The following is a 69,051-nucleotide window of genomic DNA, read 5'->3' on the forward strand; positions in this document are numbered from 1 at the left end:
TGCATTCCTTCCGGATAATGAAGGCAAATGATTAAATTTATATAGGCAAAGGTGTATTTTTTAGTTTATTGGGAAACAACTCCTATTTTATATAAATAATAACATTTCACATGTTTGCAAGAACCAGTAAAGTTTCCATTAAGTTTCCATAAAATCCATGTTACTTACAGAAAAAAAAATAATAAAAGAAAAATTTCTCCCGGCCGGCCTCAGTATTGCGTAGGAAAAACGAGAATAGTCAAGAATTCTGGAAAATTCCTGGAAAATAAAAGAATATTATTTGCACCATTGTTTCATATACAACCACTGGAGCGCTTCGTGTTGCGCAATCAATTCAGCCATTCGATACAATTAAAGGCCCGAACAAACCGTTGCGATCAAAGCGCGTCCGCGATCCCGTGCACGGTGGCGATCAGATGTTGTGTATGAACTTGTAGCAACGTGTTCACATCGAAGCGTTCTCAGATTGGCCGCGGCGTCCTGTGCAGCGTCTGGACCTCTGGACGCGGCGATCAGTTGCTGCTTGCAGGATCTGCACGCTGCACGCAACGTAATTATCTCTGAGTTTGTGGTATTTCTCATGATGTCGGATACAAATACAGAGAGAATGATCAATGAAATTAGCAAGCATCGTTTACTTTATGACACTTCACATCCAGAATATAAAAATAATAGAAAGAAGTATCAAGTTTGGAAAGAAATAGGAGAATTATTGGGATTAAGTGGTAAGTTTTAGAAAAAATATATTTATTTTTATAGGACATACATTTTTATGAATTAATATTTTCACGAATTAACATCTTCTGTTTTCACCTAGCGATATTTGTTTATCTGCAATAGCCGCTAAAAGTAATAATTCTTCTTCAGATTCGTCTCCAAACATGATTATGATTATTTAAATGGTTCCCGCTCCGAGCTATACCTACCACGCAACCGACACGAACGTACGAGTGCCACGGACGCCAGCTGATCGCTAGTTGATCGCTAGTTTGGTGTGAACGGTTCTGCACGCACACAGGACGCTCACCGTGCACGCCATCGCGGATGCAAAATGATCGCGGCGGTTTGGTCTTGCCTTAACATCATTCCTCAAAATATTAGTAAAGAAACAATATGAAATGATTACTGCGGTTTATTGCCAGTGAATCCACCTAGATTTCACAGTTCATTCCATATTTTTAGTTTCAATAAGTACTCTAGGATGTACCTAGAGGTACTACTAAGATATTGCGCATACTTGCAAAAAATTGTCGCAAAGCGCTCGAGGGGATAATAAATGTAATAAAGTTGTGGTAAATAGAGGACCCAATAAACTTTCTAATATATTTCACATGCAATTGAAACAAATTTTTAAGATATACAAATTTTAAAATGGGCATTCCTAGAGAATGCCTAAATTACAATAACATGCGTTGTTCATTAAATTTAAAAAAAATATCTGATCGTCGAATCATTTCCGATTTAACATGTCTGTATAAAATCATTCATTCAATGTTTGATACCCCTGATTTATTAAATGTCATCTCTTTTCATACTCTAAGCAGTTCAGTTACAAGACAGTACCTACCATATTATTGTAGCAATTCTACATCAACGTCACAATATTACACTCCTTTCAACATCTAGGAAACAAATACTCCGATCTTGTTCATATATTTAGTACATCGATTTCAATATATAAGCATACCTTATTGAAGTTTTTTTCATCAAGTAGGGGAATATTTTGATAAAGCTATTTAAATTGACTAACACATTAACAGTATTTTGTCGGCTGAAAGAAAAAAAATATTTTGGATTTTTTATATTTTGTACCTACATACTGTGTGGATCAAATTCAACAATATTTTATATATATATATATATATATATATATACACATTACATTATATATATATATATATATATATATATATATATATATATATATATATATATATAGGTTTATGATACGGCACTTTGTACATCTTAGCGTCTGCAAATAACCGGAACTATTGGATCATTTCGACTTACTTGATCATTGAGCACTTACTTGATCATCGACAAATTGAGATTTAAATGCCATTTTAATCGTCTCGGCGAGACGAGATCAGTGGCATTTTCAACTCAATTTGATGTGACAAGTGCGATTTTCGTGAGCATTAGATATGCTCCTATATGCGATTTTATCTCAGATATTCAACCTGACTTTGTTAATTATTTCTATCGTATGTTAAACTAACTTCATTGATCTCAAAAAGCGACGTTGCCATCGTTATTTGTGTCAAACGCAGGTGTACAAATAATTTTCTAAAGTAATTAAATGTTTTAACAATTGTATGCAAAAATAGCCTCTAAAGTAATATTATTTAGAGCTTATTATCGTACGACATTGCGTATTGGTCTAAACAATATTCGAAAGGAACTATAAGGCTCAAGAATTGTATGCAAAATTAACCTCTAAAGTTATATTATTTAAAGCCCATTATTGAATGATGTTGTTTGCTAGCACAAGGCTGGTTTGTTTGTATTGGTCCATTTGAAGCTAGCTTCAGGTTAGTTTTCTGAAACACTTAATGACTTGTAACTGGCTAACAGATAATATTAAATATTACCGTTATTCAATGTTCGTATATCACGAATCAGTTGACAGGTTGATTTGTTTTTGCGTTTTATTAGCTTTATTACGAAGGAGATTTAATAAAATCTTTCAGCTTTGCGAAATGGATTTTAAATACGGTAAGCTATTACATATTTCTAAATAGGTAATAACCTTAATTGTAAAATATAGAATTAATATAATAAATATAATATTAACAATTTTAATCTATGCTTATCAAATGAGTACAGAATAATTACCGTATTTTATTATATAGGTCATGATTTTTTTCTTTCTTTTTTGAGAACCCAAGCAGTAAAATTATTTTGAATAATAGATATATATTATGTATTAACAAAATTCAAAAAAGCTAACCTAACAACTTGTGGTAAAAATGTCAAATCAAACTAAAGCCATATTCCTATACTAAAATATGCATTTAAAAGCATGTTTTGTTTTCAAACAGTTGTTTCTTAAAATAATTAAGTTAAAACGAAGTTTTACACGTCGGATAATCACCCATTAATTTGTTCATATTCAAATTAAACAAATTCCTTTGTGGAAATAAAATTTGCAAAAACAGAAAACTGCAGGTACATATATGTATGTTTCAATGTGTTTGTTCTTGATATTTTATAGATGTTCCAAGAACCAGTGATTTACGTACATCAATAAACAGTACTGACGACATGATCTCGTCTTCACCCTTTTCGCTAATTTCCAAAGGACAAAGTTTAATCATCAGCAATATGCAGAGCATACTGGGCGAAGAAATTAACCATGAAACTTCCTCAGATTCAGGTAATATTCACTGATAATAATCTGAAATATTACAGAGCTACCTTAGCTTATAGTAAATTGTTATAGGTAATATCAGAAATGCTGCTAATTAAATATTCCGTTGCAAATGCTTAATTAGTCTGTTGTTTTGTTATTATATTAGGTTAGGTTTCATATTTGTGCACATGACTTACTTACTACATTGAGATATTATTATTGGATAAATATATAATATATTTTTTATTTTTTATATTTTCAATAATATTGTTATTGGGTTTATAAAAACAGTTTATTTTTAAACAAGTTCTGCTGTGTAATTATTATTACGCGTGACAGCTGTTTCGCCCTCTGAAGGCATTATCAGTTTGATAATGCCTTCGACAGTTTGATAATGCCTTCAGAGGGCGAAACAGCTGTCACGCGTAATAATAATTACACAGCAGAACTTGTTTAAAAATAAACTGTTTTTATAAACCCAATAACAATATTATTGAATATATAAAAAATAAAAAATAAAATGGAGTTCTACAAATTAAACTTAATAACAATAAATATATAATATATTATGCTTTATTTTAGAAACCAAAACTGAAGTAATGTTAGAAAGGAGTCCGCCGACGTCCGAAGATGATTCACTATACAAACCGAACAACGTTACTTCTTCGATAGAATCAGGTATCTACAGAAAACATGTTTAATACTGTTGAAACAATCAATACGTAACATATAATTTGATTATTATATGGTCAGAGGTGCGGCCCAGAAAGCCGAAGGTCCGGTGCGAGTCCCAGATGTGACCGTATCTTTTCTGTTTCAGATTTTAGATTGAGTGATGCTAATATTGTCTTCATTTAATTAAATAATTTAATTTAATTATAATTATTTTAAAAGCAATAATTATTCGCCTGAAACACTCATCCACATTGAAAAATCTCCTGATAAAAGATACTTTATTTATTTATTTATTTATTTAAACGCCCATAGGGCTTTTACAGATAATAATGTACATCTTTATTTATTTATATATTTTTTTAATTATACAGATCTTATATCTTATATGATAAATATATGTTATACAAAATAATATAAGAAAATATCCGAGTTAACAAAATATAGGTACAAATAATTGAGATTTACATAACGCCAACGGGACTCGAACCCGTGTCCCCTCGATTTCCGGTCGACAGCTCTGACCACTGAGCTATGGCGGCTTATCGCTTATCCGCGAAATAATTCAATATATACTAGTGTTTCATTCAACAATGACTGCTTTCTTATAATTTGAGGTTTTACTAATTAAGTTTAAAGAAAGCTAAATAATGTATTGTTACTTTTTAGATATGAAAATTTCCAACGCCGATGATGAGCAACATCATTTAGAGAAGCAGGAGGCAATCGAAGTGTCATCGACTACAACTCGAAGCACTATTTCTACTAGTAAATGAGCACGAGTGCATGACCGTAAAAACTCATGTCCATATTGTACTAAACTGGTAACGAACATACCTTCAATTTCAACCTTTGATTTAGCGTTTGACCCTGTGCATTTTGATGTTTTTATTAAAGCCGTACAAATAAATAGTGGTTACGATGAAATTACAGGTTCTGTAAAAATTCCTAGCATGCCTCAACGACTTTGTACAATCTTTTATAGCCGTACAAAGTCGTTGAGACATGCTAGGAATTTTTACAGAACCTGTAATTTCATCGTAACCACTATTTATTTGTACGGCTTTAATAAAAACATCAAAATGCACAGGGTCAAACGCTAAATCAAAGGTTGAAATTGAAGGTTTCTGTTCTTTAATAACTATATACACCTTGGCTAAATCCCTCATCTTCGATGTTATATGTGTATTCAAATGGTGTTCCGTGTGATTACTTAATAATAAAGACCCATATGAACATATTAATGGGTCAGACATTGCTATTTTTGCAATATTATCATTTTTAAATACATGAAATATTTGAGTTTCTTAGAGATTCTGAAATTTCAGAATTGTCTGGGCATAATAATATAGAAGATGATTTTAGTACTCTAACACGATTATGTGGATTTTTCTCAGGTAACGTACTTTTTGTACATTTTAAAGATAATTACCTCTGTTTCTAAAGGATGAGTTGAATTTGCATTTTCTGGCTGTTCTGAAGGATGAGTTGAATTTGCATTTATTGTAGTGTCTGTAAAAGTTGGTTTTCTAAATATTTCAAAAGTATGTTTATTATTATTCTTTCCAATTGTTAGATCTAAAAAAAATATTTTAGCTTTGATCTCATGTTCGACTGTGAAGCAGATTTTATTATTAACAGTGTTGGTCCAATTAATAAAGATATCTAATTGACGGTTGGTGCCTTTCCAACATATTCAGATATCGTCTACATATCTGACATAGTATATTATATATTTAGCTAAGGGAGACTTAAGAATAATATTTTCAATATGATCCATAAATATCTCCGCTAGAAGTGGGCTTAAAGGGGATCCCATGGGAAGTCCGTCCAATTGCTCAAAATATGTATCATTAAAAAGAAAATAATTTGTTTGTATGCAAATTTTTATGAGCTGGAATAACTCTTTTCTTATTATTGGGTTGACATTAGATTTTTCTAGGATATTTTCAATTATTTTAAGGCATTCTTTAATGGGGATGTTGTTAAATAAGGATTTTACTAAATAAGGAAAATTAATTAGTTGAAAATGAATGCAATTTTTTTTTTAAGTGTGATTTATTTCTCTATTTTGTTAAACTCTGATAATGTCAGTTTGGTATGACGTTTTCCATATTATTTTAAACTGAAATTATGTAAAAATCATTAATTAATTATTTTTTAAGTATGTTTTATTTCAATCGATTTTGCTATTATATATTTTGTTAATATCTGATAAATGTCAGTTTGGTATGACGTTTTCCATATTATTTTAAACTGAAATTATGTAAAAATCATTACTTCATTATTTTTTAAGTATGTTTTGTTTCTCTCGATTTTGCTATTATATATTTTGTTAAACTCTGATAATGGCAGTTTTGTATAACGTATTGTATATTTTTTAAACTGCAATTATGTAAAAATCATTACTTAATTAGTTTTAAAGTTTGTTTTAGTTCTGTTGAATTTCCTAATGAAAGTTTTTAAAAATGTCTGAAAATAAATAAATTAAAATGTGAATTTTTTCAAATTTGTTTTTATTTTACCAAACAATGAATTTGTGCAAAATTTTATTAAAACACAAGACTTGTTCAATATGTGGCTATGGTAGATTATACTACAGCTACTGCCGGGTACATTCCAGAGTGGAAGACGTGACTGGTAACCCCATGGGGAATGGCGACCATTCAGGAAAGTATCTTCTAATCTATTTACAATTTGGTACTGCCACCCCGGGAACCATTTATTGGATAACTACACCTCTGCCATAGGTCACCCCAAGTGGTTTGGTGACTGTGCCCGGGTTCATGGGGTGAGGTTTGCTCGGGTCTTGGCGGTGGATGTGTCCTCCAGCTACGTGGAAGGCCGGAGAGACAGGTTGAGGGAAACCTTTCAGGCAGAACTCTTTGGGAACATCGTCTTGCACCGCAGTGGGAGGGATGGATTCATACGTCCGTCACTCCTGGACCCACAGACCCCACCCACCCACCCCTTATCCTTCCTCTCCTTCCCTTCCTTTAAAATACCCTCCACACAGCATCTTCAAAGATGACATAGGCCTGAGGGAAAATATTTTCCTCAGGGCTTCCTGTGTGGAGCTATTGTTAAACAAACAAAAAAATGGCTCAGTAACATAACTAGTTCGAAGGTCGCGGGTTCGAACCCGGCGTGCGCAAATAAATTTTATTTGATTAATTTGTGTTATTTCACAATTAATTAATTAAAATAATATATAGTATATTTGCGGCACGTTCCAGAGTGGAAGATACTACCAGTATCGCCCTGGTGTAAGACCACCATTCAGAATTGAAACGTTGCTCCAAATGGGTTTAGCCGTGTTTAGTGACTAGATCTGAATAGCCAGGTACTTCCCCACCTTCCTCTTTCCCTTCCCCACTTACCCTCAGCCTCACAACATCCCCCAATTGGGGATGCCATATTCTCACTGGCTCCAGACGGGAGCAGTTGGGACTCTTGTGAGGTATTCACTATAAAACAATTCACTATAAAACAGTTCTGAATATTTCAATTAATTGAGGTTAATGAGGGTGTACTGTACAGGGCCCGCAAATACTTGAATAGTACACAACTGCTAACCCTGTACAAATCACAAGGGCGCCCCACGGTTGGATTTGGCAGCCACCTCTGGTGTGAAGCCCGAAAATACCTGAAAAAACCCTCGACTCTGTGCAGAAACGGGCGGTCTGTTTGATAGATTCTCCCATCTTAACAAACGGATTGCAATTTTTAGAGCATATGCTTGTTCTACCGGTATTTCTATGGAAGATGCTCCGAGGAACTAGCATCATTAATCCCTTCAGCACCGGAGCATAGTCGGGAAACACGCCAAATGCATGCCCAACATATGTACACGGTTAACATTAGTCGCATGAGAACGGGTCGTTTCTACGACTCGTTTCGGTGTTCAACGGCTCGGCTCTGGATCAAATTTCCGGCCTCTGTGTTTCCTCCCTCATATGACATGGGTCTCTTCAAGACACATGTTCACTCCTTCCTCTCCTCAAAAAGACCCTCCACACAGCATCTTCAAAGATGACATAGGCCCTGAGGGAAATTATTATCCTCAGGGCCTCTTGTGTGGAGTAAATGTAAAAAAAAAATCAAAGATTTATTCCACTAAAAAATAATAATAATATCTTTATTTAGGAAAGTTTACACATTACAACTATACATACATATTATGGTGTACATTGATTTGTAACTTTTATATTTAAGGTTATAAAATTAACAAAAATGAAGAACTATTAATACAAAATATGTATTAATAGTTATTATTATACACCAGCACAAATATTGTGTACAAAAATCGTTTTTTGAAAATCATATAATAGGTATTTTATAATAAAAGGAAAGAAAACAACTCAAATAAATCAGATTTTATAAAATATACTTCCAATAATACTGTAAACACAATACTAATATTATTGAACTTTGGTATTTTAATTGTAAATCAATCTACATTTTCAAATAATAAATTAATGCTATTAAAAAGATAGAATATCTTATAAAAGCCTGTTCTACAAAACTAATTTTAAAATAATTAATTCAACTGTAAACGTAATATAAATAAGTTTTGATTGTATAACTTTACTTTTAAATAAACCCGCAATTTTAAATATTCGCGCCAAACGTTCCAATGCATTACGTATTTTCGAATATTCAACCAACAAATAAATCTGTTCAAGTCCGTCCAAACAGAAGCTCGACAGAAGGACAAAAGATTTGGCAACATTGCATATCAAGTAAGTGCTTTCATAAAAAAGATCAACATGCGTTCATGATTTAATGATGAAAATTTTGTGAGCATATGCATAAAATAGCTGTATATATAATAGCTGACCACATTTTAAATTTATTTCACAAAAAAACATGTTGCCACGTAATTTACAGCGTTATATATCACATGTGAAAGGATGATCAAGAAAGGTGGTTTACTCAAAGATGTTCCAATAAGTGTTGTCCGATATAAATATATATATAAATCCCGCTACCGATGTGGCGACCTTTCACTTCGCATCCTTTTGACTACCACCGCTTATGGTAGGTTTAGAAACAAAAACGCTGTGAATGTTCACTTATATATAGTTATAGAATAAAGTGATCGTAACAGAATTTGCCATAAATCGTGTTTTAAGGGTATTCATATTTTTGCAAGGTACATACATTTTAGAGTCTTTTGGACACCCTCTCATATTGCTGCCCTTTTGGTAACCGCATATATCTTACGAATATCACAGTACATTACGTTTTTAATAAGGCGTCCGTTCATTACGAACATTTAACGACTTCCGTATATTCCCGTATGCCATACGTTTATATTCCGATGCTTTCAGAATCCTTTTAATTTGGTCTTGATTTGGCACCGGTGTATATCCTATGTATATAACGATACGCTGTCATTGAAAAGACGAGTCCATACAAACAAAGGTTAATTTGACGACATAATACATTAATTTAATTTGCTTGTCTAGAATGATGCAAATTTAATTTTAAAAGAATAGCATTCCGAAAATTCAAAATGATGGACGATTTTATGATACATTTTATATTAGAAATAACAGAAAATAACGTAATTATCTCCCTTCACGTCTGTCAAAATTGACTATCGATTTTGGCTTGTATTTTAACGAACCGCTTTGGCTCTAGCGTTATGTTTGTCACCAATAAGTATTCTGACTTAGTAGCTGCCTTTCTACGATGGACGACAATTGCGAAAAGGTTTATTTCTTAAAAGAAAGATGATAAGATAAGCGGCAGATGTTGGTTGCTTATTCAGTGATGGAGGACTTAGCCAGCCAATGAAACCAGCCAGGCCTTGACTGGGTGGGAACAAATGGTATTAGCCAAATGAATTGAATTCACTGACAGTGAAACCGTAAGGTTGGTAGAAAAGTAATTATTTTTCTATGCTTAGAAACAACAACGAAATTTTGCCAAATTTCATAGTTAGCGGCGGTCATCTCAAGTCAGGTCTCCAGCGACAAAATGTTTTCAAAACATCCGACAAAAACAAAAAGATTGGGACAGGGCCTATATATCCATCTACATGCATAATATATAAAGATGTTTGGTTTGGCTTTTTATACAAATCTACAGTTTTATTCCGATGTTGATGAAATTTTGCATACTTGACGATAAGAATAAAATAAAAATTACTACCTACATCCGAATTCTAAAAATTGTGTGTAAAGCCCGGCTGATCTAATATAAAAATGTTTCAAAATTTTATTTTAAAATCTGGGAACCCTTTTAAAATTAATCTCGCGATAAAGGCAAGATAATCTCTCTATATATCTAAACAACACAAAATCCGCATTAGTAAACTAATCATTTTCTCAACTTGTTTGGCGAACAATAAACTTATCACCGTAAATAAACAAGTTATTGTTTAGATAGAACTGAGTTGGATAAAATTATCACGTACTGGTCATATTATTATTAATTTGATTGATCCCCCTTATATTTATTGGAATCGGTTTCGTCAAAGCTAACAACATCTGACATTAGCGCCCTACCAAATGTTTGTTGGGCGATTGCAATTTTTTCTGATTTTAGATAAAACGATTTCGTTCATTGATATTAGTAATTATCACGAATATTATGTACCTATTTTATGACTCTATTCTACCATTCTAACGAGAAAAAGAGTTGAGTTAGTAATTTCATAAACAATTGATTAAGTAAAGGGACCATCGTCCATATTACATCTAATGTCAATAATCATTTTTCTTTTCATTTAGGACATAATTTTTGTTTTAATTTCCGGCAAATAATCATATTATGATGGTCCGATGCTCTGAAAGGAACCCGCTTGCACAGCGCGGGTGTAAACTGTGCAACCTAAAGTTTAAGTTTAGACTTACGGATTTCAATACTTTTGTTTGTGTGAAAGCACTATGAAATAATACATGATTTTACTTCAATGACAAGCCATAGGTTATTAAGATAAATGTAATGATTACATAATATAAGTACTACAATAATATCCTGTTATTATCATATAACGTCATTCGATGTGAATTATGCTGACAAATAATAATATCTTTTGCATTTATTTTGAAAAAAAGTTATCCATCTGTTATATAGTTGGCCATCTTCCTAATATATTTATATCTGTCGCATGATTATTAGCTTTTCTTTAATTTTTTTGTGGTCTCGTGCTCAACAAATTGTTTTATTTATTTTATGTGTAATAACACTTTTTCATAATAATATATGAAAATCACTGAGACTACGTGTTCAAAGAATAGCTGGAATGCTTATAATAATTTCTCTATCATCATAAATAACATGAATCTTCGTAGACTCTACCGGCTACCCAGATTTCAACTTGCCAATTAAAGAATATTGTACTATTATATCTATCTTTTACGTATCATATTTTATTTTTTATGTACTTTTTTTACACAGTTATTATTATATTATGTACTTTAAACTTGTCATACTACTTTGCACAACTTACCTATAAAAACGTACCTAAATTTGTAAAAGACTTTATTGTGTGGCATTTAAAAAAAACAACATAAGATGAAATAAATGATCTGTCTTTGAAAAAATATTAATGTCACGTGATATTTTAAGATATAATAAACGAATAATCCTGCCATAAGCTAGTTGTAATTTCAACAAGTCCTGGGGAAGGTTACTTGCTAATTCATCAGTTATGCTAATCCTGAAAATCCTCGAAGGGTGTCGTTGTAAGGATATGCCATAGTATCACCATACCATAGTTTCAGCGCCCATGAGGTGATTTTTCAAAATACGATGCTCTAAATATTATCCAATTATTATTATGCACTCTTAGGACCGGTTGTTTCGGAGAATTTGAATAATTCATCAAATTTCAACGCTCATTTTCAAGTTCTGTGAAAGATTTTTTCAAGTTCTGTTTTTATTTCAGTTTTGTCAAGCAACTAGCCTACAATCATATAGTAACAGAACTTGAATAGGACTTTCACAGAACCCGAAAATGAACGTTGAAATTTGATGAATTGTTCAAATTCTCCGAAACAACCCGTCCTTAGTGTACACTGTTCACACTTAAGCACGTAGGAACTACCTACCTAGTAAAAAAAATATTTTGATTATTTGTAGAGTGTTTGTGAAAAACCACTTCAAGGGCCTAAGATATAACTTATTGCAGGAAAAAAATGTTTACTTTACTTAAACCCATTTTTTACATTGAGGCCCTGAGGAATATAATTTACTTCTGGGCCTGAACATGTCTTTTTGAGGAGAGGAAAGACTGTACATGGGTATTAAAGAGACCCATGATGCACGAGGGAGGAAAAACAGAGGCCGGCAAATCATTCCACAATTACTAAAATAATGTATTGATCAATAGATTAATCAGTAGATATATACACAATGCAATTTGCATACGTAAAATATTTCTCATCTAGAACAATAAACACATTAGGGAATACAGGTAGGTATACGAACCAAGTTTTGAGGTTATTTAGAGTAATTAAATATATATACTGTTTTTACAATATTATTCAATAGAAAAATTCATATTGTCATGCTATGCTATGCTTGAAAATCTATTCTGCAGTTTGGTATCTTGATCAATTCGTGTCATGATGACGACTACCTACTGCTCAAGTTTTCAGGCACGTAAATGTCAAATAATTCCAAGAGTAATAGGCTATCAAATAGAGATACGCACTACTTTATTAAAACTAAGTATTGCAAGATATGTATGACGATTTTTTCAATTTTTTTCAATGTACCTACCTGCCCAGCTGCCTACCTACCTAATTAAAGTCAACTCTTTCTTCGGATATTTCCTTAACCTCATCTGTATGATTGGAGGTTGGCTGAGTGTTTTACACCCGCAGAGGGAGGTTTTCCTTGAGCAGTTAGAGACAAGAGTTTAAGTTCAAAGTGTCGCTTATGGGTGGATTCATTAAGTCTGAACTGTACGCGGCATTGCACAGTGCTGAAATCCCATACATGAATAGGTACAAAATTAAAAATGGAAACCCAAATTGTCGCATAAATAAATAACACTCCAGCAGGTTTGGTGACTAGTGCATGGCGCTAATTAGCAAAGAACTATTTCTCAAAAATAATCTTAGGTAACTATGACAAGGTAATTAGACAATAGTAAAAGTTAGGTTGCTTAACCATTTATTTTACAAAATTCAGAGTTCGAGCATCAGTGTACTTATATTAATATTTGTTTTTTGTATTTAGTTTTTGAGTATGGAGGCTACTAACAAAGAATACCCATATTATTAACTAAGCCTACCAAAACATTAACCAAGATTAACTTAGATAAACCAAGATAAACTAAGATTAATCAAGTTTAACCGATAATAACCATGATTAAAGAAGATTTTTGTAAACCTCTCGGTTACAAATTATTATAAGCAATATTATTGTAAGAGAAAAAACTTACAAATTGAAAAAGCTCCCGAGAAAAAATACATGTCACCAATGGGACTCGAACCCACGGCCTTCTGATTACCGGTCGGCAGCTCTACCACTGAACTATGGCGGCTTATTTAATACCCACCAAATTAGTCAATTAATCAAGACATATATCTCGACGCCCTTAAGTGGGAGAATTAAGCACTTATAATTCCTTTACCTACAAAAATGAAGTTGGTTTTTTCAGGTAAGAAAAAAATTAATAAGCAATAATTTTGCTTGCAGAACACTAAGTACACATTGACTAATTTGGCGGGTATTAAATAAGCCGCCATAGCTCAGAAGTAGAGCTGCTGACCGGTAATCAGAAGGCCGTGGGTTCGAGTCCCATTGGCAGCATGTCACTTTATAGGTGACGTTTCGATAGATAATTTTGCCTTAACTCACTTACGGTAAAAAAAACTTCCAAGTGTAACCGCAGCCTTACAATAATTATTGCTTATAATAATTTGCAATCCTTTGTGCTATGCATAAACCTTACCTTATAAACATTAAGTTAATTCAAAAGAAAATTAATAACCTCTCTGTTTGCTGTGTTATTTTAATTTTTGTTTGTTGTATTTGTTTATCTAATATAGTTTTATTTTTATTATTACTAACTTTACTTTGTTTTAAAACTTTCTGTGATGTTAATATTGTACTACCAACATGTAAAACCCCTCAGGACGCTTGTAAACCCACTTCCAGTTATATTATTTTGTTCTTCTACTTTTTACGTCTATTAGTACATTTTTTAATTGAATACCACACAAGAGTCTCAATCGCTCCCGTCTGGAGTCAGTGAGACTATGGCCTATCCCCAATTGGGGAATGTTGTGAGACTGAAGGTAGGTGAGGGGAATGAGACGAGGAAGAGGAAGGTGGGGAAGTACCAGGATATTCAGTTCTGGTCACCAAACACAGCTAAAGCCATTCCAAGCTAGCTTAACACACTTTAATCGGGAAGGGTAGTTCTTCCCGTTCGCGTTCGGTCGATTGATGCTTAACGTCGGAAGTGTATTTCTACCTTCTGCGCCCGACGCATTTCAATGGCAGAAAAGAAGAAATTATCCGATGTTTTTATATGAATATTATAAACCAATCTCTCTGTAAAGGTTCCAACTATACGTACGTAATTATCAAATTGTAATGCAAGTCTTTTTTTAGTATTTATCTTGGAATCTTTTGTGTACATCGATATTTCAACTAAAATGACCTATATTATTAACACCTGACACTTGATAGGTATTGCGTTTGAAGTACAATGAAATAAGTAATTTAGATAAGATATTCTGTTATTATAATAGTTCAATTCCTGGAACGAGAGTTTTTATGTCCCTGGAACTCGAAACAAATCTCTCTATCTCGGTTCCGCACCCACTCAACTACCGAGTGTCTGGCGCATCTAACAAAAGCAGGTATCGGCGAACACAGTAAGGCGGACCATAATAAATATTTACAAGTGCATGGCAGGTTTTAAAAAGCAAATTGTCCTACGGTTGTGTTCCGAGGAGATTATTTTAAATTTCATTTTAAAAAATAACCAATATTATTAGCATGTTCCGATGGTTTTTTGGGTGGCAATTGCACACGTGGTATTTGAATGGGTAATAATGTGTTACTCTGACGATACTAGTGATGTGGCAATTGTTTTTGTTTTTATAATGATTTGGGCTTGGTGAAAATATAATAATTTGTAATTTTATAAAATTGAAACCTAGTTTATACTTTAAAAATTGAACCCTAATGACCCAACAATGATTTTGTTTTCGATTTATTAAGTTGCATTAGAAATAATACTCGGTTTTCGGCTAGAAATTTTATAGCTTGGGTATGCTGAGTTAGTATGTAGAAAATTTTATTAAAATATTTCCATTATTTTCGAAGATATAGCGATTTAAAACAAATTAAAGAAATTCGCACGGGACCTTTATTTTCGCCCATTTTCAGCGGTCTGCCGGTGAAAAAATAACCCGATCAAAGTGTGTTAATAAAACACCAAAACATCATACAAATAAGAATACTGAAGGGGTAAATAAAATCATATAAATAAGTTGCCTTCGTGTGGCGTAACTGAAATTTTATAAGTACTTGAACCCCGAAACAGCCGTCACAATAATAAATACAAAAATATTTGCAAAACTCAGTTAGGTATCTGTTTTTTCCGGAATGCGACAAATCCTATTCCAAATAGTTTTTGTCATAAGAATTATATTTATTCGTCATTTCTTTTTTAAAAGTAGCATAAAAACATATATTATTTCCTCACATGTTCACAAATAATGTCATAGCCTTATATTGTAAAGTACAGTAATATTTTTGGCATGGTATATTTATAAACACGGTGTCTTACAACTATATTATGAAATTCTAAAATGTTGCATTGTAAATATCATTGTTAGGACTTATTTTTAAGTGTTAGGTAAACTACTTACTGAAACCCTTATCTATTGTCTATCTCAAGTAGGAAAAGCAATAAATCTCCAACATTATATGGCAGCTTAAAATTAGAAGTGTTGAAGTCCCACCGCATCTTCGCATCTTTGCATCTTCCGAAAAAAATATTTACATTGCTAACGTCATGTTCAATATCTTTTATATTATTATTTCTGTTTTACTCTGTACCCACTTATATTGTACCTACTTTTTATTTTGAACTTATTTTTTTAAAATTGTTTTTTATTTAAATTTATTTAGGAAACTTATAGTCGTACAGTGAAATATAACAATAAACATGAATATGTTATAGACCAATTAAATTCCATGAAATGTTAAAGAAGTACATAATATTATTAAAGATACAGTTTTCGCATGGTTATAGGTACTAATTGAAAATAATAAAACAAACTACGGAAGACAAACGAATCAGTTAATTTGTTAATTATTAAATGTGCGAGGAACTTTTGATTTCATCACTGAACACATGATCCTTCCTGAAAGATTCGTAAGTATCTTCGACTCCACACGAAGTAAAGTTCCCTCCACATAATAGTATAATTTTCCCAAAAGTAAAAGTATTTTTAGTTATTAATTATTAATTTAGTGAGTTGCAATTTATTTGATTTCAAGTTGAAAATCTCGTAAGGTATTAGAAGTTTCACACATACGTCCTATTATAGAGTTTTGCGCGTATTTGGATTTACAGTGAGATATTCTAAATAAATCGTTCGATCTGGTGTTTTGTTTGGGGCAACGAAATGCAATCTTTTCTAACAGATATGATGAACGAACAAGACAGTTCACGATTTTGTATAAGAATAAAGCATCATAGATTTTTATGCGTTTATATAAAGCGATAGGGTCAAACCGATGATCACTAAAGCGATACGATAGGTGTTTTATAAATTTGTTTTGGATATTTTCGATACGATCAATATACATATGTTTGATATTGAGGATTCCAAATGACTGCGGCGAACTCAAGTTGTGACCTTACATATGACATATAACATAATTAGGGTGTGTGCTACGGGAAAGGCTTTGCTATGCTTATAATAAAGACCATTTGTTTATAAGCTTTTTCTAAAATATTTTCAATATGATCCTTAAATAAAATTTTAGAATGTAGTATTAGTCCAAGAGATCTGATTGTTTCTACCCATTGTAATGGTACAAGGTTTAATTTGTAAGTATAATTAATTGTACATTACATTTGCTTAGGTTTAGAAATAGTTGATTGTTTTCGCAATATTGTTCAATTTTGTTAATGTCTTCTTGTAACTGGTTGCAGTCATCTACGGAGTCAATGCATTTATATAATTTCATGTCATCCGCGTAAAATAAGAAACAAGAATGACTAATATTACGTTCCATGTCATTTATATGTAAATTAAACAAGTGTTATGTACTAAATTATATACACTTAATATTGTGATCCTGATAAAGTATCCTTGTAAACGTGTATTCATGTAAAAGCCTTCAAGGCGTCAATTAATAAGTAAATAAATAAAAATAAAACTATTTTGTAAAGGGTGGTTATATAAGTACAGTGGAACCTCTCATAACGAGACTAATTCGTTCCAGAATCTTACTCGTTATGTGAAACACTCGTTGCGAAATAATTTTTCCCATATAAAACAATGTAAAATACAACAATGCGTTCCATACCGAAAAAATAATCAATTTTTATATTTTTAACATTTATTCAAATAAAATTACATACTAATAAATTGTTAATGAGCCTTACCCTTAGGAGTACAACCTGGAATGCGATTTTGATTTAAAAAAAACTATAAAAAGATCGAAAAAACTAGTTTATTACTTGTGAATTTATGACAAATAATTGCAGTACAACCCTAGTATGCTATTTATATTTATGAATTAATAATAAGAATTTTGTTATCCGCCAACTTGTCAATGTAACGGTTTTATTTATTTTTGTTTGTATGATCATTTTGTATTTTACTTTAAATCTGAGATACTTGCCAGTATTACCAGAAGCATTCAGAAAGGTGATTGTATTGTAAAGACAGTTGTTAGGTACATGCGTACCTATTGCTTAGTATTATTGGAGACGCCATGTGAGACTTTGTAGAGAAATTGAAATTAGTTCTTTTTTAATTTTTTTATTTTAATAAATTGAATACAAAGAAGATGATACCATAGAATTAAAATGCTGTAATTTAATAATAAAATATAAAAATAATGGACTGGAGTTCCTTATGGTTGTTTGTTTAATGTTTACCAGTTAATTGTTTTCTTATTTGTACATTTTTCTGCAATGTTATGAAGGGAAAGGAAGGTCTGGGAAGAAAAGGGTATGAGGGGTGTGTAGTAAACTAGGGATTATAGTGGACAGTAGTGATGATTGGTATGAACCCAACCCACCCATTGCGGCGCAAGGCGATGAGCCGAGAGAATCCGGCTGGAGAGGTCACCCCAAATGTCCCCGAACGCTGTTGCTGGGTCCGTTTCGGTCACAAACCGGCACAACAGTTGCCCAACTAGTTGATGAGGCAGCACACCCTCAGTCGTCAGTCTGAGGCTCAGGCCCCGGCATTACCAAGCGGCCCTGACCACGGTAACCGGTTGTAAACAGTCATCGCACCCACCACCCAGACCCGGGCAAACATTACCCCATGAAAACAGACACACCTGCTAAATCACGAAACGTAGCCAACCACTTGGTGTGGCCTATGTCAGGGGTGTTGTGTCATTAAATGGTTTCCAGGGAAGTGCTACCCATACCCACCTTCTAAATTTCTATTTGTGCTTTTTAACTTCTATTTAGAACGAGTTGCTTTCATTGTATCGACAGTAATCAATACTGTATGTAAACAAGACATTAAAATGGTTGGTCGCCAAATAAACTCTAAAACGTACAGACGTCAATACTCGGTATTAAATTGAAAATAGATACATTTGAAGTAGTAAGACATTCGGGACCACTGGCAAAACATGTGCTGCAACGTCGCAAATAACCAGCCACCGCGAGTTGAAACGAACCGGCAACATTGTTTCTTGTCGCCACTAGCTATGAAATGCAAAAAAACGTACCCTTCACGGTCACCACAACAGGCTAGATATGAAATGCAGAATACGTCGTTTCCAGTCGCCACTAACGGCTAGGAATAAAACGCAGAATACGTCGAACACGGTCGCCATTTTAGTCTAGTTATGAAAGGTCGCCACTTTAGGCTAGATATGAAATGCGGAATACGTCGTACCCAGTCGCCACTAAAGGCTTGTTGTGAAATTAAGAATTCGTCATACCCAGTCGCCACTAAAGGCCAGGAATGAAATGCGGAATACGTGGCTGTGTATATAACCTAGCGCCAAGCTGCCTGGCGACAGACTCCGGAACTTAAATATTCGAAAACGTGCACCCCCAGCCCAATTTGGCGACCAGGACTAATTTCGCTGAGATGCTTGTAACGACATCTATTATTGAACTGTGTAAAAATTTTGAGAAAACAAAGTGGCAACCGTATATCGGTCGCCAAATGTCGGTGGTCGCCACTTTAAATGCATATTTTCCCATGCTGGTCGCCAAATAGGCGGTGTGATATATATATATATATATATATATATATATATATATATATATATATATATATATATATATATATATATATATATATATATATATATATATATATATATATATATATAATGTAATGTGGGTTGACTTTGGCCCAAAATATCATCCGATTGCAAAGAACATTCAATAAAATCCAACTTGCTTAAGAGAGCGCTTTGAATTTTTGAATAATGATAGAAATAGAGTTAATGAACTGTTTTAAATAAATTTAAGAAAATTTAGTATAATTTTAACCAAAAAAAAAAAAAAAAGTTTGGGCCAAAGTTTCCCATTCTGAGAGGATTCTTTGGCCCAATTTTTTTTGAAGGCTGTATTATTGATTTTCATAATGGGCTAAAGTAAACGCAGCAATCACTGTGATCATTCTTAATGCTTCCATAAAATGTCAACATTTAACAATAATAAATTTACTTAGGATGTTCGGAAAAAAAAATTATAAAAAAAACAATGAATTATTTTAAAGAAATTTTATTAATTATGAAACAATTGGTATACAATTGTGTTTTTTTAATTAAATGACTTATTTCAGTAATTTGTGGGTATACAGTGGTGAAAATTACAACTAAATTTCCCAATATTTTAATATTTCTGGAACTTGAAAGAATTCTCTTTTGGAACGACACTTCTCGGGGGGGTTAATTTTTTGCACAATTTCAACCCAGGAATACAAAATTGCATCTTGCTTGTCAGGCCATTTCCAGCTTTTTAATGTCTTTTGCATAGAGCTAACAATCGCACCATTCTTTCGTATGTCCAAAATCTTGCCCGGAAAATAGGCGCCTTCGTACACAAATATTACAAAGTCGCCTACTTCATAGGGTGATTTGTTTGATGCTACCATGGCAGCTGACGTCGACGCTAGAGGATGACTTCCTTCGCCATCCAGTTCTTCGTCAGAAAATTGTAACGGGCCGTCGGAATCATTTGAATCATGCAATGAATAGTTGTTGTCGTCCGATTCAGATGAAGAGGTACTTAATATCCCGGTAGCAATTCGTTTGGGGGCGAGTTGAATTTGGACGGGATTATTAACATCAGAAATCTAAACACTCTTTCCAGCTTCAACATTAATCTTCTTTTTTCGTGGCACTCTTTTATTATCAGATGTACTTACTCTTTTTGACTGCAAGTGCTCAAGTAACACTGAATCAAATGGTACATTTTGGTTAGTATTTGGCAAGCGCTCTAATAATATATCTACGTCAACAGGTACTACGCCACATTTTTTGAACCCAGCTCGTAAATTTTCAGCTTTAGATGGCTCAATAGATTCCATCAACTGTTTTAGTAAGCCTGGAAAATGTCGTTTTGGGAGGGTTGATTCGGAATCGCCATTAGGAGACTCTTTCCATTCAGAAAGGAGTTTTCGCCAGTTGCTTTTAGCGGTCGAAAAAAGGCGACATCCAGAGGTTGAGTGAGATGCGTTGAATGGGGTGGAAGGCACACAAACGATATCTCATTTTCGTGGCAGAGCTTAAGTATGTGCTCGTTAATGTGACTGCTTAAATTATCGCAAATGATTACCTTTTTACCGTGTTGCTTTTTCAGATGCGGTAAAAATAGGGAAATAAACCAATCTTCAAAAATTGCCGCATCGAACCACCCAGATTTAGACCTATTGTAGCGCAACCTGGTGGTCCATTTTCAGTCCACAAATCCCAAAGACAGTCGGATTTATATACTATGTATGGCGGCAATAGTTCTCAATCAGCATTACCACAAAACATTAAAGAAGTTGATGTTTTTGTAGTGTTGCAAATTCTTTAAGGATATTTGCTGCCTTTCTTGATAAGCACCCTCTTCTTACCTGGATCGTCGGTGAGGTTGGTCTCATCGAAGTTCCATATGTTACTTGGTGGGATATTCTTAAGCACTTTCGATAAGTTAGCCACATAACTTTTTATGGTGTTTTCATCGGTGCTTGCTCTCTTTTGCGATATATTGCTCGCAAATCGTAACGTTAACCTCGGATGGCGTTTCAAAAATGAGCGAATCCACTCACACCGGGCATATTATTCTTAAACTTTCTAACTTTCCTTCCCTGCCGTTCTAAATATAGCTTAATAATACATCTTAGTTCAAACCTATCCACAGGAAATCCATATTCACCCATGGTTATACAGCAGTCCACAAATTTCATCTCCTGGTCATGCGTGAAAATTGGGGGTTGGCCGGGCTTATTAGAGTGCAATCCTTTTAACTTATTCTTGAGAGTACTTCGAGGTATGTTATACACTGCAGCCGCGTTTCTCTGCGTCAATTCACCATTTTTGATTGCATTTAAACATGCTTGCAACTTTTCCTTGGTGTAATCTGCATATTTACGAGCTCCCAGGAGTCTGACGTAATTTCTGGGCATTTCAACTGCAAAATAAAATAAAGAAAGCTTACTGTATAAAACGTAAAAGATCTATTTTCAATTGGACTGAATATAACATAGCCGTTTCTAATAAAATGTAGCTTGTTCACAACATCAAAACATCTATTTTTGATTAGGGGATACTTTGGCCCGGGCCAATGTTGGGACAAAGAAACCCCAACTCTGTCAAAAACACACAACATCATGTATAAAAAATATTTAAAATATTGTTTGACATTTTAACACAAAAATATTGCATGCTATCATATCTTCAATATATTCTACGGATATAAAGTGTTAACATACCTGTTTAAGTGATAACACGTAGTGGATGCAAACAGATTTTATGAAGAAACTTTTTTATCGAAATTCGCATGCGACTGTCTTCACCTAGAAACTTCTATAAAATGGACTCTAGTTTAGTCAAAAAATCTCCAAATGATGTCACTAATGCCATCTATTGATTGAATGTCAAAATTACGCCTATATGAGACTTAGGACACAGATGTCACCAATCAAACTATTTTTTAATTTGGGCCAAAGAATACCCCTAGGGCCAAAGTCAACCCACGGTACGGTATATATATATATATATATATATATATTTATCCCCTCTCGTACTATGTTGATCTCGCGCGACGGTACGCCAGGTATATGTTGATCCGTTTGCATTTGTTGATCCACCCCGGATATGTTGATCCACTACCCAAGCTGGCATACATATGTAAATCCCTACAGATCAACTTGTGTCATCGAGATTTTGCTGTAAGCCACGCCCATTTTTCGGTCGCATATACATTTTACACGATTTATTTTGTTGATCTATATATTTCTGACAAACTTGACCGCTTGCATGTGTTGTAACTTGTAACCGCCAATTTCGCGCGCGTTGTGGTACTTTTTAGATTCCGTTAAAACATCCATATTCTATGAAAATGACTCTGTACTTAAAGAGGATAGACTGCCTCACGCGTATTTATATTGAAATGGAACTTTCAAAAACGTCAAATCCATGCTTAAAAAATCTTTTGAACTTGATTAAACAAAAATGTAACTTTAATGCATCATTTACTACGTTTCGTGACTTAGCAGGGGTGCCCGGGTTCATGGGGTGAGATTTGTCTAAGTCATTTTATAAGAGAAATTTTGAACATTGATTGAATAAAATTTTATTTTATGTATCTTTTACCATCTCTCCCGACGTAAGTTTCTTGTAATGATTAAGTTGAAACAAAGCGTAATATCCATAATATGTGCCTATTAAAATTGCGGTGATTAGATTGGTGAGAATTAAATTTTTCAAATTTTAAATTGAAATTGCTGAAAAATTTATTCCAATTTGTTTTTTACTAAACATGGCTAAAGTCATTTCAAGCACCGATTCCAACCAACGATGTTTTAGTATATGTTCGTCAATCAACAGGAGCCATAATGTCTGTACATCAGAGCCCTCGAGAATTATTACAATTATGTGTACCGCCGCCCCGGGAGCCATTTATTAGATAACCAATACACCTACCATTAGTCACCGCCAACGATTTAGCGAGATAGTTGTTTATTTTTTGTATTTTTTTACATCGTCTCCACACAGGAGGCCCTAAGGAAAATCGTAACCCTCAAGGCCTATGTCATCTTTGTGAATGCTGTGTTGGGGGTATTTTGAAAGAAAGGAAGGTCAGTGAGTTCTGGGAAGGAAATAGGTATGGATGGGTGGGTAGTATTCTGGGGGTCAGTGTGTTCGAGTGATAAACATAAGATTCCAACTCTCCTACTGCGTTGCAAGGCGATGCGTTGAAAGAGGATTAATCGATCCGGCCCACCACGCATTTGGTAGGCAAGCGCATCTGCCGCCAAGAACCGAACAAACCTCACTCCATAAACTCGGGCACTCCTGATAAGTCACCAAACATATCAAACAACTTGAGGTGGCTCTCGACTAGCAATCCGAAGGTCGCGGGTTCAAACAAATTTTATTAAAATTAATTTGCACTATTTTACAATTAGTGTTTGGTTATATCTGAATAGCCAGGTACTCTCCCACCTTCCTCCTCGTCATCTCCTTTGAGGTCTCCTTTGAGGATGCCATAGTCTCACTGGCTCCAGACGGAAGTTTTTGTAAGTCTCCATATTCAAATTCAGCGGTATGATTTTTTTATGTGACACCTCTCACTAGAGCGCCCCTGTCTTTACACGTTAAATACATAGAAACTATGTCGCCAACCGGTTGGGCAGCGTTATGAGGCGGGTTAAGGTAGGGGCTGTAGGAATGAATTTATTAATGCGGGTCTTAAAAGGCCCGGATTATATTGATAGCTCGTTCCACATGCGAGCCGACTTACGATAAAACGAGTCGGAGAAACGACCCGTTCATATATGTATAGATAACATCAACTTAACTGTGAACGTGTATTCCGCTCGGTCCGTCGAGTATCAAGCACGTGCACGGTGAACCGGGGATCAATGCTGCTAGCTCCTTTTAACAGGCTCTAATAAAATATCTGTAGAATAGACACAGCATACGCACATTTCGTCATACATGATTTTATCGCACATATGCCTCAGGGATCTCATTTCTACAGTATTCTGTCTACTTTCAGCCTTCTTCTGCCAATTCCATGCCTCATTTCCATATATTAGGGTAGGTACCAGCACTCCATTGTGGACTGCTAGCTTCGCTTCTTTGGACAGTTTTTAGTTAGCTCCAACCGCGTCCAATCATCCACTAACTACCCATTATAACCAAGAACCCGGCCTCCCCTACTAAGTCACGAAGCGTAATCAGGAGAGATGGTAAAAGATACAAGTTCAAAATTTCCTACATAACATTATTCCTTTTGCCGCCATTTTGGATTTTTATGGTCGAAAGGTATCCCTCAACCAGTTTCTTTCGATCCGGCCCGCCACGCAGTAGATGGGCAAACGCATCCGCCGCCAGGACTTAGACAAACCTCACCCTATGAACCCGTGTACCCCTGCTAAGTTATGATTTTTTTATGGATTTGTTTTTGCGAAATTTTCGTTTCAATCTACATACGCATACATTTCTTATAAACAATTCAAGAAACACACGTCATTTTGATTTGAAACGGTACCATCTCACAGTCATTTCATGCGATATTCGACTCTAGAGACTAATACTTTGAGTTCAATATCACAAAAGATTACGGAATCACATAAAACCTTGTGATGAACAGTCCACCGATTGCCCCCTTGATTGGTTCATTTAGTAAAACCATATATAGGGACACAGATCAACTTTGTCTAATAACTTCTTACCTGGATCAACATACTACGGGAATAGATCAATATATATGAGATCAACAAAATCTTTTGAACTTGATTAAACAAAAATGAAACTTAAATGCATCATTTACTACGTTTCGTGACTTAGCAGGGGTGCCCGGGTTCATGGGGTGAGATTTGTCTAAGTCATTTTATAAGAGAAATTTTGAACATTGATTGAATAAAATTTTATTTTAATGTATCTTTTACCATCTCTCCCGACGTAAGTTTCTTGTAATGATTAAGTTGAAACAAAGCGTAATATCCATAATATGTGCCTATTAAAATTGCGGTGATTAGATTGGTGAGAATTTAATTTTTCAAATTTTAAATTGAAATTGCTGAAAAATTTATTCCAATTTGTTTTTTACTAAACATGGCTAAAGTCATTTAAAGCACCGATTCCAACCAACGATGTTTTAGTATATGTTCGTCAATCAACAGGAGCCATAATGTCTGTACATCAGAGCCCTCGAGAATTATTACAATTATGTGTACCGCCGCCCCGGGAGCCAATATATTAGATAACCAATACACCTACCATTAGTCACCGCCAACGTTTTAGCGAGATAGTTGTTCATTTTTTGTATTTTTTTACATCGTCTCCACACAGGAGGCCCTAAGGAAAATCGTAACCCTCAAGGCCTATGTCATCTTTGTGAATGCTGTGTTGGGGGTATTTTGAAAGAAAGGAAGGTCAGTGAGTTCTGGGAAGGAAATAGGTATGGATGGGTGGGTAGTATTCTGGGGGTCAGTGTGTTCGAGTGATAAACATAAGATTCCAACTCTCCTACTGCGTTGCAAGGCGATGCGTTGAAAGAGGATTAATCGATCCGGCCCACCACGCATTTGGTAGGCAAGCGCATCTGCCGCCAAGAACCGAACAAACCTCACCCCATAAACCCGGGCACTCCTGCTAAGTCACCAAACATATCAAACTACTTGAGGTGGCTCTCGACTAGCAATCCGTAGGTCGCGGGTCCAAATAAATTTTATTAAAATTAATTTGCACTATTTTACAATTAGTGTTTGGTTATATCTGAATAGCCAGGTACTCTCCCACCTTCCTCCTCGTCATCTCCTTTGAGGTCTCCTTTGAGGATGCCATAGTCTCACTGGCTCCAGACGGAAGTTTTTGTAAGTCTCCATATTCAAATTCGGCGGTATGATTTTTTTATGTGACACCTCTCACTAGAGCGCCCCTGTCTTTACACGTTAAATACATAGAAACTATGTCGCCAACCGGTTGGGCAGCGTTATGAGGCGGGTTAAGGTAGGGGCTGTAGGAATGAATTTATTAATGCGGGTCTTAAAAAGGCCCGGATTATATTGATAGCTCGTTCCACATGCGAGCCGACTTACGATAAAACGAGTCGGAGAAACGACCCGTTCATATATGTATAGATAACATCAACTTAACTGTGAACGTGTATTCCGCTCGGTCCGTCGAGTATCAAGCACGTGCTCGGTGCACCGGGGATCAATGCTGCTAGCTCCTTTTAACAGGCTCTAATAAAATATCTGTAGAATAGACACAGCATACGCACATTTTGTCATACATGATTTTACCGTACATATGCCTCAGGGATCTCATTTCTACAGTATTCAGTCTTCTTTCAGCCTTCTTCTGCCAGTTCCATGCCTCACTTCCGTATATTAGGGTAGGTACCAGCACTCCATTGTGGACTGCTAGCTTCGCTTCTTTGGACAGTTTTTAGTTAGCTCCAACCGCGTCCAATCATCCATTAATTACCCATTATAACCAAGAACCCGGCCTCCCCTACTAAGTCACGAAGCGTAATCAGGAGAGATGGTAAAAGATACAGGTTCAAAATTTCCTACATAACATTATTCCTTTTGCCGCCATTTTGGATTTTTATGGTCGAAAGGTATCCCTCAACCAGTTTCTTTCGATCCGGCCCGCCACGCAGTAGATGGGCAAACGCATCCGCCGCCAGGACTTAGACAAACCTCCCCCTATGAACCCGTGTACCCCTGCTAAGTTATGATTTTTTTATGGATTTATACATAGGTACATTTCTTATAAAAAATTCAAGAAACACACGTCATTTTGATTTGAAACGGTACCATCTCACAGTCATTTCATGCGATATTCGACTCTAGAGACTAATACTTTGAGTTCAATATCACAAAAGATTACGGAATCACATAAAACCTTGTGATGAACAGTCCACCGATTGCCCCCTTGATTGGTTCATTTAGTAAAACCATATATAGGGACACAGATCAACTTTGTCTAATAACTTCTTACCTGGATCAACATTCAACATACTACGGGAATAGATCAATATATATGAGATCAACAAAATCTTTTGAACTTGATTAAACAAAAATGTAACTTTAATGCATCATTTACTACGTTTCGTGACTTAGCAGGGGTGCCCGGGTTCATGGGGTGAGATTTGTCTTAGTCATTTTATAAGAGAAATTTTGAACATTGATTGAATAAAATTTTATTTTAATGTATCTTTTACCATTTCTCCCGACGTAAGTTTCTTGTAATGATTAAGTTGAAACAAAGCGAAGTAATGATTAAGTTGAAACAAAGAAACGGCCTAGATGAAAGCGACACTCAGAACCGAAGAAGATATAACCTGAGAACGAGAAGAGCCGACCCCAACAGCCTACCTAGGCAATGAGTTGGGATAGTGCTAGGAAGAAGAAGAAGAAGAAAGCGTAATATCCATAATATGTGACTATTAAAATTGCGGCGATTAGATTGGTGAGAATTAAATTTTTCAAATTTTAAATTATGATTGCTAAAAAATTTATTCTAATTTGTTTATTACTAAACATGGCTAAAGTCATTTCAAGCTACGATTCCAACCAACGATATTTTAGTATATGATCGTCAATCAACAGGAGCCATAATCTCTGTACATCAGAGCCCTCGAGAACTATTACAATTATGTGTACCGCCGCCCCGGGAACCATTTATTAGATAACCAACACCGCTACCATAGGTCACCGCCAACGTTTAGCGAGATTGTTGTTTATTTCTTATATTTTTTACATCATATCCACACAGGAGGTCCTGAGGAAAATCGTAACCCTCAGGGCCTATGTCATCTTTGTGAATGCTGTGCTTGGGGAATTTTGAAGGAAAGGAAGGAGAGTGAGTTCTGGGAAGTAAATAGGTTTGATGGGTGGGTAGTAATCTGGGGTTCAGTGTGTTCGAGTGATATACATAAGAATCTAACTCTCCTACTGCGTTGCAAGGCGATGCGTTGAAAGAGGACTAATCGATCCGGCCCACCACGCAGTTATTAGGCAGGCGCATCCGCCGCCAAGCCCCTCACATACCTCACCCCATAAACTCGGGCACTCCTGATAAGTCACCAAACATATCAAACAACTTGGGGAGACCTATGGCAGAAGTGTGGGTTATCAAATAAATGGTTCCCGGGGCGGCGGTACACATACCCTCCTCCCAAATTGTGATAAACTTCTACTTTCAAATGTAAAACATAATTTAAAACGTACCTAAATGACGGCCTCCGTTATCGAGGGGTAAGGCTATCGACTAGCAATCCGAAGGTCGCGGGCTCAAATAAATTTTACTAAAATAAATTTGTATTCTTTTACAATTAGTGTTTGGCAACTAGATCTGAATAGCCAGGTACTCTCCCAACTTTCTCCCCGTCATCTCCTTCGAGGTTCACAATATCTTCAGTCTCACAACAACCCCAATTGGGGATGCCATAGTCTCACTGGCTCCAGACGGTAGCAGTTGGGACTCTGGTGCGATATTCATTTTTTTTTTATAATGAAAATAGAAATATTGGTTCAGTATTATAATCAGATAATGATTAATACATCAGTGAATAACATTCATTTAACATGACCACCCAACGAGAGGCTGATTTGTTTCACAGTTTATGGATGACATGTGCAGTGCTATACTAATAGACAGTTTTTAGTTAGCTCCAACCGCGTCCAATCATCCATTAATTACCCATTATAACCAAGAACCCGGCCTCCCCTACTAAGTCACGAAGCGTAATCAGGAGAGATGGTAAAAGATACAGGTTAAAAATTTCCTACATAACATTATTCCTTTTGCCGCCATTTTGGATTTTTATGGTCGAAAGGTATCCCTCAACCAGTTTATTTCGATCCGGCCCGCCACGCAGTAGATGGGAAAACGCATCCGCCGCCAGGACCTAGACAAACCTCACCCTATGAACCCGTGTACCCCTGCTAAGTTATGATTTTTTTATGGATTTGTTTTTGCGAAATTTTCGTTTCGATCTAAATACGCATAGGTACATTTCTTATAAACAATTCAAGCAACACACGTCATTTTGATTTGAAACGGTACCATTTCACAGTCATTTCATGCGATATTCGACTCTAGAGACTAATACTTTGAGTTCAATATCACAAAAGATTACGGAATCACATAAAACCTTGTGATGAACAGTCCACCGATTGCCCCTTGATTGGTTCATTTAGTAAAACCATATATAGGGACACAGATCAACTTTGTCTAATAACTTCTTACCTGGATCAACATACTACGGGAATAGATCAATATATATGAGATCAACATAAGTATGCCAATTTGGGTAGATCAACATACTACGGGAAAAGATCAATATATATGAGATCAACATAAGTATGCCAATTTGGGTAGATCAACATAAATTATGCATCCGATTTCCATACAAATTTTGAAAATTTTACTAACAGTATATCAAATGGTTTTTCTGGCAAACTGGCAACAGTGATAATTATTGTACCACTGTTGTCAATTCATTCAGATGTATTCCATAATAGCCAAGTTATATGGTGTTAAAGGTGGATCAACTTAGTCTAACAACTTCTTACTGGATCAACATAATACGGGAAGAGGACAATATATATATATATATATATATATATATATATATATATATATATTGTCCTCCTCCCGTATTATGTTGATCCAGTAAGAAGTTGTTAGACTAAGTTGATCCACCTTTAACACCATATAACTTGGCTATTATGGAATACATCTGAATGAATTGACAACAGTGGTACAATAATTATCAATGTTGCCAGTTTGTCAGAAAAACCAATTGATATACTGTTAGTAAAATTTTCAAAATTTGTATGGAAATCGGATGCATAATTTATGTTGATCTACCCAAATTGGCATACTTATGTTGATCTCATATATATTGATCTATTCCCGTAGTATGTTGATCTACCCAAATTGGCATACTTATGTTGATCTCATATATATTGATCTATTCCCGTAGTATGTTGATCCAGGTAAGAAGTTATTAGACAAAGTTGATCTGTGTCCCTATATATGGTTTTACTAAATGAACCAATCAAGGGGCAATCGGTGGACTGTTCATCACAAGGTTTTATGTGATTCCGTAATCTTTTGTGGTATTGAACTCAAAGTATTAGTGTCTAGAGTCGAATATCGCATGAAATGACTGTGAAATGGTACCGTTTCAAATCAAAATGACGTGTGTTGCTTGAATTGTTTATAAGAAATGTATGCGTATTTAGATCGAAACGAAAATTTCGCAAAAACAAATCCATAAAAAAATCATAACTTAGCAGGGGTACACGGGTTCATAGGGTGAGGTTTGTCTAGGTCCTGGCGGCGGATGCGTTTTCCCATCTACTGCGTGGCGGGCCGGATCGAAATAAACTGGTTGAGGGATACCTTACGACCATAAAAATCCAAAATGGCGGCAAAAGGAATAATGTTATGTAGGAAATTTTGAACCTGTATCTTTTAACATCTCTCCTGATTACGCTTCGTGACTTAGTAGGGGAGGCCGGGTTCTTGGTTATAATGGGTAATTAATGGATGATTGGACGCGGTTGGAGCTAACTAAAAACTGTCCAAAGAAGCGAAGCTAGCAGTCCACAATGGAGTGCTGGTACCTACCCTAATATATGTTGCTTGAATTGTTTATAAGAAATGTATGCGTATTAAATTGAAACGAAACTTTCGCAAAAATCAAATCCATAAAAAATACCTACTGCGTGGCGGGCCGGATCGAAAGAGACTGGTTGAGGGATACCTTTTGACCATCAAAATCCAAAATGGCGGCAAAAGGCATAATGTTATATGGGAAATTTTGAACTTGCATATATTACCATCTCTCCTGATTACGCTTCGTGACTTAGTAGGGGTGGCCGGGTTCTTGGTTATAATGGATAATTAATGGATGATTGGACGAGGTTGGAGCTAACAAAAAACTGTCCAAAGAAGCGAAGCTAGCAGTCCACAATGGAGTGCTGGTACCTACCCTAATATACGGAAGTGAGGCATGGAACTGGCAGAAGAAGGCTGAAAGTAGACAGAATACTGTATAAATGAAATCCCTGAGGCATATGTGCAGTAAAATCATGTATGACGAAATGTGCGTATGCTGTGTCTATTCTACAGGTATTTTATAAGAGCCTGTTAAAAGAAGCTAGCAGCATTGATCCCCGGTGCACCGTGCACGTGCTTGATACTCGACGGACACGAGCGGAACACAGGTTCACAGTAAAGTTGATGTTATCTATGTATGAACGAGTCGTTTCTCCGACTCGTTTTACCGTAAGTCGGCTCGCATGTGGAACGAGCTATCAGCATCTGTTTTTCCTCGTCCATATAATTCGCGCCTCTTTAAGACCAGCATTAATAAATTCATTCCTACAGCCCCTACCTTAACCCGCCTCATAACGCTGCCCAACCGGTTGGCGACATAGTTTCTATGTATTTAACGTGTAAAGACAGGGGCGCTCTAGTGAGAGGTGTCACATAAAAAAATCATACCGCCGAATTTGAATATGGAGACTTACAAAAACTTCCGTCTGGAGCCAGTGAGACTATGGCATCCTCAAAGGAGACCTCAAAGGAGATGACGAGGAGGAAGGTGGGAGAGTACCTGGCTATTCAGATATAACCAAACACTAATTGTAAAATAGTGCAAATTAATTTTAATAAAATTTATTTGAACCCGCGACCTTCGGATTGCTAGTCGAGAGCCACCTCAAGTAGTTTGATATGTTTGGTGACTTAGCAGGCGTGCCCGGGTTTATGGGGTGAGGTTTGTTCGGTTCTTGGCGGCGGATGCGCTTGCCTACCAAATGCGTGGTGGGCCGGATCGATTAATCCTCTTTCAACGCATCGCCTTGCAACGCAGTAGGAGAGTTGGAATCTTATGTTTTTCACTCGAACACACTGACCCCCAGAATACTACCCACCCATCCATACCTATTTCCTTCCCAGAACTCACTGACCTTCCTTTCTTTCAAAATACCCCCAACACAGCATTCACAAAGATGACATAGGTCTTGAGGGTTACGATTTTCCTTAGGGCCTCCTGTGTGGAGACGATGTAAAAAAATACAAAAAATAAACAACTATCTCGCTAAATCGTTGGCGGTGACTAATGGTAGGTGTATTGGTTATCTAATAAATGGCTCCCGGGGCGGCGGTACACATAATTGTAATAATTCTCGAGGGCTCTGATGTACAGACATTATGGCTCCTGTTGATTGACGAACATATACTAAAACATCGTTGGTTGGAATCGGTGCTTGAAATGACTTTAGCCATGTTTAGTAAAAAACAAATTGGAATAAATTTTTCAGCAATTTCAATTTAAAATTTGAAAAATTAAATTCTCACCAATCTAATCACCGCAATTTTAATAGGCACATATTATGGATATTACGCTTTGTTTCAACTTAATCATTACAAGAAACTTACGTCGGGAGAGATAGTAAAAGATACATTAAAATAAAATTTTATTCAATCAATGTTCAAAATTTCTCTTATAAAATGACTTAGACAAATCTCACCCCATGAACCCGGGCACCCCTGCTAAGTCACGAAACGTAGTAAATGATGCATTAAAGTTACATTTTTGTTTAATCAAGTACAAAAGATTTTTTAAGCATGGATTTGACGTTTTTGAAAGTTCCATTTCAATATAAATACGCGTGAGGCAGTCTATCCTCTTTAAGTACAGAGTCATTTTCATAGAATATGGATGTTCTAACGGAATCTAAAAAGTACCACAACGCGCGCGAAATTGGCGGTTACAAGTTACAACACATGCAAGCGGTCAAGTTTGTCAGAAATATATAGATCAACAAAATAAATCGTGTAAAATGTATATGCGACCGAAAAATGGGCGTGGCTTACAGCAAAATCTCGATGACACAAGTTGATCTGTAGGGATTTACATATGTATGCCAGCTTGGGTAGTGGATCAACATATCCGGGGTGGATCAACAAATGCAAACGGATCAACATATACCTGGCGTACCGTCGCGCGAGATCAACATAGTACGAGAGGGGATAAATATATATATATATATATATATATATATTTATGTGCAAGTGTTTTAAACAGTCATTTCCTTTTCTATTTACAAGTATAACTTCATAAATATTGTTAAATATGTATATAAATGCTTTAATAGCCGTAAAATGAATACATAAATATTTCTAAATGGATTATCATTTTATTCTGGTTACAAAAAACAGTTTTGCGAGGGCTGAAAACGAAAAATGAAAAAAAAAATATTGAAACAAATATGATTACCTTAGAAATCCCAACTAAACAATAAATAATGATTTACTTTTCCTCAATCAACACTCCACAAATTATGAATACCATTCACCTATGTCCAGAATGACAAGACTTGTAAACTCAAGTCAGGACTAAGACTTCTGCCAGTCATTGTGTAAGTAATATTTTATATTGACATGGCAGAAGTCGTGAACTCCATCAAAACCTTGTACCTTGCTTGACTTGACATTATCTCCATTATTTTTATGTCCTATTTTCATCATATAATCTTTTATTGTAACATTTGGTGTTGTAGTATCTAACGTGTATAAATAAATAAACAAAAAATAATCTCATGCAAGATGCCAATTTCTCAATTTATTGTTCCTAAGAAAATAATTACCAATTCAATGACCAGGAAATGGTTCGATAAGAATTAACCTTATCATTATTTGCACTAGATTAGATTAAGTCGATTAATTTCTTTTGGATTCATTATTATTAAGTCTGGATTAAAGGAAGTAAACACTTATTATTCCATCAAGAAGGAGATATAATTCAAAAACAACAAGCAAACTTAGCATCTATTACACATTACTTGGAGGTGGGAAATTTCTTTGAAGGTAAGCTAAAACAGATTCATATTTTGACCAACTTAGATTAAATGCAACGAATCCCTGCCTCATTTTTCTAACTAACCAAATCATATTATTCCAATTTCTAATGGAAGAGGATATCTTGACAATGCTAATAATAACAGCAGTAAATACATCAAATCTATAAACATTCCAACGAAAGGGGAACAAACCAACTTTCGCGGAGCGCTGGAGGCTGCGCACAGTGGGCTGAAAATCGCCTTTCAAAGACATAGAGACTTGAATTTTCAATGGTATTTTTTTGGCCAGAAATGGATTATGCTGATCATTACTATGCTATTCTGCATAATACTTGCAGAACTTGAAAATAACTTATTATTATTAAATTAAATTTTAATTAAATTTATCAAAAATAAATGGAGTTCTACGAATTAAACACAAAAACAATAAATAAAAAACTAACTTTTGTGATTTCTTAAACTGTTTTGGCTTGCAGTGTAAATAAAATATTGTAAACTAGGCAAAGCATAATCATATGTAAAGCATCTAAGCATTAAAATGAATCATCAACATGAAAAAGTTTTTTTTTCAACTTTGAGGATTTAAAAAAAAAAAGCGCAAGTTGCGCCACAATATGTCAAAAAAATACAAATAAATAGTAGTATATCTGTGTGTAAGGATATAACAGCCAACCTTATGATTCCAGAGATAGCCTCATTTTTAATGTCAGTGCCATACAAATTTATCTTAAAAAATGATAACTCCTTCATTTGTACGAAATTTTATAGCATAGTAATGATCAGCAGAATCCATTTCTGGCCAAAAAAAATATCCTTGAAAACTCAAGTCTCGGTGTCTATGAAAGGCGATTTTCAGCCCACTGTGCGGCGTGACCGCCCCACTTTCGGCGATTAGTCAAAAATGAATCTGGTAGTGTGCAGGCAACTCGCATAATAATATCACTATTCGGTCCTCGAAAATAAAATCTTCTTACGAATCACTGGTCTTTTTTACAATGGCGCGCAAATTGCTGTCTGCGTAAAAAAGTTAACTTCATAACGTATCCCTGATCGGGTAAACAAAAGTTCGGGCTTGTTTAACTATAAGACAACTATTTATATTATTATATTTACAAACGTGTTATAATTTATTTACCGTATCGCTACGTTATGTGATTCGTTTAAGAACGAACATTCAGATCATGCGCAGAAAAGTCCAGCAGTTGACAGCGTTGCAAACATTTGTCTTATATTAGCGAATTTTACTTTTCTACGCAAAGTCTGGTTATTTCAAGTTGCGCCCTTCGGTGGTCAATGTACGACACATGTCATAGTTTATTCAAAGCATTCTCGAACTCTCCTGATGCCAAAAACATTATCAGGTGGCTTGCCTTTAGCTCGTTGAAATGATGCCAGATTTCATGTTAGGGCAAGTCAACAATTAATTGATCAAATCACACACCACTGTTAACGGGGGGGTGTTTGTGTTCCGTAGTAGGTACTTAATATAAATATCGTTTTAGGCTTAGACACATTACGATTATTTGGGAGTAGCCCATGCAGATTATATGTTGAGGTGTCACACTACGCTATAATCTTCCTCATGAGAGGAGGTCAGATCATTTGGGGAACTGCCGCGGAGTATCATTTCTTTGTATCGGATCTGTCACCTTGTCAGATGACAGCCGCGTAATCACGCCGTTCCGTAATTTGATTCGATGCATCATTTTCATATAGCGTTGCCACGCCCTCACTTAAAACACATCATCTGTTACATGTTACGGGTGACAGGTATGTATGGGATTGTATGGCGAGCGATATGAAGTTATATAAAACGCTTAGATGCGTATGGCATAAAATGTCTCCACCTTTATGCGGTTTCAGATAAAAAATAATAAATAAACAAAATGAAAAAAAAAAGATAATGGAAGTAGTTATGGGGTTATTATAAAAGTTAATTGTATGTACCTACTTAGTGATGCAACAAAGGGCCGGTAATTCAGTCATTTTTAGTAATATTGCACAAGCTGAGCTAAACAAATACAAAATATATTACTGAAGCAGTTCAGTTATACAGGATGTCCTGGAAATTCAACGTTTTAATGTAGTTTTTTACGTAAAACAGTTGAATTTAATATTTTAAATTAAATATTTTAGTATGCGAAAAAAAATATTGTTTTCTTTTTAACTTCCACCATCATGTAGAATCACCTACCGAAGTTAGATCATTTTACTCTCGGACACCCTGTTTACAATAACAACTATCTATAATTATTAATTATGTACAATAACTATGTATAATGTTTAGTTAATATTCTTTGTAAAAGACATTAAGAAAGTCGTATATAAATAAATGAATAATAAGCAACTGAAATACCGGCCCATAATGTTTTCAAAATGGCCCCTAGCCAATACGTAATGCAGTTTATTTTTTACAGATGAATTTTGTTGCTTTCGATATTACAAATAAAGCTCAGTTAAAACTATCAATTCAAAATGCGTCTAGCATATCTCAGACAATACTCAAAGAGTCGTACCGCTGGAAGTATTTGTGGAAAAGCGATGTTTATTCTTCATCGTATATAGAGAAAGTGGTCATCAGGAATGGTAATATTTATTATCAGACTCAAGACGAGCCCGGTAAAATTCGTAAGATAAATGGAATTGGTGCAGTAATGACAGCCGCAGAATTCTATGCGCCATCCTATTTTTATTCCACGTCAATATCGTACCCGGAACCACAATTCTTGACTCTGGGAGAAATGGTCATCAAAACTGAAAAACCATACAAACACTACATAATAGCAGAGCATTTTACAAAAAAGATTTATTTTATTGCAAGCGATTCTCCTGCTAAAGGTGACTCTTTATATGCAGTTGAAATTATTGATAGCAAAAGAGTGGTTGCCGAGAAAATCAAAACAGACAAAAATACAAAGTTGACTGCTTTAGTGGTTGATCAATTAACTGGAGATATAATATTGGCAACTTATCAAACATATATAGGTGGGCAGCAACAATTAATTATTCAATCTTTGCAAAAGACACCTTTCTTATCTGAAATGATGAAATCTGTAGGAATCAATCCTTCTGAAAATGTAGCCTTATAATAGTAACATACAATGTGAGAGTGGTCTAAAGTGCTTTTGAGTGGTGAACCAATATTCAAAATATGAGACCAAATTGCATCATCATAGTATCACATTATAAACATTCACATTCTGCCTTTAAAATCTTCGCGACCGAAAAATAGGTCAAAGATCAACCATGCTGAGCGTTATAGAATCAGCACAAAACACTTCATACAAAAAAAAATAGAAAAATAACAATCCCTTTGGCGGTGAAATCTTATAAACTACGCCAAAACAAGACGAAGTTTGAGAGCCATGATGGAGAAAGTTTGATGCCATGGGACCTCTGGAATTTGACGAGTGTCACTGAGATTGGTCGGCAGTTGAATATTGCACTATTTGAATGCAATTTCAGTGTTATATTTCTTTGTTTATATTAAATTTTCGTACATTTTTATTTTCATGTTCCTGTATTTCTCCAACCATTTGCTTTTAATGGCATATTTGTAAATCCACTAGTAAAACAGATTTGGTCTAAATTGTCTTAAGTCTTTGGTAATGCAATATTGTGTTGCGCTTTCTCTAGTTTGGTTTCGGCTTTCGATTAGAAAGCATTTTATTGATTTTTCAGTTATTCTTGTTAGGTTTACTTAATATTGTATAATGGCGAAATTCTGATCCCCAGTGAAAAAGACCACAAACCTCCAATGGTAATATACCTAGTCCATTTAGATTTTTTTAAAAGATTTATCAACCAAGATTTTGAAGATTTGTGTTTCACCAAGTGCCCCTATTTTCTCATATTTTTTATGAATTCTTTTTTATCTCTTATGACATGAATGCACTAAGAACGGAATTTCATTAGGGAGTGCATCTATTTTTCTAGACATTTCCTCTCCTTTTCAATGTAATTTTTTTTATATAAACCTTTTTTTAATTTCCTATGCATGACTTATTACATAGACTTGAAAAAATATTATTTACTGAGTGTACGGAGGCATCATAAGGATGCACTATTCCTGTATAAAGTAGTTAACAATAATATTCAATGCCCAGAGTTGCTAAACAAGATCCCATTCAATGTACCTGCGCGTTCAACACGCTCTTATGTCCTGTTCAGGGTTGATCAAAGCAAAACGAACTCTAAGCAGAATTCTTGCCTGAACATACTATGCAATAATTACAATAGCGTATTATCCAAGGTTGATATTTTCAGTTGCGAACTTACCAAATACAAGAGGTCCATAAAAAAATATTTCTCTGATGGTTTGTGAATAAAGTTTATATCTCTATTGTTTAAATCTCTATTATGATTTGATTTATATCTACAACCTCTCTCCATGGCTATAAATGTGTTGTTTTGTAAATTTTTCGTATTATTTAATCTTTTGTTTTGTATAAATTTTTTAATTCATATTCTTTTCTCACAAATTTAAATAACTTTTTCCACATTATACTGTCGCAGTTAAAGTCACAAGGAGGAAATCCATAATTGGTTTTATTTTACTGTATAATACTTATGTACAAACTTAATGTAAATTGTCGATTTCCCGAAAATGAATAAATAAATAAATAAACAAATTATTTATATGTATACTCAGAACACAGCAAAAATAATTTGAAAAATCTCAATCCTTTCCAATTTTCATTTTTCATAAAACTATAAGTATTCTTTTAAGAAATATAATCGACGCATAAACATGAATAATTAATTAATTTGATTTGTTTTTTTTTTTTTTTAATTTTTTTTTCATGCAACTATAAGCAGTCTGGTGATATTTTTAATCTTAAAAAATTTGTAGACAGTAATAAATGACATTAAAGTTCTATCACGAGATGCATTTAAGGGTTAACCTATTTTGTTATATTATACAAACGTAATACTTATAATTATACTTACCTATATTATTTTTACACATATCTTTAGATTATTATTATTTCTTACATTATGTACCTACTACTGTTTATGATAGCCAACCCAACATTGTTTAGAAATTAATCTAACCTTCACTGTTTATGATAGCCAACCCAACATTATATAGAAAATTAATCTAACCTTCACTGTTTATGATAGCCAACCCAACATTATATAGAAAATTAATCTAACCTTCACTGTTTATGATAGCCAACCCAACATTATATAGAAAATTAATCTAACCTTCACTGTTTATGAAAGCCAACCCAACATTATATAGAAAATTAATCTAACCTTCACTGTTTATGATAGCCAACCCAACATTATATAGAAAATTAAATCAACCTTCACTGTTTATGATAGCCAACCCAACATTATATAGAAAATTAATCTAACCTTCACTGTTTATGATAGCCAACCCAACATTATATAGAAAATTAAATCAACCTTCACTGTTTATGATAGCCAACCCAACATTATATAGAAAATTAATCTAACCTTCACTGTTTATGATAGCCAACCCAACATTATATAGAAAATTAAATCAACCTTCACTGTTTATGATAGCCAACCCAACATTATATAGAAAATTAATCTAACCTTCACTGTTTTACATATATCGAGCTCCATGGGGATATAATATACAAAAATAAATAAGATATTTTAGTGATGGCGAATATGCTCTCAACTCAAGTCACCATAGAGAGCTGGGAGAACCCATGGAGTTGGTTATTGTCTCATCATCAGAGGATATAATTGTTCTCATCAACAAACAATGTATTTGTCATATTCAGTTATTGGTGTATTGTTATCTCTTTAGAATAATAATAGGCACTTACTAAAACTGTTTTTTTGTTATCGTTTCTTGTATAATTAAATGTAATAAAGAAGTACGTGTAATTATTAATTCCCTCAGCCCGACTCAGGGAACTTCTTTTTCCAAAGTCAATTTAAAAGTCGAAATGGTAGACAGAAAGTATCTGGCATGGTCCACCTGAGTAAAAAAGCAGTGGTTTTAAAAAGAGTATTTCTATGTAAACTGATAATAGTGTTCCAGTCATGTCTTCAATAAGGATAAGTCATGCCTTTTGACATGTGCACCGATTCATTGTTACGCGGATGACAGTACAGCTCATGATAGCTTTTTGATTGACAAGCCCCCAAAGGGCTCACAAACTCCAACGGCTCGGAGGGCTTTGAAGCAGAGAATGGACGGTTATCTCGAGAGTATTTCCTCCTGGGGTAAAAATAATCTCGTCGAATTTAATGTTTCAAAGACCCAATCCTGTCTGATTACGTATAAAAGGGATCTAAATGATAACCTAGTCTCCTTCAACGGAAGCAATCTTCCGAACAGGCCTTCCATTGATATGCTTGGTGTAACTATAAGTGACCAGCTCAGGTACGGGGGCTCCATCGAAGCCAGAGTAAAGCTGGCCTCTCAGAAGCTGGGCGTACTGTACAGGGCCCGCAGATACTTTAATAGTACACAACTGCTGACCCTGTACAAATCGCAAGTGCGCCCTACTGTCGAATTTGGCAGCCATCTCTGATCCGGAGCCCCTAAATACCTGAAAAAACCCTTGACTCTGTGCAAAAACGGGCGGTCCGTTTGATAGATTCCCCAATCTTAACAAACGGACTGCAATCTTTAGAGCACAGGCGTCAGGTAGGTATGCTGTCCTTGTTCTATCGGTATTACAATGGAAGATGCTCTGAGGAACTAGCGTCATTGATCCCTTCGGCACCGGTGCGTAGTCGGGATACACGCCAAACGCGCGCCCAACATTTGTACACGGTTGACATTTTTGTCACATGAGAACGGGTCGATTCTACGATTCGTTCTTAAGTTCAACAGCTCGGCTGTGGAACAAACTGCCGGCCTCTGTGTTTCCTCCCTCCTACAACATGGGACTCTTCAAGACCCATGTTCACTCCTTCCTCTTCACAAAAAGACCCTCCACACAGCATCCCCAAAGATGACATAGGCCCTGAGGGAAATTATTTTCTTCAGGGCCTCCTGTGTGGAGTTAATATAAATAAAAAAAACAAAGTTGTTCTTGTCGATACAATCAGTAAACTATTTTATTTATTTTTAAATTTGATGTTCTACTTCCCCGGTGTAAATACAGGAGAATTACATAGTCACACATAAAAAGAAACAAGATGAACCAGGAAGAGCCAAAAAGAGGCAAGGAAGTATTCTTAGACGCAAGAAGAAGGAAGAAACAATAACGCCCAATCAATTCCTACATTCCTGCTCATCATATTTTCAAATATTGGTTTTTTACGTTGCCATATATACCGGTCGATTAAACTCGAACCTCTTTCTAATCCTCCGAGCACGTGTTCCAAATCCTAACAAGAGTGCGTCATTGACGCCATCTTCGTGGTCGAGTAAAGCTCTCGACTAGCAAGCTGGAAGTCGCTGGTTCAAACCCATTTCATAAATTACTCATTAAAAATAATGTATAGTATGTTTGCGACACGTTCCAGAATGGAAGATACTCTCAGTATCCATTCAGAATTGAAACCAGGTGACCAGATTTAAATATACAGGTACTTTCCCACCTTACTCTTTCCCATTTCCTTCCCCTCCCCACTACTATGCCATAGTCTCACTGGCTCCAGACAGTTGGGAGCAGTTGCTGCTTTACATTCTTTTATTTTTCTCCTTACACTTCTTTCTTCTTTCTTCGTTCATTCGCTCTACTTGCCAAAACTTTCCTTTCTTAATCTTATTTATTATGCTTACATCAGCCTTGCATTATTTGCGGATCTCCACGTTCCTCACACGATCATACATGGTTTTACCACACATACGCCTCAGGAATCTCATTTGTACAGTCTTCACTTTCATCGTTCCTCTGCCAGTTCCATGCCTCACTTCCATACATCAGGGTAGGTAAGAGCACTCCATTGTGGACTGCTAACTTCGCTTCTTTAGACAATTTTTTGTTAGCGCCAACTGCGTTCAGTCCTTCATTAATGGAGTTACCTGCATTAACCCTTCTTTCAATATCTGTCAGCCTTCCCATCTCTCGTAAACATACTTCCTAAATACACAAACTCATCCACCTGCTCCAAGTATTCATCATTCACAATAAATTATATTACATACTGTTTTCGTACTCTCACTTTCAAACACCATGACTTTAGACTTACTTACGTTCATCATTAACTTATTCTTCATACATACTTCGTTCATCCTAGACACGAGAGACTATATATCTTTCATACTGTTGGCAATCAGCACCGCATCATCAGCATACAACAGGCAACATAATTTCAGATTACTCGATCAAATGAATCGGATACTTGAGTCGGGCCATGTCAGGAGTCAGAATAATAGAAGAGAATATATGAATATGAATGAGGCAAGGAGTGTGTGCCAAGACCGAGTTGTTTTGATAATAAAATAAGAATACACTTTTTAAACAAAATAAAATACAACATCAAACAAGTTATAATGTAAATTTTAAAGTTACGGAATTAAGCCTTGGACACATTACGCTATACGCATAATATGATAGATTTAGGGGGTATTTCACTATCTCTGATTATGTTCTGACCAAGCACTAATCCGCGGATAAGTCATTTTTTCGTTTTCACTATATCTGAATAACGCTAACGCTCGGGTTAAAGTTAGATTTGACTAATCAGTGCTCGAACTTCACGTTAGGCGCTATTCCTCGAATCAAAGATGGCGTCAAAACATTCCGAGTTTAACAGCTGAGAAGTGAGTCGAATTTTGTAGAATGAATTTGAATGCTTGTATGATCCATCCTGGATTATTTGATTGTGTTCAAAATAAGAAACAATGTATTAATTCGACACGAATCTATCTAAAATGACCTGATAATCAACATAACATAACCAAAAAAATGCACACTTCGCGGTGTGCGGACTGTGACGCATGAGAGCCGTGGCAGTAGATGCAAACATTTTGCGATGTTGCCAGACTATTTCGAGTGTTATCTATCCGGAAGCTCGAAACAATGGTGAAACGGTCGCCGTTGAATAACGAAGTTATTCTGATATTTAAAGCCAGCCAACGGATAGCTAGTCAGATATTTAGCCCGACATAGTGAAATACCCCCTTAGTTGATCAATTTTTATTGAACGACCAAAATTGTTTGAAAAATCTTGATCAACTTTATTGAGAGAGGGTTCACACTTGTCAATATGCTTCTAAGTGTTATTTAATAGAGAGTTGATCAACTAAAGTTGAAACCCGCTATTAGCGATATAATATTTGGTTCATGATGTGTGTTGAACCACGAAGGTGTTTAATAATTATAGTAGGTATCTAAGTACAAACAGCGTTGAAAGAACTATTTATATAAAGTATTTTGAGCGTTTGAGTTTTTGCACTGCTCCGATGATGTTTGGGAATTGATGCCTGCCCACATCGTAAGATTCCTCGAATCCACCCCCATATTATTACAAAAATTTATCACAAAGTAATTTTATATATTATCACAAAGCAGTAGAGAGGTACACTGTTATCTGCATATTAAATGTTCCCGCCACACACGTTTGTTTCATTAATTCGCCGCCCGAGGTGCTTCTCTATTGCCTATTGATCAAGCAGGGACCTACTCGAGCTATACGAGAGACCAAAAAGCCCTGGACAGTGCATTAATGCGATTTTCTATGAATGGCATTGAAGCCAAATCTATGGTGAGGGGAAATTGCGTTGCAGCCATCTTGTATGACTACTTTTGAATTGATTTGTATGCAAAGTGGTGCAAACTAAATTATTATTATTTTATTTCTGTGCTGTTGATGCAGTTATGTCGGCTTTTGATTTTTTTTTTGCTTTGATGACTCCAGGAATAGAAGTACGTCATAAAAAAAAAATAATTATTTGTTGGCACAGGTTGAGTGTCAGTGTTGTGATGTCTAGGGAAATTTCCTATGGGGAAAAGGGGAGAAAAAAAAATTTAGAATTACAAAATCTATAGAAATTCCGATACTATGATAAAATTAGAGATAATTCTGGGGAAATTTTGATTTATTCTAAAAAAATGATTTATTGCGTGGTATCATCCTTTGAAAATTTTTGTGGGGAATGTTATTCCTCTCTGAAATTCTCTAGGAACCCCACCCCCCTGGATTCGAAAAAAAATTGAAGGGAATCCAGTGATGATCAATAATGGAGAATAGATTTATCACTGAGTGATGTTTGTGAGTATCACTGAGTGAAGTGAGTCGCCTCGCTCTAGCAGCGACCCAGACAGCCCCAACGCCCAGTACAGCGGGGCCCCAGCAGGACACCCCCTCAGGCAAGGACGGATGGACGCACCTGGGCCCAAGCAGCCGGAGGCTCACCCCCCTTCCAACAGCAGAACGAACCACAGCCCCGCCCCCAGCCCCGCACACAGCACGAGCACGAGCGGATGCCAACATCAGCCGAGGAAGACGTAGACATAATGACCCTACTCCAAGGTCTACTTAGCGTGCGATCCCAACTCGCACAATGTAAATCAAATGCAGAAAAGCTCGTTGTCTTGATGGAGCTCACCACGACCACTCTCAATATCTAATACCAAAGACTGACGAACTTTTCTCTCTAGACAACGACACAAACATTGACAAATTTGCACATAAAAACACTCACAACACGTGACTCATACAATTTTAAACACAGACTTACTGAACATCTTACAAATAACTTTACTGTTTTAGATTTACAGTCCCAGACGCGGACAAACAACAAACAAGAAGCGAGCAATAGGTATTTCCTAATCTCCCGACTCCCTTCCCAAATATATAACATTTATATATATCTATTTATATAATATCTTATAAATTGTATGTACATGTTTATTCTCTATCTTCCCATAAGTATATATTAACATAAAAACAGACACACACAAAATGCAGGACATCATATACCGATGTTGCTGAAGGCCGCATATGTTTCAAGTTGACTATCGGCCGCTCCTTCCTGAGTAAGGTTTTCTGTGGTTTCCCATACTCCAACAGGCAAATGCGGAAGGATTCCCACAATAGGACGCAGCCGAACTTCCCCCCCCGATCCCAACATATACAAGATCGCTGGTTGATGCTGATGCTGGAAAAAACATGCAATTTTAGTAGGGTTTTTAGGTAAACAAATTTTTCCCTACCGAGAAAATACAAGGCCTCTAAGTCTATAATAGCCAGGTAATATTTAAAACACCCATATGAGGTAAAAATTGTGAGGCGCATATGACGCCATTCTATTTGTATAAAGAACATTAACTTTATTCAGTAAATTTAAATGATTCACCACTTCATGGAAAATAAGAATCTAGAAAATCAAAAAAAATATATATATGTATATATATATATCGTAGACCATAAATAAACCACTAGATAGAGAAATCTCAAGGCCATTTAAAAAAAGTGCGACCATAGACAATATAACTGCACCCAGCGAACATCGTTCATTCATTAGCCAAAAAAATTATATTTTAAAAATAAAAATATTGGAATGCAGAAATAGGAAAATAAAAAAAAACCCACAGCTATTCACATTTTTCTTTTTTTTTAAAGACAATGGATGGTAATACAAAACAGGGTCAGTACCACTGATGTATTGAGCATTGATTTAACATTGAATTAGAAGATAATACTAATATATCTAAACAAAACATGAAACAGAACAAGACACAGAAAAATAAAAAGTAACAGTCTCAACTAGGAATCGAACCCAGGATTTCTGTCGTACTGCAACAACTTAATAGGATTTAATTTTATCCCAAACAAAAATTCAAGAATATTAACACAAAATACATTGTAAAGATGTTGAAAGATATTCATTATGAGGTTGAGTAAGTAATAAAAAAAATAAATTGACGCAGAGCCGGCCCTGTGCGGACGCAATTGGAGCAGTCCGCTGCGGGCGCCGAATTTCCAAGGTGATAATACGTAAACTAACACACCACCCTTAAGATTATCTTTCATAAAAACCGCGGTACGCAAACATACAAATATAATTAATTACAGTGATCACCTATCTAGTACCTAGGGCCTAGGCATCTACTGGTTTTGACAAGGAGTGCTAAAATTTTACTTGCGCCATGCGCCATTCGGCTCAGGGCTGGCCCTGACATGGTATAATATAAGTCATAAGATATATACCATAATATAAGAAATACAAATCGCGTATATAATAAAAGCATTAAAAAGAAATATAGCTTGTAAAACAATAGAGGATATTGTAAAATAGAAGTTAAGAATATGCATTTAATATTTCTATTTTGATACAATTCGTAGTGGAATTCCATTATAAAGATAATATCTATATTTAAAAAAATTTAAAACATTTTTTCCTTTTGTGAAAAATTAATCTAGAGAGAATGTGATTTAAATTTGAAAGGGAATCTTCTAAGCTGTAAACTCTATGGCGAGTTTTCATAGCGATACGTTTGTTTAAAGAATTGTAATTGTTTCCTTTGCCATATCGCAGCTGCCGTCTGGTCCCCAAAATCTCCAAGTGCGTCTTCTGTTTCCTGGGAGAAAAGGCTGCCGTCGGACCAATGCAGCCCAAAATGCCCTTCATCTTACCTAGAAAAAGACAAAATTTGAGAACAATGATTACACTATCCTAGTATTGTACACATATTTAATAAATTTCATGGATAAAATTAATTAAAAATATTTTAATAAAAAGGGGACATTTATGGTGATGGATTAATTCACTGTTGAACTTTCTTATATGGGAAAAAATCGTGTTTTATGCAGTTTCTGCAGAATTTGTAGGGACCGAAAACAAAACTTCTTGAGCGAGTTTCACTGTATAAAAATTAGGTAAGAATATTCCTTCAAATGAGGATTCCACACTGTTGAAGAGTATTGCAGGTGACTTACATCATATAAATATTAGTTAAAGAATAACAAATTTAAGTGTTAATTATTATTGCCACAGCACTAGAAGTTATTCAAATTCTCCTGCAAGCGTTTGATATAATTTCCACAGCTTTGTCGTCAGCAAACGTCATGGAAAATGCTGGTTAAATCTGAATAAGGTACTTACATAATGCAATTCCGGAGAGGTTTAAATAACCTAATTGGATGTAATCGTGGTCTTGTTTATCAATTTTAGCATCATAATACGTGGTATAGGATCCCGTCGGAATACGGATAGGTATAAAAAGGAAAATAAATTAGCCAATGAAGTACATTCAGGAATCAGGAACATTCTAACAAAGAACGACATGTTAGCACCTGTATCCAATAATGGGACGGGTCCTTTTTCCAATTGGTGGAGATAGATCGGAATATTTTCCGATGTATGGAAGACATTGCATTAAGCGTTGGCAACGCATTATTTTTTAATCCTAGTGGTACCGTATGTTTTCTTTCAATCGCGAAATGACACCCACAAACACACGCACTGCTTGCTAGCACCAGATCATCACCAGCATAAATATACCACACCAGGAGTGGTTCATTTATGCACACCAGCATAACCAGATTATCAATATAATCATCAAATCTGTCAAACCTGCACATAGATCGGATATGTAGGTCGAATCGAATATCGATATATGAGATCTGAGCTTTCAGACACAACAGTTTTGTCTATAAGAAAACGGGTTGGTGACGTCACGCCTCATCAGGATTACAAGGTCAGACCAGAGACATACGCCCCTCACGGTATATCTGTGGTCACGGGTAGGAGCTGACAGCGGGGTTCCCAGATTCGGGGATGTGAAGATTACAAAATATACGATTGTGAACATACTGTTGATAATTTCTAAAGATGTTTAGTTATAAAACAAAGCATTATGCTACACAAGGAAGAATTTTATTATGGTTATTGAATTTTTGATAACTTTGATGAGACATGAAATACCCTTACACTTATTCAATAAATTGAGTATATAATAATGCCTGCCCTACACTCTGGGCTATTATTTTTTGGTAAAAATTAAAAAAAGTGAAACATAATATTTTTCTGCCTTTAAATTACAGGAATAATTTATGCCAATATGTGGTTGTGTTTTCATAATTACAAATTTAAATTATTGCTTTTTGCGATTAGTGATACATTTTGGAAAAGCTTCTTTGTTTTGTACCAAAAGAAATACTGTTTTTAGAAGGTTAAAATTTTTATTATCATTTTATGATAAGATCTTATTATAAGATTATTCTAACAAAGAAAAGAGGAACGAATGAATGAATTGAGGCAAAATGCTAACAAATTAATCCCGACGTAGAAAAAAGGGAAGGAAATAAAAACCAACCAGTAAAAAAAGTTTATTTTAAATAATACATCTATTTTTATTAATATTTCTATTTAAAAATACGTATTTTTTTGGCTTAACTGAGGATTGAACCATTCTCTTCTAGGACCGGCTCTTAACTGTGGTGAAGTTTTAAAATGTCCTAATAAAAAATTGTTTGTCTGAGGATTGAACCTACCTCCCTGGGGACTGGAGGCAACACCATTAACACCTAAGTCGAATCCTTATTGGATAGTACTGACATTTATTTAGTATATAAACTGCTGTAATATACTAATTATATTTTTTTAATGTAATGTCATCCAATCTCAGGTGAATGTGTGTGTGCGCACGATGAGTCTATCCGCCGAGTTCCATCTCGATCAGATGTCGGGAAGTGGGTTAATTTCCACATCCAAGATTCGATTACATTCATTTATTCAAGAAAACAAAATCTGAATTCAAATGGGTGTATTTAAAAATGCTTCTTTCCGTGCCGGATTTCGGCGTGCGTTGCGAAAAATGGACGTGTATAGTAGTAATAATAATAATAACTCCCCAGGATGTGGGGAGGTTAGTGCAATCTCACACGTCCCATATATGTATACATATTTTTTGTACAGTAGGTATGTGAAATTGAAAAAAATATATGACAGAGAATAAATTAACAACTATGCAGGGCGTGGTCTTGAGTGAGCTTGGGCCCAGCGCTCACTCAGTAGTGGCGCTTGGTGCTGGTAGGCTGCGGTCATCAACGTGTTGGCGGAGGCCATTAGCCGCATCCTGGCTCCAGTGACCCGGTGTCTCATCAGGCCGGCAAATCTATTCAGTCCTAGTTCCGTGAACATTGTCGATGCGCTGCTGTATCTTCGGTATCCAAATATGATTGTACAGGCGTCATTATATTGAATTCGGAGTCGTTCCATCGAGCAAGTTCGGTAGTGACACCATGTCTCACACGTATACAGGCCAGTACAGAATGCGTTGAACAGTATTTTTTTAACGGTATTGCTGCATTTGAAAAAAGTAGTTGTATCTCCATCATTAAATACTATTTTTATGTGAAATTATTTGCTCTAATACCAATGCCAAAATAGATTACATTTCACTAGACAACCTCTAACGCGTGTAGCCTGGATATTATTTTAAACCAAAAGATATTTTTTTCTACTTCTTGAGTTGAAATGTTTTTTTATCCGTGCGGCGGCATTAGCACGGGAGTTTGCAATTAATTATAATTTTATGAAAACGCATTAATAAAACGAAAAATAGTTTAGTGTACTCGGAACGCTATACAGTTAGGTCAGAACTTTTAAGAATCCAAATATCGCTTTAGAAATTAATGAATAAAATTTTTTTAAACAGTTTAAGTATTATTTTATCAAAAGACCACTTCAAGATCCACTTCCGAGCTTTTAGAAAAATGTCAATATACAAATCGCATTACCGAATTACTAATGCAGGCGTCTATAATATACAATGTTAAGAGACGTACCGACTTAATTTTTAACCACTGATTCCTGAAATTATGTGTAGTAAAAATATAAATGAAATTTTGGTCTCAGGTGACATTTTTTAATTGTTAGTTTTTCGAAACAAACGATTTTTTTTGTTCTACATGTCGTCTACATGGAGTAAGTCCCTGATCCCCCAGACCAACCCTTACTGTCAAATATCAATTGTTTTGTTTAATGCTTTTTAGTTGATAAAAATAAAAACAAACAAAAATGTCAACGGAGACCAAAATTTCATATATTACCTATGTACATTTTTCAACACTCGGCGAGAGTGTGGGGGCGGCATAAGGATTGCAAAGTATAATAATTATTGTCTCTGTAGGTGCCATGGTGGTTTACTTATGGTGCCATGGTTTATTTATGGTATGTGATCTCGGGTGCGCTTTATGCTCTGCATCAGTGACAATCAGTGAATATCTTCCCACGTGGAAAGTGAATGTATAAAATCGTTTGGATTTAGGGAGCTAGGAGTTATTTCTATTTTCTCCGCAAGAAGGATAAGCGATTTAACTACGAATAGCAGCCTTAGCACCCACACAATAATATACACAGCAGTCGTTAGAGTGAAATATTTTTGAAGGTAAGCTCAAACCAAATTATATTAATTTATAGAGTTAAAGCAAAAGATATAAAATGCAACTAATCCCTCTCCAGCGTAGTCAAGTTCTAACTACCTACAGCCAGATAGTTGATTTATGCCTACAGCCCATAGGCTGTAGGCATATAGGCCTATATGCCTATAGGCTGGGTTTACACTTGTAAGTAAAATTTACGACTTTCGTAAATTTTTGATAAGTTACTACTCACAGGAGCGCTTACATAATCCAACTTATCGTAAATAATGCTCACGGAAGTTGTTTAGAAGTTTAATTTACGAACTTCTCACAGAGACCGCTACACCAGTAATCACCAGTAATTCTATTTTTGGTCAAGGGCGGATCCAGCTTTGGCGCCAGGGGGGGGTCACGTAGTCGTGGTCAAGTTTTTTTTTTTTTTTTTTAAAGAAAGACAAACATTCCCGGGTTACGAATAACCCAACAATAACTCCTACCACCACCACAGAAAGCCGAAAATGCTTGCTTGTGTTGTGATGGAGGACTTAGGTCCGGTCAGTTACAGTTACAAAAAGTTATAATTTAATTTTGATAATAATATATACAAGTAAAAAGTAGGTATTGTTGGATATGGTAACACTAGGTATATCATTAAGATTGTCTTTTGCTCCGCAAGCCCGGGCGGCGTAGGATCGTGTAATGTCAATTGTCAACCAATACAGTACAGATTACAATTATTAATCGTGTTCTTATTTCACCACAATATAACATGGTGTCAGGTGTGTCTTCAGCCTTCATTTTAATTGATTCTGAAGAATTTGTTACAAATATTAAAAATGTGTCCACTTCCGAAGTTATTAATTCATCATCTAGAAAAATAAAATCTGGTACTTACCGCTAAGTCCGCTAACTTTATAGTTATACACGGGTTATAAAGTTTTAAAATCGTTGAACGTAAAATATATTAATTGTAAGGTATTGTTTTATTCATCTAAAATATAAATAACTTGCATCCCTCGTGCGGCATAATTTTATTTTTTTTAAATTCAATTATAATTTCGCCGAAATAAATTAAAATGTTAGCCTTGGGCAAAACCTCGATGAACGAGGTTGTGTCTCGCCTTAAGAATTGCTTTAGGAAGTATAGGAAGGCTGGTAATTCGCGCGGGCGCGTTAGACCTGTCCAGACCTGTCAAAAAACTTCCGAAAGAATAAGTTCTGTAACTTACTAAAATTACGTTAAGTGACTTTTGGTGTCGTTTACATTGGGAATTTGGCCAAACTCGCCTTCAAGAGCGATTTACAGGAAAAAAGCCTACGCAAGACAGAAGTGAAACTTCTAGTATTCCTCTCTCTCTATTTTCATTTCATCATCTCTATTTTCTCTCTTAGGTTAGTTTGAAAATTAGAGGTTAAATAATTCAACGACGAAGCATGGATTTGCTTTTTCTAATATTTTCTTATAGATGAATGACGTTCGATTAATGTATAGTTCCAAAAATTTTCAATTTATTCACAAGTATACAATATTACATAAATAAAAATATTACAATTAAAAATTACAAAGAAATTACAATGACAATTTACCAATCATGTGCCATTTTCATTGTCAATTTCATGAATATCATTTCCTAATGTCGTGATAATTGGGTTATGGTAACTAAAGTGCGAGATATATACATTCCAACAATACTACTATATTGTGAAATATTTATCAACTCTTATAGGTTATATTTACCTTATGTTAATGTCATCACTGTGTGAATCAGACTCTCCTCTTCTTTGGTGATTCTCAGGGGATATTTCCTCTTGTGCCACTGATGTGTTCATCACCTCTATCTCGTCACTACTCATTTTTAACACTGAAATTCTGTACCAAACCGTATGAACCACAATCAATTACGTATTTCACTCGTATTACACTCACGACGCAGTATACTAACCAAGCAGCTGATGCTTGGCGTGGCGCAGTTCGCTGGTGTCTGAGAGAGAGGAAAGAAGAGAAGAGAGAGAACGTTCGTGAGCGGCTCCCCCACCTCAACAAGCGCATATGGTGAGAGAGGGACAGTGAACGGTGAGCGGTGGTGGGGGTACCCGCATTTTCGTGTCGATCCTAACTCGGTTTTACTCCGTCCCCGAAAATCCATTACGCGCCTAAAGAAGTTTCACTTCAAAAACTTACGAGTCTAACCCCAGCCTTAGAACATTAACAAATAACATTTGAGTTTAAACACACATACACTGGCATAATGAAGAAACTGATTAGATTACTTACCATTTCTTGTAATGAATTGAATTTGCAGCAACAATTTTTAAGAACACTATTACTTATATTGGAACTTATTTTTTATTTTTTATTTATTTATTTAATACATGTTACATTGTTTCGAAATTTACATAAAGTAGATATAATGAATCACCATACTAGGCGGCTGCCTGTTTCATGGTGACCAATTGAGTGTAATTACTTTGTATGAAATATGAAATCTAGTGTAAACATATGAAATAAGTAACTATAGATGAAGCTAAAATTTTGGAAAAATTGTAATAAAAAGTAGAAGATAGAAATTAGAAAGGAGAAATAAGTAAATTAGCATTAGATTGTAAAAATGTACATAATTATATATATAATTTTTAATATGTGTGCATACAAGCACACATGTGTATATAGCAGCAGACATACCTATATACATATAACAACACATGTATACATACAACCATATGACGCATCCTCACGCATATAAACAATATAGTATACACCTCTATCTGAGTACTTGGAATAGGCTACTAACACTATAACAATCGCACATCAAAAAATTCCCGAGCGCTTTCCTGAAACTGTCGTATTTGGCTATTGATTTTATTTCTAACGTTAAATTATTGAATATTTTTGGAGCAAGAAAGTTAAATTGTCTTTGTGCCATTGAGGTTTTTATTGGGGGAATAGTATAATTGGATTTGTTGGAATATCTTGTATTATGGGTCGATTCAAAAATATTTTTTTTCGTATGTTTGAATTTATAGTAGGAGGATATGTTTTTGACGTATAAGGATTTTATGTTGAGTACTTTGAAGTCGTTAAATAAGTCCTTCGTGGGGTGAATATAGTGTACTTTGTAAATAGTCCGCATTATCAATTTTTGAGCTTTAATTAATGGATCTAATATCGTGTTAGAGCATCCTCCCCAGACTACTATACCGTAAGATATAATTGATTGGCATAAAGAAAAGTATACTGTTTTTAGTGTATTTTTATTTAGAATATTTCGTAATGACCTGAAGATATATGCCAGTTTCCGTATACGGTTTGTAACATTTATTACGTGATCTTCCCATCGTAGTTTATTGTCAATTATTACACCCAAATATTTAATGGAATCTACTCGTTCTAGTGGATTGCACAGACAACTAGAGTTATCTCTACAAGAATGTATTTTTAGTGTACGATTGATTGAAGGCTGACTCGGAATATTAAGACTAAACGTTATATATTTCGTTTTAGTAATGTTTAGGGTGAGTAGATTATCATCCAACCACTGTTTAATAATTTGCAATGTTAGATCCGCTCTATGAAATGTTTCTTCCCATGTCTTACTTTTTAGTACTAGGGCAGTGTCATCGGCGAAAGTGATTATATTGCCATCAATAATAGATAGTTTACATAAGTCATTGATATAAATGAGAAAAAGTGTGGGACCGAGTACACTGCCCTGTGGCACACCAAAGTTAATGCTAGTTGAGTGGGATGGTTTATGCGATGGTAGCTTAACACATTGCTTTCTGTCTGTGAGGTACGATTTGAACCAATCAAATGCCTTATTCTTTATTCCGATTTTTTTGAGCTTGGCTAGAAGGATTGGATGAGATACTGTATCAAATGCCTTAGCTAAATCCAGAAATACTGCCAAACATTTATCACCTTTGTCTAAGGCTTGTGTTATATGTGATGTTAGTTCTAAAATAGCTGAATCTGTATTTAGTCCTTCTCTAAAGCCATACTGGTTTGACGAGAGTATGTTATATTTTGTAAGATGGTCGATAAGTCTTTTTTTTACTATTTTTTCAATAATTTTTGATAGTGATGATAATATAGAAATTGGTCTGTAGTTTGTTATGTCAGTAGGATTTCCGGACTTAAAAATTGGTTGAACTAGGGCAAGTTTGAGTTTGTTTGGGAATTCACCTTTAGTGAGACTAAGGTTAATGATATGTACTAATGGATGGATTATAAAGGGTTCAACTGTTTTTAGTATAGTTGAGGAAATTTTGTCATGATTGCACGAATGAGAGGGCTTTAATTGTCTAATAGTTTGAGAAATTTCATCGTAGTTGGTCGGGTTTAAGGTGAGTATATTATCTGTTTCACTGGCACATTGATTGATAATGTCGGCAAGGGCATTTTCATCGGTTGATGTCTTATTTAAAATCTTTGATGCTAGATTTTTACCGATATTGCAAAAGTATTCATTTATGTGATTGGTCACAGTGTCTGGATGGTCATTTAGGGAGGTGTCTTGGCCGTTGATGTTTAATTTATTGATTGGTTGTACTGGGTGGTCAGTGTTAGATATTTCTTTGACGATATTCCAAATTTGTTTGTTATTATTACCGACTCTGGACAGTTTTTCTTTGTAGTAGTTTTCTTTTGTGGTTTTAATGATATTATTACATATATTTCTGTACTTTTTATAAAATATTTGGGCTTGAATGTCTGGATTATTGAGTAAGTTTTTGTGAAGCTTGTCCCGTTTTTTAATACAAAAAATTAGGCCATCTGTTATCCATGGTTTCAGTTTTTTATTTTTTGAATTATTCACATGGGATTCTTCAGTGACATCCTCAATATGTTGCAAGAGAGTTTCAGAGAAGGTATTAAAAGCAATGTCTACGTCTGTGGAGTTTAGAGTGGAGAGCCAATTTTCTAAAATAATTTTAGAAGTTAGTTTCTCGAGATTAATGTGTTTCTTTTTTATATTACTACGTGACGTTTCGGTTTTAACTTAGTAAACAAATAAAAGTAAACACTTTATTAATAAAGTTTAGTCGTTCCGATTGAGGTTAGGTTTTGCTAGACGCCAGACGTTAGTCGAAACAAAGCGCGCGCAAGCGTCACACGTGGTTACACGAAATGTGTCATAATAATATGAAAGGTGGCGGCCGAAGCGCGCGCCGGTGGCGGTGCGCGGTGACGCGGTAACATTCGAATTTTCGATGCGTTCGTTCCCGAATAATGCGTTTGCCGTCAAACAAAGTATTATATTAAATTAATTAAATATTGAAAGTACTTAAATAAAATTTATATTGTGACAAAAAATATATAAAAACATTATGTTTAACAATTTTAATTAGTGGTCCACCTAGGTCCTGGATGGGCCCAGGACCTAGGTAGTCATGACCCCCCCTGGGCTGGGGCCCAGGGGGGGGGTCATGACCACCGTGACCCCCCCCCTGGATCCGCCACTGTTTTTGGTAAGATGGCTTCCTGACAACAACGCGTTGCCGCCGAATTTGACAGCTGTCAGTTAGTAATATTTGATAACAGTTATTTGTTTATTTACGGTTTAATAATGGATCCCCATATAATGCCCATTTCCGCACACAACGGATTGCCGCTGCGATTATATGCACAATTTTGTCAAACAAAAACGTAAGGTCCCGCAGAGTGTGTTGGATTAGGAATTGGTTTCAAAGAAGAAGTACTGATGGGGCTTTCGTTCGTTTAACAGCAGAATTAAGAATTGAGAATCAACAAAAATTCTTTAATTTTATCCGCATGACAGCAACTGACATTCTAATACATATTGGAAAGGATTGGACCACTAATTAAAAAAAAATTATACTGGTTTTCGGAATGCTATTTCAGCAGCTGAAAAATTAATGAGATTCCTGAGGCATATGTGTGAACACCATGTACGATCGTGTGAGAAATGCGGAGATCCGCAAAGAGTGCAAGGCTGATGTAAGCGTAATGAGGATCATGAAAGGGACGCTCAGATGGTTTGGGCATGTAAAACGAATGAGCGAAGAAATGAGTGTAAGAAGAATATACAATGCAAATGTGAATGGTAGCAGAAGTCGGGGACGCCCGAGGAAGACGTGGCACGACCAAGTGAATCAGATACTTGAGTCGTGCCACGTCAAGAGTCAGAATAATAGAAGAGTATGTATTGGACGATGTATGAATGTGAATGAGGCAAGAAATGTGTGCGAAGACCGATTTGTTTGGCGGTCCGTCCTCTCAGCCTACCCCTGCGGGAAACGGTGTGATGATTAGTTAGTTAGAAAAATTAGTGGTGACTCTTCGATTTTTGGCGTCAGGTAATGTTTTCTATGTATTCTTTTATTGCATTTTTGTATGCATTCATTGGAGATATTAGTTTGTTCTGAAGTTTCATAGCTGATCCATCAGTTTGTGAAGTCGAATACTAGAATCATTATCACACAGGCATTTTTTAAACATGACATTGTGTTAATGATAAATAATATAATGTTAGTCTCCATAGATTATTGCAGTGTATTATTTCATAAAGCTGTTCATGGCGACAAGTAAACAAGTCCCGAGGAGCATCGGCAGAAAGACCGAATCTTATGGGTCCCCGAAACGATCAAGTACACTTGACAAGTCTACGTGCTTGACGATTTCACTTGACGAGGGACTTGAGGCGACTTGAAGGTGCCGTCAAGTCCACGTGCCGCAGTCGTTTACCGCCCTGTGCCCAGGAAAGTGGCTGTCGCAAAAATTAATAATGGTTTCCAACGCAGACAAGGCATTCCTTGCTATAACTCTAGCGGTATCTATCACAGAAAAACTTGTCAAGTCGCGTCAAGTCGCATCAAGCGCAAGGTGGTTCAAGTGCCGTCAATCAAAATTTTTGTCAAGTATGGTCCAGCCCGTAGACACTTGACGGGACTTGTCAAGTCAACGCTGTAAACGATCAATATTCACTTCAAGCACGTAGACTTGTCAAGTGCACTTGATCGTTTCGGGGACCCATAAGCGTCTCAACTTATCAATCTGTTTTGATAAGCTGTGAGAGAGCTGTAAATTCCCGCGTGAGTGATTAGACCTGTCAAAAACTTACGGAAAAAAAACTTCTGTCTTTGTATAAATTACGGTAAGTGACTTATGGTGTCGTTTACATTGGTAAATTTGTCGTAAATCGCTTACGAAAAATTTAGTCGCCGACTTGCCAAAGCGCCAAGGAGCTATATCGCTAACCTAACCTAACACAGTACCCTTGAGGGTTTATTTATGCCCTGATTGTAACATCGAAAAAAGCAATACTCCTAATGGGAGGAAATACACATTCCTATACTTTCAACGAATGATACTAGTATTTGTCTGTTACTAAGTTTATTCATAAGAAAACCACCACAATCCTAGGTATTTCACAGGGTTTGGAATCCTAGACATTTGGTTCCACAGCCAAGGAGCTTACCACTCTACCACACAGGTCGTCGAGTATAATATGTATGAGTTGCTTAACACACTTTGATCGAGTTATTTTTTTCACCGGCAGACCGCTGAAAACGGGCGAAAATAAGGGTCCCGCACGAATTTCTGTAATTTGTTTTAAATCGCTATATTTTCGAAAATAATGGAAATATATATATATATTTTTTTTTTTTGTAATTATTTTTTATTTTTAATAATAAGCTTACATGTTACATAATTAATTTTACATCTTGTATTTTTTACTACTCTTCCATTGAAAGCATTTGCTTGTGTATGGAAGGGGAGTGTACATAAATGTTGTTGTTAGTTAGTACTTAAATAATTCTTTTTACATAAATGTATGTTTGCTGTAGTATTTTTGTTGATAGTAGTGAAGGATAATATATTAATTTATTAAATTTAAAAAAGAAAGGAAGTTATGGAAAACTAAGGATATTTGTGAGATTAATTAAATGAGAGTAGTTTTTTTTTTCAGAATATTTTTAAAGTGTCTTTTGACAGAGAGCAGTATTCGGGTTTTATCATTAATGCTTCTGATTTCTTCTGGTAGACGATTGAAAAAAGTTCTTCCCTGGCAAGTATAATGATGTTGTGCAAAAGACGTATTTAGTTTTGGGCATAGAAAAACATGTCTAAGTCGCGTTCTGTTCTCATTTAAAAATTGATATTTATCTTTTTCTTTTATAATTTGGATTAATGAGTTTTTAATATATAGGTCTTTAAATGTAGGTACTTGAAATTCTTCAAACAGGCGTTCTGTTGGGTAGTCAAAGGATTTTTTTAATATAATTTTAATAATTGTTCTTTGTATAATTTCAATTGGAAGAAGGTTACATTTATACGCGGATCCCCAACTAATAATAGCGTATTGTAAAGTGGATTGAACTAAGGCATAGTAAAATAAATATAGATTTTTTACCGACAGAAAGTTTCTAATTCTTAAAAATATATATATTAATTTTCTAATTTTGTTAACTACTTGACATATTTGTTCCTTCCATTTCAGATTTTTATCAATAATTATTCCTAGATATTTAATTTTATTTGTTGTTTTTAGTACTGTACAGTTTGATTTGCAATAGTTTTGGCTGTGAATTTTAGTATTATTATGTATGACAATGTTAAAATTTTTAGGAGTATCATTTGTATGGATTGCAAATGGAATTACAAATGTCTTTTCTTTATTAAGTGACAGTAAATTAGTGTCGAAAAAATTCTTGAGCGTGTTGATGTCTTCTGTGGCCTTTAATTCTACATTTTCCTAAGTCTCATCACTTGTTATTAATACTGTATCATCGGCGTATGACGTAATTTGACCATGTGAGGGTTGAAAAAAAATATCGTTTGCATATATAGTAAATAGAATTGGTCCAAGCACTGTACCTTGGGGGATTCCAAAGCTTGTAATCTCTTGATCACTACACGATTGATTTTTACTACTTGAGGACGGTTTTTTAAGTAGTCGGTGATCCTTTTAATCGCGTTGCCTTTTATGCCAATATTATTCAATTTTTTTAATAGCATCTCATGGGATATGCTATCGAATGCCTTCCTAAGGTCAATAAATATACCCGCACATTTTTTACCTTTATCTAATGATTCGTAAATGTATGAAGTTACGTTAGCAATAGCATCTTGTGTGCTGAGTGATTTTATAAAGCCAAACTGGTTTTTGTGTAATATTTTATTATTATCTAGAAAATTTACCAATTGTTTTTTTACTATTTTTTCAAAGATCTTTCCTATATTAGAAATAAGACATATTGGGCGATAATTCGTTGCTTGATGTGGATCTCCAGATTTGTAAATAGGTGAGATTATTGTGGTTTTGTAGTTCATTGGAAAAATTCCATTTGTTAAACTTAAGTTTATTAAATGAGTGATAGGTTTTATTAAGTAAGGTTTCATAGTTTTTAACATGTGTGTCGTAATAGAATCAAAACCGGGGGACGAACCTCCTTTCATATTTTCTATTATTTTCGAGATTTCACATTCTGTTGTTGTTTCAAACATTGAAAGTATATTACGTTTCTGTATATTTTTATTTTTATGGTTTTCTTGGTTTGAAGGCTTATGAATATTTTTCGCAAGATTTTTCCCAACATTTGCAAAGAAGGAATTAAATATGTTTGCACATTGTTTAGGCTGTATATTGGCATCTATAATTTTTTTATCATGTTCAATGTACTTAATGTTGTGTGTTTTTTTGTATTTTCTATGGCGAAATTAACAGTTTTCCACATTTGTTTATGGTTATTTTCTGAAGATAATATTTTATTTTTAAAATACTCTTCTTTACTTTTTTTAATATAAGATGTTAATTTATTTTTATATTTTTTATAGAAAATATATGCTTTTTCATCTTGGGGATTTTTTAAAGTTATTTTGTAAAGTTTTTCTTTATTTCTGATAGATATAATAAGTCCTTTGGTAATCCAAGGTTTTAAACATCTTAATTTTGATTTTATGTGTGTTGTTATCTCAGTTGTCGAATTTTTAATGTGTTGTGACATAATATTTTCGAAGTTAGTCGAACAAATTTCAGTATCATCACTGTTTAAAACATTATTCCAATCTTCCTTTTTTAATTTTTCAGAGAGAATAGTCATATCTATTGTTGATTTTTTGGTTATTAAATTATGTTTTTTATGTTTAATATTATTATTATACAGAAGTAAGCATGAGTGATGATCAGTTATGTTAGTTTTCCAAACAATTGATTATATTTTGTGAAGATCTTTAATGTTTACATTTGTCCAAATGTGGTCTAAACAAGATGGAGTATGTTCTTTTATTTCCCTAGTATTTTTATTTATGCAAGATATAAAATTTTGTTCAGTCATACAATTGATGTATTCATTTTTGTTATTATTTTCTATTTTTTCATTAATATTAACGTTAAAATCTCCTACGACGAAGCAAAGTTTATCTTTTAATTTTAATAATATGTATTTGAGGTCATTGATAAATGTAATAATACTCGAGCCATGCGTTCTATAGATAGCTATTAGATGGTATATGGATTTGCCGAGTTTGAAATGTATTTTGATGCAGTTTACTAAATGTATTGGATGTTCTATTATGTTAACAATACTAAATTTATTGCTTGCAAATATTATTATTCCCGAATTTTTATTGATGTCTACTTTGGTAGAAATATAGTTGTACTCAGGTAAGTTATAAGACGGTGACTCAGCGTTCGTAAATGTTTCGGATAACACTATAAAGTCCGGTTTTTTTAATTAAATTATTTATTTTTAGAATTAATTCATCTAAATTTTTTTGAACGCTACGGATGTTTATGTGCATAATAATTATATCATTGATGTTTTTAGAAATAATTTTGTTACACGAATCGGTAGATATACATTCATATTCTTGAATTTTAATATTTAACTCTAATTCGTTACTTAAGAAATCATCCATTTAATGCATTGTCGGTTGTATTTTACAAAATTATTTATAAGATTTTTATTCAATGTCGTAGTTAATTCTTTCTTTGGCTAATTTAAGCATGTAAGATCGGAACTTACATGTTTCGCTGTTTGTTCGGTGGTTCTACTTCATTCATTTTACTGTTCAAGGAGTTTATTTCTTTCTTCTTGTTAGCTGAGTTGCAGTTAGCGCATTTGGGTGGCAGTTCCAGGGATTTACACTCGGAGATGGGATGATCTTCTGAACAGTGCTTGCATGTTGGTTTATTCATTCTATTGTAGCATTTTTGTGCTGTGTGTCCAAATCTTTGACAGTGGAAACATTGGGTGAGAGGACTGCAGTCTTCTACATAGATTCTCATGAATCCTAGATGAATTTTTTTTTTATTAATAAGATGTAGTCTCATTTCGGGATTTGTTTGTAGTATTAAGTTTTTGCTGTTAGTTTTTTTGTTTGTAATGATGGCCTTAACTTGTAATATTTCTTTGTCTTGGTATTTTTCACATATCATTTTGATTTCGTTGTTTTGTTCAATGATGTCTTCTAAGAATTCTTTTTCGGTATAGTCATTGTCAAGACCTTTGAATATTACGCATGGATCCGTTTTCAGAAGTACCTCCGCTATTATGGTTTTGTCGACTTCATTTATCTTATCTTTTAATTTTTTTGCGTCTTCTTTTTCTGGGCATGTTATTATAAGTTTTTTTTTGTTTTTTTAATTTCGCATACTCGAATTCCCAACTGCGATATTTTAATCTTTTGTATTTTCTCTTTTATTTTTTCAGTGTCTTCTTCTTTTAAGCTTTTTATTATTATAGGAAATCGTTTTTCTTGCGTTTGTGATATTAAGTTTTTTACTGCAGAAGAGTATGAAAATGGGTATTTTTGTGCTTGGTTTTTTTCTTGAATATCACACTTTTCTTGTAATTTAGCTAATTCTATTGCCATGTGCGATATCATTTCCATGATGTTATTTATTTCTTTCATCATTTTTGATTTGGTTTCTTTGGTAAGTTTATTTTCTTCTATGATTGTATGTAAGTCACTTATGTTTTGTTTCGCCTTTGTTATGAAGGCATGCGGATCAACCGCTTCCTCCATTTTTCCAGGTTAAAAAAATATATTTTCCGTAAATTTATGTATTTATATAATTTGTCTTGGGTTGAAGGTGTTATTTTATTTATTCACCGCTTACGGCGCTCACTCGCGTCCAACACCGTTGGAGGTTTGGGCGACACATATTTTAATAAAATTTTCTACATACTAACTCAGCATACCCAAGCTATAAAATTTCTAGCCGAAAACCAAGTATTATTTCTAATGCAACTTAATAAATCGAAAACAAGTCATTGTTGGGTCATTGGGTTTCAATTTTATAAAATTACAAATTATTATATTTTCATCAAGCCCAAATCATTACAAAAACAAAAACAATTGCCAAATCTCTAGTATTGTCAGAGTAACACATTATTACCCATTGAAATACCACGTGTGCAATTGCCCCTCGCACGGTACAGCGGACCAAAACCATCGGAACGTGATAATAATATTGGTTATTTTTCAAATGAAATTATTTTTTCAAAAAGCGTAGAATGCTTCTCGTATTGCTCACGTAATATTGTTTATTGTTTTTCACCATACACTATTAGGTTTAAGTTTCTAATCACCTTTATACAGGGTGCGCCAGAGAAACTTACTTATTTGAAAGTTCAATAAAAACAAAAGCACTGTAGTTATTGTTGTATTTCTTTTTTTATTTGAAAATGCAATGTTCCAAGTTTTTTTTCATACTGTCTTAAAAATTACATCTTTTAAATGGCGACCCTCATCGCGCATACACTGGTTAAGTCGTTTTTTGAAGTTCTCGTCCACTCTTCTCAGCATATCAATCGGAATATTGGCAATAGCATCGCGAATGTTGTTCTTCAGGTAATCTATGGTCCGTGGTCGATTGACATAAACAAGGGATTTCAAATAACCCCATAAAAAAAAATCACATGGAGTCAAATCCGGAGAGCGCGCCGGCTATGGGAGATCGCCTCGGAGAGAGATGAGGCGGTTGGGGAAATGTTGTTGCAGCAAATTCATGCCCGCTGCTCTCTAGACCACAGCATAATGGCAACTGACGAAAATGGGAAACAAACTTGGGGACGTCCCCCTCCAGATGCGCCCCCTCCCGCCCCTCTACCTGCCTAACTCAACGGTCGGGAATTTTTTCAAATAAGTAAGTTTCTCTGGCGCACCCTTTATAATCAGTTACAGTCCACGTCTAAAAATTGTTCATCTAATATTTCATTGTTCTTCCTCCATATCACTTTCTTCAGAATCACTGAACTGTAATGGCATCACTGACATTCTTCTCCTACAAGGAATTTCTTCACTTCCACTAGATTCTTCTCTTTCACTATGGAATTCAGACAAATAATTACAAGAACAGGCAGATAAATTATCTGCGACGATTTCGTCATCACTTTCGTAATTTTCAGAATCCATTTTGAAAGGTTTGAAAAAGCAAATATAAATATTATCTCCTCGGAACACAATCGTAGGACAATTTGCTTTTTAAAAACTGGCACGCACTTGTAAATATTTATTATGGTCCGCCTAACTGTGTTTGCCGATACCTGCTGTTTTTAAATGCGCCCGACACTCTCCGCTCGCTCGCACCTAGGAGTTGAGTGGGTGCGGAACAAAGATAGAGAGATTTTTTTCGGGTTTCATGGTCATAAAAACCCTCGTTGCAGGAATTGAATTATTAGAATAACAGAATATGTTATCTAAATTACTTATTTCGTTGATCTTCAAACCCAATACCTATCAAGTGTCAGGTGTTCAATAATATAGGTCATTTTAGTTGAAATATCGATGTACACAAAAGACTCCAAGATAAATACAAATAAAAGACTTGCATTGCAATTTGATAATTATGTACATATAGTTGGGACCTTTACAAAGAGATTGGTATATAATATTCATATAAAAACATTGGATAATTGGATCTTTTATGCCATTGAAATGAGGCGGGCGCAGAAGGTAGAATTACCCTTCACGACGTTAAGCGTCAATCGACCAAACGGGTAGAAATACCCTTCCCAATTAAGGTGTGTTAATATACAAACCATCTAACACAAAACCTCTGTGACAGCATTCAGGGCTCTATCTTCAAATTCGATTTGGTTTTCATATTACTAATTACTACTTATGTTATTGAAGTTACTTCTATCCAGAAACTTAATCTTGTTAGAGGTGTTTATTTAAAAATAATGTTTTTCTAGTTTTATTAATTTTTCATCATTCCAAAGTTTTTATCTCATGCAAAAAATGCCACTAAACAAAATATGTGCTGCAACTCAAATCAATTAAAAAAATATGTTTAGTAAAAAGAAATTAGTGGATATCTATAATACAATAATTTTTATCATTTACAGATGGATTTTATGTCTGCACATATGAAAAATGAGCTAAAATTGTCAGTGAAGAAGGCAGCTTTCCTGTCTCAGACAATACTCGGAGAAATGTACCGCGTGAATTCTTTGTTGGAAACTGATGGTTTACCATCATATATTGAGAAAATGGTCATTAAAAATGGTAATATATATTATCAGATGAAAAATGAACCCGGTACAATTCGTAAGATAAAAGTCAATAGTGAAGTAATGTCGGCCACAGAATTCTATGCACCATCCTACCTTCACTCCGTAACACAATCTTTCTCGAAGCCCGGGTTCTTGACCATGGGAAAAATGGTCATCAAAACTGAAAAGCCATACAAACACTTCATTGTAGCTGAACATTTTACCAAAAAGGTTTATTTTATTGCAAGCGATTCTCTCGCTGAAGGTGGCTCTTTATATGCAGCTGATATTGGTAAGGAAACTACAGAAGTAGTTGCAGAAAGAATTGATAAAATAGTCGACGGTTCTAAGTTGACTGCTTTGGTGGTTGATCAAATAACTGGAGATATAATATTGGCCACTTACAGACTTACTTCTTCAAATATCCGCCAAAATACTATTCAATCTTTGCAAAAAACAACTTTCTTGTCAGAGATGCTAACATTTGCTGGAGTTACCAGTTCAAAAGAAAATGATGACAAAAATAAGAGCTTGATAAAACAAAATCTGTAAAAATATTATTTTAACCTTTTCAACACAATTTATCCCACAACGCAGCACCTTTTGACGCAATGTATAATGTGTTTTATCTTGTGTCTCCAGCGATAAAATGTTTTCAAAACATCGGACAAATACATTGGGTCGGGACCACAACGTTTTTAATTTTCCATCAGCCACGGAAAATAACAATACTGTTTTAATGTTTCATTTGGCTCAATGTTTGTGGTAATATAGTCACTGGAGACCCGCCTTTAGTGAACCTTCATGGATCACAAAACATGTGATAGATCTGTGTACGTGGGTAGTGGGTAACCACCGATATATAAATCAGGAGGCGGATTCCGATTCTTTCTCCTTAGCTAAGGAATATACCTATCCCCCCTCAGTTTAGCTTTGGCATAAACTAGAATGAGTGAGATAGTTGCTTAAGCTAAAATGAGGGGGATAAGTATATTCTTTAGCTAAGAATAAAAACGGGAATCCGTCTCCTAGGTCCATTTAGATATTTTTACAATAAAAATGTGAGAAACAAAAGAACGATTCTCAAGGAGTTTCACCCAAGTGCCTTATTTTCCATTAATACATATTTTTTCTTTCACATTAGACATGACTGGACCTGCGTGACAGTTTCATTAGCTGATCAATCTTATTTTTAGCTATTATTAAGAAGTGTTTTATAATAGTACAATGGGCCTATGGCCTAAGTGCTCGCGGGGAACGTAAGTAAACCGCCTCCGACTATAAAAAAAAAAGAAGTGTTTTAGCCAGCGTCAACTAGAGGATGATAGTGGAATGTTTTGTTAGAATATGTTCAAATTTTGTTAATAGTATTTAAGTACATGGGAACTAAAGAAGAAGTAATTGCAGTGAGCGTGGAAACATACATGATCAATCAATAACTGAAGATATAATATTGACCAGAACTTGTACAGATTAATATTACTTATTGCATCTTTAAAAAAATTACCTTACACCAGATGATGGCACATATAGGAGTTTCCAGTTCCAAAGAAACTGTCGAACAGGAGGCTTCATAAACACAATCTTTTAGAAATCAATAAATACATAGAATGATTTTGTAAACTTGTGTTTCACCAATGTCTTATTTTCCTATGTTAATACATAGTCAGACACACCAATTAATAACATTGTATTACATAATTTGTATTTTCTTACATTTAGGTTACGACTTTTTACTAGTAATTTAGAAATAAAAATAAAGTGAACTTCAAAAACACATTTTAGTTAGTTCATCTATTCTACATATTTACTTTCTGTCACTTTATTCAAACACTTATGGAAATTCATCTACGAACTTCATTTTTTTTAATTAGTTCGTCTTTTTTAATTATTTTTTTAACATATTTTCTCTCTTTTAAACTTTTGGTAATAATTTTTATTTAATCCTTTTTTAAGTATGGTGTTTTAACCTATTTTATTTTTTGCATAGGTAAGTTACCTATTTTTAATACTATTTTCATAATTTTTTCTTACATAATGGACCCCGCAAATTATATTTTTATTACCAGTATTATAGCTTACCTAACAATGTATAGACATTAATCTAACCTTCACTGTTCTTATATTGTATCGATATTGTTCATAATATATATGTAAAAGTTCCGTGAGGGTTTGCACAAAATAAATAAGATATTTTAATGGTCTCGATTGTGCTCTGACTTGAGCGAGCAGTGAGAACTGAGAACCCACTTGAGCTATTGGCTCAATATCACTGTATAGAATGGCTCTCATTATATTCAAATTCTGTAATTCTTGTGTAATTAAAATGAATAAAGAAGAAAGTGTAATTATTTTATTCCCTCATCCCGACTCAGGATACTCACGGCCGCTGTTCCCAACTTTTTAATCGTTATCTAAGTTCAAATCTTTGTTTTTGCTCAGCCAAGCGATTTTTAAGCATTTTGTAGGGAACGTTCGATTTGCGTTGTTCCCAATCATTTTATCTTTGAAAATCTTAAGTAGCCCCACACACTACCGCACATTACCATAGACAATAAAATGACATCAAATTAAAAACTTTCTATGTTAAATTAATATTAAAGAGTTAATTATTGTAGCTCTTATTAATACACATTACTACTTTTAAATACCGTTATTCATAAACTGGTATTTCATATTTTTTAAACTAACGTATATAATATATTAAAAATAAAGTGACAACTTGAACGTGATGCCACAATCGGGACTTCCCATTTGATTTGGCAGATCGACGTAAGTTTTTTCTCCGTGCGACAGCAAAACAAACCCAAACAAACCTTAAAATGGAGATCAAAGCAAAGCGTGCGAAGAACTTCACACAAAATTATAATGACAAATGCAACACAAAAAACTGAAAGGAGCGCGACTGTCTGTTGTCAGAGTGACATTTGATCATTGGTTCGCGGTATTTTTTCACTCTGTCGACACTTTATGTAATTAGTTTTTTCCTTACATATTGCCTATGGCTAATCCAATCCAACTGTCTGGCTGGCTTAGACTGGGCGGCTTGCTTAAGCAATTATTGTGTGTTGGAATTACGTAGTGCAGTGGTGATTCGCTTAGAATTTGATTATTAGAATTGGGAACAGCGGCCGTCAGGGTAAAGCCCAGAGCCGTGTGTAAGTCCAGAAATACACAGAAGAAAACTTCTAAATTACGGTTCCTGTATAATACCCATATGTATTATATATATTACAATAAAAAGTAATGGACCAGTGATAAAAATTGAAACCAACAACTCTGCAATTTCGTATGCGATTTGACAACTGAGATAATGAGTCTAATGACAGTTCCGTATTTCAGTGGTAGGAAACCGGCGCAACAAATGGAAAAAATTAAGAATTTTTCACTGAGTACTAATATATTTTAATTGATTTATTATAAATGCATGCAATACAGAGGCTACAGATAAAAATTCTGAAATTTCCATTTGTATTTTTAAAGTGTTAAAGTGTATCTTCTCCAACTGCAGCTGCGATATCTACATCGCTTACCGATCACTGCAAAAATAAACTACTACTCACTGCGCTGACCAGTGGTGGCAGGTTGTACATTCCATTCTCTAACCCCCCCCCCATCCATGGGGATTAGGATTAGATGTTAGAGAATGGATTTCGAATAATAAAAGGGGGAATCAAGCTCATGTAGAATATATATGTGGGCAGAATTTATGCGAGTTCATTAGAATTACTTATTCTGAACCGTTATTTTTCTGTACCTGTACTCATTGTACCCAGTAACGAAAAGTACTCATAGGACCCACCTCTAGTTCGCCACACTCCCTACGCTATTAAAAGTAACTATGTTATAATATAAGTATTATATCATATGTAACAAGCACTACTTATCCAGCGGGGTAAAGTCAATAATAGTCTGTATACTTTTGGGTTAAACTGTTTATTCTGCAGTATCTCTCACAGTGTTTTTTATAATTCAACCTTCTTCCCTTACTAGCCGGAAGTGACCATAGATAAGCAAAACATCCCTCTCGAAAAGTCATCTTCTTCTTCTTCTCCT

The 69,051-nt window shown here is 34.8% G+C and overlaps 1 protein-coding gene and 1 non-coding gene across 3 annotated transcripts; one reads left to right on the plus strand and one right to left on the minus strand.

Annotated features, from left to right (window-relative positions):
• Positions 1-2,200: 2,200 nt before the first annotated feature.
• On the plus strand, positions 2,201-4,888 carry LOC149419144 (uncharacterized). Of its 2 annotated transcripts, XR_016302864.1 has the most exons (4): positions 2,201-2,715; positions 3,215-3,376; positions 3,935-4,030; positions 4,694-4,888. XR_016302864.1 is itself a non-coding variant. In XM_089637698.1 (3 exons), exons 1-3 carry the CDS (start codon positions 3,265-3,267, stop codon positions 4,798-4,800), a joined length of 315 nt encoding a protein of 104 aa, XP_089493824.1. In that variant the 5' UTR covers positions 3,088-3,264; the 3' UTR covers positions 4,801-4,888. The 2 variants fall into 2 exon arrangements, 1 of the variants encoding a protein (XP_089493824.1); XM_089637698.1 differs by lacking the exon at positions 2,201-2,715 and having other exon boundaries at positions 3,088-3,376.
• An 8,569-nt stretch (positions 4,889-13,457) lies between these two features.
• TRNAT-GGU (transfer RNA threonine (anticodon GGU)) lies at positions 13,458-13,529 on the minus strand. The gene has a single exon. It is a non-coding gene; the product is annotated as a tRNA-Thr (tRNA).
• Positions 13,530-69,051: the final 55,522 nt, after the last annotated feature.

This window comes from Hesperophylax consimilis, chromosome 12 (genome assembly GCF_061612785.1).
Source record: "Hesperophylax consimilis isolate HC1 chromosome 12, BYU_Hcon_1.0, whole genome shotgun sequence".
Taxonomy (NCBI): Eukaryota; Metazoa; Arthropoda; class Insecta; order Trichoptera; family Limnephilidae; genus Hesperophylax; species Hesperophylax consimilis.

Bases quoted from the DNA above. Each gene is read 5' to 3' on its own strand.
- LOC149419144 (XM_089637698.1), top strand. From the start codon at position 3,265: ATGATCTCGTCTTCACCCTTTTCGCTAATTTCCAAAGGACAAAGTTTA. The intron at 3,377-3,934 runs GTAATATTCACT...GCTTTATTTTAG, and splicing joins TGAAACTTCCTCAGATTCAG to AAACCAAAACTGAAGTAATG. The intron at 4,031-4,693 runs GTATCTACAGAA...GTTACTTTTTAG, and splicing joins TACTTCTTCGATAGAATCAG to ATATGAAAATTTCCAACGCC.